We start from the raw sequence: 72,089 nt of genomic DNA, 5'->3' as shown, positions 1-72,089 counted from the left end.
ACGGGCCCATTATTGACCCAAATTTTAATCCAACCCTTTATATAGAAATATGGATCTTACTTTACTCCTTATGATGTTTAGATTATATTTTTTATAGTGTTGAGATATTTTGAGTTCGTAAAGTAAAGGAAGATGATTTGTGGATGATTCAGGGACTTGCGATTCAGCATTGAGGTAGGATTCTATCTACTCTTATTCAAAAGATAATTTACTATATATGTTGTATGTTAGACAAGGATATTAGGATGTTATTGTGGAAAGAACACCATGACTTAGCATAAATTATGAGTTCGAGGATTTGAAGGGTGAATCGATCCTTAAGGTGAAATACTTATTATGCTTTTAATCCTTTTACCCTAGGTTACTAGCATGTTAGACAAAGTTGATGATAATAACTCCTTTAGTTTAAGGTTTACTACTTAACTCGAAGGATTTTGATGGTCTCCCAGATTATTATATGATTATGTAAGATATATATATTATTGGACCCAGGGTCGTGATTATGATATTAGTTGGACTCTGGGTGAGTGAGTTATCATTTTAAAGACATGTTTGTAGTCTTTGTACATTTAGACACTTATAATTATATTTTTTGAATTTTGGTGATGGCCTTGCATAGATTTGGTACATTCATGCTTACTAAATGGTACAATTCCAACAAAAGACATGATTTTACTATTGTTTTTTCCTAAAATAGGATTTTCTCCTACTTTTCACTTTTAAACTAGATTATTTAATAATGGTAATCGTACTACCTTAATGGATGATTTATGAGCTTTCAGAACTAAAAATAATGTTTTAGAAATTTGATCAAGATAGAATTCGATCCATGGTTTTACCACTACTATTTACTTTGGTTGAGAGATATTTTGACCCTTTCTACACTTTAATGATGATTTAGTCCTTTAGTTGACCCCGAACAATTGATTTACAGACTTACACTCTTTAGCCATGCTTCAAGTCCATGTATTTATTATATACAAATCTTTTTGGTACTGGACAGAGTAGATTGATGAGGATTATGGTTATAGGGAATCCTAGGTTGGGACTAGGTCAGTGCATATGTGTACTCCTAAACCCCCTAGAGGCCCCCTCATCCGCTAGTTATCGTGCTGAAAAAGAGAGGTCATCGTAGGTCATGCCTTTAATAGTCATCGAGCTGGAGGAGATGTGTACACTAGGTTACATAATGGGACTTGGAACGGTTATAGTATTATAGATTTATTTTTCATTTATTCTTTCATTTGCATTACCTATCACCAGTATGTTATTTGATTTCTATATCTATCAACCTTATGGGAGGTTCCATAGGTATAGGTTATGAGTGTTATTTCCTGTGTGTTGATTGGACCTTTTGGTTTATAGGGCTCAGTTTAGTTATTGGTTGTTTGAACTAGCCTAGTATTGGTATTGTATAGTTATTATGGTTAGCTCATGGCAGGTTGATTATTGGACTAGTATTAAGGTTTGAAGTATGATTCTAATTCCTTTCTCTTTTGGTTATTTTACTATGGATAATTATCGTATGTTTAGATATTTGCATTTAGGACCCTGTTTATGCTAGCATTAGTTTCCTACTTGATTAGGATGCCTTGAGATGCTAGGTTGACTACCTGGAGTTGTACCTTTGAGTTAGTATTATATATACATATATATATGTATATTACTATAGTATACGGCATATTCCTCTCTCCTTTCATTGATTCATGTTGTGCATCCATTCTTTAGCCTTGTATAGTACTATATATCCTCCTTCTACCTTTTCTTTATTTATTAGCTAGTGATACACGATATACTGCTTTAGTTCTGAAGTACAGACAGAATAGGATAGTTCATCCTTATCGACTCTTTATTCGTATTATATTAGTTTCCTAGTTATTTAGGTTGTAGTTTACATTTATACTTGTATGTTATCGATATTTACAGTATCTTTAAAGCTCAGTCGGTAGTTTTCTAATGATTATTATGTGTTTGGTACTTATACTACATTTCTGAATCCTGTAGATCATAGTACGGGTTCTCATCATTATTGGATGCATCGTACAAAGAAGCTATGGATCAAAGATCTAGGGTGAGCTCCTAGTGTCTGGAGTATTACTATTCTCTCTTTTATGGGCTAGACTAATATCTATGTTGTATTTAGAGATGGGTTGTATCAGTTTATTTTTAGTTTGTATACTTGTTATAGTAGAAGCTCTTGTATTGATTCCACCAGGTTTTGGGACTGTCTTATATATATGATCTTTTATTATAATTATTCCACATATTCTTTTTATTTCTCTTGGTAGTTTATTACTGGCAGTTTCAGACTATGAGTTGCCTTAACTACTGGTGGGTTATTGTATGTGTCATAATGACCAGAGAAATTAGGTCATAAAAAATTAGTATTATAGACTAGGTTTACCGTTGTGTTGGTACAAGAGCTAAGTGTCTAGTAGATTCCTATAGATCGGTGCGGAGATATCTATAACCAATCTTTGGGAGTCTATAGGGCATTCTTAGGAAATTTTAATCTTAAATCCTTGTAGTGTGTCCGTGTTTCATGAACCTCTAGTACATTATTTGACTATATTCTATCCCATATGGATGATACGAGGTTATTGATAGATGCAAACTAGACTTTAGCACACATTTTTATAGATCCAGCACATCATTGGACTAGAGAGTCAAAGATTGACATCGGGGATCTTTAATGTCAGCTAGAGGATTTGGGGCCAGCCCAGGCTCTGGTAGAGTTTATGACTACTTCAACCTTTTGAGATTTGAAATTGAGGATTTTGAGTCTCTTTATGGATACAACCTCATAGCCAAAGTTGAGGTCCAGTTTATCAAGCAGTTCTCAGGCCAGAGTTGGGTTTAGTGGTGTTAAGCAAAGTTCTTATCGATTTAGGAGTATGAGATTAGATTTCCTAAGTAGACTGGGCATATTCCTATGTTATATCCTTCAGATGTTGAGTTGGTATGTGGATTTATTACAAGATTAGCTTTGCTACTCCATTTGGCATCATAGCATTTGATAGTAGATGAGTCTTTCTTCCTTCAGGTTGTTGATTATGTGAGGGTGACAAAGAGATCATGTATTGAGACTTATTGAGATGATGGTAAGAAGCCATATTATCAGTACACTGTTATTGGTATTCCACTCAAGAGTGAGGATCTTTCGAATAGAGGTCAGCTTCATTTACAGCCTATCGGTCCTACACAGGTAGCATCTCAATTTATAGGAGTCTCTTAGACTAGTAGTAGTGATCAATGTGGATAGAGCTCTTGTCAGACCTTGTGGAGTATTTAGTACTGACTACTGGGAATCGTGGGTTCCGTCGAGCTTCTCATAGAAATACAAAAACGTATCGCCCACTAAGTCATGGTGGTCATTTTAGATCAGTAGACCAGCACTTTGGAAAATTTTGGGAGTTTTTCACGATTATGGTGGATTGGTCATTAGTCTAGGGAGTGCCCCTGACATGAGTTGGTTGCTTATATAGAATTAACATCTGTTTCCCATAATTCTAGTGCTCATGATGTATGTTATGATTGTGGAGAGGATGGCCATCTTAGTAGGGCAATACCCTTAGTGTTAGTTTGCCAGTCGGTTGGGGTTAGCCCATGTTTCTCACTAGGTTAGGGATTCAGGGGTTTGCTATGACTGCAAAGATATTGGTCACTTGTCCAAAGAATGTCCCTGACATAGGATTATTAGTTATTCAGCCATCTAGATTAGTCTTATAGTGTTGTGGCACCTTCAATTAGAGGTACTACTATAATACCCCATATTTTTTCTAGCTTAAAATTTATCCCTAGAAAGCCAAAGATTTGATTCAAAAATGAATACCTTTTTATTTCTAGTGAAATTTTCCAGATTTGGACTTTCCATGGTGTGGAAAATTGAATAAGCTTTCCATCAATACCAATTTCTCCCAAATCCAATACTCGATTGAGGAGTTAGAGCATTTTTAAGTTGATAGTGTCCCATCTGAGCAACTACCACATCGCGGTGAAAGACAATTTCATAATTGTCAATTCCAGTGGACCTCCACAATATTGGCATGTCATGGAGAGGTCCAAATTCCCAATTGTCAAAATCCAGTAGCCCAACGCGATACTAGCCCATCACGCTAGTGGCTAAAATGGCATTCCAAAGAGGCACCGCGATTATGGCACGTCGCGGTGAATGTCCAGTTCCCACTCATCCTTTTTTAGTGAGCCACCACGATAGTGGCGCGTCGCGGTGGCCTATTAAATTGGGATTTTTTCTTTCTTTTCCAATTTCATTTAAAAGTTTAAAAGGGGTAGTTTGATCAATTCCCAAGCCCCCAATTCATGAATAACATGAGATTAAATCCATTTTAAGCCTATTATGCTCATTATTCATCAATTCTCTATCAAAGAAAAACCCTAGAGCTCAAAGCTTCTACTCCAAGAAATCAAAATACTCCAATGATTCTTTGAGAAAGCTTAAGATTAAGGATTCCCGAGGCAAGATAATTAAGAATCCATCTACAAGAACTCAAATAGGAATCAATAATTTAAGTTTCTTTATCTAATCATCAATCAAGGTATGTGGGGTTTATGAACAAGGATCTTCTTCCATCCTTGTTCCCAAAACCAAGATTTTACTATAAATTCATATGATTTTAAATGTTTATATATGAAGTTCAAATTAAGGTTCATACCCATTATCGCTATTTGTAAGATTTTGAGTTTTAGAGATATTTTGAAGATGAATTGCATGTCTATTTTCATGTTTTCGTGCCTATTGCAGTAAATTACAGATTTTTGAGATGAATTATCATTGTTTTCATTATCAATCATGATTATTATGATGTTTTGACATGAGATTAATGCATGGGTTATTACTCTAAGATTGAATATTATTATTTCAAGAAAGATGATGCTTTAAGCATCTTATAAGCAGATTATTTGCAGTTCTTAGAAAAAGCTTTGATCTTTTGATTATTGGTTTAGCTATGAAATCCACTTTTCAGAATACTATAGATTATAGAATTCAAATCAGTTGTATTTATAGATTTACTCAGATAAAAGCATTCTTGGTTTTAAAATGAATCCTTACACTAGATTTTAAAGTGGATTTCTAAAACAATGAGCATAGAAAATTAAAGGGAGTAGTATTTAGCACCGAGCGGGAAGTGTGGGATTAGGATGCCCTATCTTCCATAGAACTACATTGCCAACATAGGTACAAATTATGAGATTATTCCTATTTCTATATGGTTGAAAGATTTAGCTTGTGATCGATCGCATGGATTATGTTATACTCCCTGGAAATAGTATGACAGCTCTTCCTAGCGTGAAGTTTCTTTCTTAGGAGAACAATACATTGGACTCCATGTAGCTTACATGGTTTATGTTGGTTAGAAGAACCTCCCGTACAGATAAGCTTCAGATAAAGTATTTTTCCCTAACAGTAAAAGCTTTTAGAATAGTTTTAGAGTATTTCCCTAATAGTAAAGCCTAACAGAAGAGATTTACAGAAAAGCTTTTAAGAAAACTAAGTGTAAAGGCTCACAAAGTTTACTCAGATTATGCTTTACAGAAAGATATTAGCTACAGATTTCAACTTTTAGATTTCAGAATTTGGAGTAAGTCCTTTCTACACTTAGACACTATGATTAAAAGAGAGCATACAAGCACATCTTTCAGAACTAAATGTTATGACTTACTAGATTTATAAAGTATGATTTGCTTTAGATTATTTTAAATTTTAGTGTTTAGATATTCCAGATTATATGAGTCATTTACATTTAGCATGCATTATTTTACAAAAGATTGATGAAGAGATAATTTTTTACTTATGCATTTCACCCCATATACTCAGTATATCCCTAAAGTACTGATCTATATATATGTATATATGCTACATTGTCTCATAATATAGGTACAAGTTGTAGCGTGTACAGTCAAAATTAGATAGTTGTAGATTCCAGCCAGCAGATGATGAGTCCTCCTACTTTAGGGACTTTAGTTAGATACTATTTAAGTACCTTACTTCCTTAGTCATATGTATTGATTAGTGGTAGATGGAGTCGCATCCCAGCTATCTATTGTCAGTATAGTAAGGCTTCATAGATATTAGTTAGAGTCAGGTATGTAATTTTAGTCCCTCTTTTCTGATTTTGTCAAAATGTACAATTATACCAGCATTGTATTTTTCATAGATTTCATCATTTTTATGTTTCCACATAGTAAACTCAGTCATTTTGTACATATTTAATCAGTTGCTTATTAGTATGCCAGCTCATGGATTAGCTTGGGATCACTTGTGGTCCTAAGCACCGTGTGACATGTCGAGACCATTTTTAGGGTGTTACAACTACACTTTGTGCCTCAATTGGTGATTCAAATACTCAGTCTAATTTTGGACCTACTCAAATTTATTCTCCCTCGGGTACGTCAGTCATGTGACTTCAAATTCTTCCATGATATGTGTGTCTTTTATTTTTTCTTTTACCTTTTTATTTTAGTTTCTTAGGGTTCTTGTTCCCATCAATAATTTTGTGTCATGGTATGTTTATATTGATTATTATGTTCCTTAAAATAGATATCATGATTGTAATCTACCCCATAGATGATTTCTTTTAGTACTAGATAGAGTGGATCAGTGTTGTTATTTCACTGAGGGTGTAGCATTTAGGTTCGATTCCTATTTACCATGGTATATTGGTCTTCTTATGGCCCTAGAGTGGTACTTGCTATTGATTTATCATTTTTGGTACCACCTACTCCTTATATTGATATGTATATTATTGTTATGATTTTTCCCATTGTTGGATGTCAATTGATCCCTGCTTGATAGATGAATAAACTAGCATTATCTAGTTAGAATTGTCTTTTATATGGTTATTATTCGATGGTTGAGGTGGCTAGCTTGGTTGGATGATGTCTCTCTTATAGCAACGCGAGGTTGGTTGTTTTTCTCTTCTATTACTGAGGCTAGACTAGTGATTAAATGTGTTATGGTAGTAAAGGTAAGTTGGCCTTTCATGGTTCTATTATGATTCTAGATTTGGTGATTTGGTTCATCACCTAGTGATGGTTAATCTTAGTATTGGTGTGGAGTTGGATACTCCATTCTTGCCACAATGTTGTTATTGTTCTAGTGGTGTTAAGAGACTTGGAGATAGGTGATATTTCTATGACCGCTTCTTAAGTTGGTAAATTGGGTATTCATTGCCAAAATGGAGTATTAGATTGATCTGTGTCCATCTAAGGTTGCATTTCTCTAAACTAATAGAGTTTTAGTTGTTACAATTATTGTGTATGACATTGGTGAGTTCTAGGGTATGCTTTGGTGGTCTATTCCCTCTAATAAAATAGAGATTATTACTTGTTCTTTCAGCTTATGGTTTATCCTCCATGGTGATTTTGCTCTTCAGTTATATTTTTGTTTTGACTCTGGCATAATTGAGTAAGGATATGTCTGATTTGGATAGTAAGGTTGATTTGGGACATTTGTCCTTAGTTCAAACTTGTTGGCTTCAGTTTGGATTTAGTTCCTTACAATGATGGCTTAAGGGTTGTGATAGATTTGGAGTGTGGATGCTTACCCATCTATAAAATTGATTTGGATAGTTGGGATCGAGCGGCTTAGTCTTGGTGTTGAGATTCAGGTGGGAGTTGTAGATCTTGGGTGAAATCTTTATTTTCAAATTTGTGTCACTTGGCATTTCACATATTGGCTGACTAAGTCTACTCTATGTCTACCTATTCGGTTTTTCAGTGTTGATTAATTGGGTTTGTTAGATGCTTAGATAATAGACCATTGGTACGGTGCTGGTTCCTTTAGTGTTAACCTTTATTTTCAATTTCCATCAGACTTTTAGGATGACCTACTTAGTAGGAGTAGTATGTGTAAGTTGGATTCAGTATGGCTTCTTCCTTGGTTGATGAGATATCCTGGAGAAGATTGTTCAGCGATGAGTATTTACACTTGGGACCTCTGACTGTCAGTTTCAAGGGTCATCCAAACCAGTTGTAGCATTGGCAAAGATTGCAGACTTTGAACATTTCCATTTGTATGGCCAGGTAGCACCTTATGGGCTTATTTGTGTGCTTTTTATGGTAGATTTTGATGATTCAGCTTTAGTTCTTTGAGGATGGTATGATAAAGTTATGCAGACAGGACTCAGGTGAACTTTTTCTTGGGTTGGAGTAGATGGCAAGTTTAGAAAGGCAAAGGAAGGGTGTATTTAGATATTGTAGTTAGTTCTGTGATTGATGCCTTGGTTTGCCTTTGGCTTGCATGAGACTTTGCTTAATTGTGTTGGTATCGATGTGGTATTAACGTGCCAGGCTTAGGATTTTTGTGCATCAGCCTTCCTTGATTTAGTTATGGGTAGCCAATAGTTGAGGTTGAGTTTTGGCTACTTGAGAAGGGAAGAAAGGAAGTTGGTTAAAAAATAAATACCTATGGAAAATCTTTTGGAACTGTTATCTCTTCTTGGAGGTTATTTGGGAAGCCGTGCTTGGGGCATGCAGGTCCAGTACCTCGTCCCTTAAAGATTTCATGATCTTTTTATCCATTTGACTTTCACAGAAGCGAAAGTCCTTTTAATAGTGGATATTGTAATGACGCTCTAGGTTATTTCTCCAATTTGTGCATATTTTCGGTGTTGTAAGCCTTCCCACAACAACTATAGGTCATTTATGACTTCCCAAAACTATTGGTTTAGATATCAGACAGTTTATTTGGATTTTTGGCTCATTTTTCTTTTTTAGAGCTTTCATTATTTAGGATTTGGTTTCAGACCAAAACTCCTAGTGGATGTCCTTTGATAAGAATTCCAACAGCACCATCGGCTTTAGAATGTTCATTTTGGGCTAGGGTAACCTTGGTTCAGTTTTTGAGGCTTCTAGAATTATTTTAAGCTATTGGGTGGACTATATGAAAAACGTAACTATAGTTGTGGGCTTCATATCTAGTTGAAATGATCTCAGATAAAAATTTTTATAGGTCTATTGGGTCTGAAATACCAAATTTGGTATTGTAGAATAGTACGTTTACACGCACGAGGTTCAGAATAAATCCTGAGCACCCGATCGGAGCCCATTTGAAGTTACAAATTTTGATGTCTAATATCAACTGGTGTGATCTTTTAAGCGACACTTGGGTCACATAATTAATGATCGCTTAATGGGCCAGCCTTGATCCCTCCCAGTCACTTTAGCAACACTGGTTCACTTAAGCAAAGAGGCAGAATATCGTGTAGATCGCTTAAGAGATCTTTAGGTCACTTAAGGAATAATCGCTTAAGCGAATCCCAATGGTGTTTTATCACCTTATTCACTCAATTTCTCCACTCATTTTCTAAATTCTTTTTCACCAATTTGAGAGATTTAGAAGAGGGGAAGTGCGAGCAATCATCCATTGAGCTGAGGTGAGTTACTTTAATACTCCTTGGTCATTTTCCATTATTTTTCCTCGTTAAATTCCACTATGTTCTTTTCAATTCTTAGATTTAGGTCTTAAGATTCCTAAACTTTAAGGGTTCATTTGAGACCCAATTTACGTTGCTCAACTTATAGTACACATTTCTTGTCCTTCAGAGACCTCATGATGATTAAATTTTGGATTTCATTTGCGGGGATTGCGGGCCCATTCTTGACCCAAATTTTGACCCAACCCTTCATATAACAATATGGGTCTCATTTGAATCCTTATGACATGTAGATTACCATTTTGATAGAGTCACAGCATTTTGGGATCATAGAGTAAAGGCGAATGATTTATGGATGATTTGAGGTATTACGAATCGACATCGAGGTAGGCTTCTGTATACTCTTCTGCATGAGATAATGTATTATATATGTTGCATGTTAGATAGGGATGTTAGGATATGATTATGGGAAGAAAACCATGACTTATCCTAAATTATGAATTTGAGCATTAAAAGGGTGAATCGACCCTTAAGGTGAAATACATATTATGCTTCTAGGATCCCATTACCTTAGGTTACTAGCATGTTAGACATAGTTGAGGCTAATAAACCATTTAGCATAAGGTTTACTACTTAACTCAATGGATTATGATGGTATCCCAGATTATGATATGGTTATGTCGGATATATATATTATTGGATCAAAGGTTGTAATTATGATATTAGTTGGACTCCGAGCGTGTGAATTATCCTTGTGAAAGACGTTTTAGTAGTCTTTGGACATTTAGATACTTGTAATTGTATTATTAGGATACTTCTGATGGCCTTGCATTGATTTAGTACCTTCATGCTCACTAAATAGTACGATTCCAACTAATAACATGATTATACTATTGTTTTTTCTAAAATGGGATTTACTCTCACTTTTCACTTTTAAAATGGATTCTTTCATAACAAGAATCGTACTACCTTAATGGATGATTTATGAGCTTTTGGAACTAACAACTATGTTTTAGAAATTTGATCGAGATAGATTCTGGTCCATGCTTTTATCACTACTATTTACTTTGGTCGAGAGATATTCCAACTCTTTCTACACTTTTATGATGATTTAATCCTAGAGTTGACACCGTAAAATAAATTTTCAGACTTACACTCTTTTAGCCATGATTCGAGTTCATGTATGTATTATATATATACATCTCTTTAGTACTAGATGAAGTAAATTAAGGATGATGATGGTTATTGGAAATCTTGGATCAGGACTAGGTCGGTGTATAGAGCTACTCCTGAACCCCTTAGGTCTCCTTCATCTGTGAGTCGTCGTGCTAGAGAAGAGAGGTTATCAAAGGTCCTACTTTTGCGAGTCATCAATATGGAGGAGGTGTAAACACTAGGTTACACTATAGTACTTGGACCAGTTATGGTATTATGGATTAACTTTGCATTCATTCTTTCATGAGCATTGCCTATTGCTAGTATGTTGTTTGACGTACAATATCTATCATCCTTATGGAGGGTTTGCCTAGGGATAGATGAAGAGTGTTGTTTCTTGTGTTTTTATTAGACCTTTCGATTTATGGGGCTTGGTTTAGGTGTTGGTTCTCCAGACTAGCCGGTTACTACATTATTGTTATTATGGTTAGCTTGAGGTAGGTTGATTATTGGACTGGTACTGAGGTTCGAGGTATAATTCTAAATCCTTTCTCCTACGGTTATTTTATTATGGATAATTATCTTATGTTTAGATATTTGTGCTAATTATGTATTGTGTGTAACTTAGAATAAATTGATAAAACTTGGTACAGTCAAAATAAAAGTAACATGCAAATTTTGTTTTAGTATGATACCCCTCTGAAAAATTTTATTTTGTATGGTGTTGTGTGATTGTTGGAAATATAACCACTATTAGGATCTCGACATGTCATTAGTATTAGTAGTGTGATAACCTAGCTTGAATTTGCATGAACTGATTAGGTAGTAATTGTAATAATAGCTTGAGTGTGTGATGTTTTACTTTTTCATTGTATGTATGTGGTCTAGAACTTTACTTCTTAGTCTCGCTAAAGCAATAGAATAGAAGGTTAGGAAAGGATCACAGGTCCTTTTTTCAAAATAAATCCACTAAAATCCTAACAAATTAAATGAATGAAATATCCCTTGGACCAAGGTTTGCTCCTAACAAGACCTTTTTCTTTAAGGGACCTTATTCACCTTCCTGATTTTTAAAATGAACCCTCTGTGGCCCTAGTCCCTCTAAGGACATTGTATACCTCAACTTAAGCAAATCGCCTAAGTTGAGGGTGGCTATTGTAGGGGTTCATAGAAAGTTGGGTAGGAAAATGTGTAGTCAAAAGGAAAAAATTTGGGTGTAATGTGAAAGAAAGAAAAAAAAAGAGAGAAGTTGAAAAAAAAAAAGTTGATTAAAATAAAACTGCACTCGGGATCCAAAATATGATAAGTTGAAAAAGGGAAAGAAATAAAATAAAGAAGATAAAGTGGAGTCCATAAATAGTGTAGTGTTGGGGAGGATTACTCACTATACCCATATATACCATACCTATCCCCAAGCCTACATTATAAGCCAACAAAGACCTATAATAATCCTAATTCGATGTTTGAAAGCTAAGACGTAGAAAATAAGGGCAAGCCTATGGTACTAAACGCACACAGCTAGACTTTTTTGTGAGAGTGAGAAAATTTATTCCATCCTTTTTTTTGATAAATATTGCATATACTGAGTTTGGGACTTCTTTGTTGTAAAGGCATAAAGATTATATTTTAGTTGTTGCTTCTGTAGGTACTGGTAGTTGTCACAGTATTGGGTTTTCTGCTGCTAATGTAATTGCCATATCCTCTTCCCATTGTGTTATGGTGTTTAGTTTGAATAAGCACTACACTTGTTGGTTTTAAATATAAGTGGAGGGTGTTGGATTGTGTTTTAGTGGATGCATGCTAAAAAACATGGCTTTTTATGGCACTTGGACTGTGATAGTACTCTTAGTTTTCTCTAGGTTAAGCGTCTTACTAAGTTTGTTGTGTTTTGTATGACTGAGAACATGCAACATTGTAAGTTGATGGTGTTGATATGCCATGAATTCACCGCACTTTATATGCTTAAAACTGTGAACATATACAAGTACAAGGGTATGTTTCTGTGGATATGATGGGTTTTTGCATGATTGCGGGATAATCATGCTCGAAAAAGGAAAGTGCTAAAAATGGGACATAAAAAGGATCATGTGAATAAAGGAACAAGTATGGGATTTGACTACTGTTGTAGAAACACTATCATGGCTTGAATCAGAGAAAGGGTCTTTAGGAGGTGATCAGACAAAGAGATCCCAGGATTGTATGTTGATCATATGTTCATACCTTTTGATTGATGAGAGGAGGACCTAAAAATAAATTTGCAGGAGAAAAGTTTAAGAATTATCAGATAAGGTTCAATCACTATTGTGTAATGAACATACAATTGTACCTTGAGGTCATAGGAAGAAGGCTCAGATATAAAGGTTGCAGATGATTAGAGTGAGAATGATCAGACGAGAACTTGGCACGATTGTGCCTAGGAACCACGAGGACTTACTGAGAGGCATACCATCCAAGAACTGAAGATGAAGAATTTATGAAACAAATTACAAGCACCAAAGAACGTTCATCAGTTCTAACCGTGATAATACCTTTCTGTCGTTCGATGCCACCACCCTAGAATTCTTGTTTGTATTAGGATTGGTTTTATTTTATCTATAAATACTCATATAAATTTTTTTGTATGAGATTACACTAATTCATAAACTGCAACATTATATCATGAGATTCTAACACGCATTCTTAATATTTTGTGAACATCGTTCCTAGGGTTTTAATTCAAGTTTGAAATTTTGGAGTTTTCTTATTGTTGTAAGTTCATACTTATGCTTTCATGTATGAATTATTCTTGTGTTCTTAAAATCATGAGTAGCTAAACAGCACGGCTAGGCTTATGGGAACCATGATGAATTAATAAAACAAGTCAAGTGCGAGGCAATTCTAGACCGGTGTGCTTGCATATATTTGTATTTTCTTCGATATGATTGTTTTCTAACGATTGAAAATGTTTAGAACTAGCCTATATTCTAGACTTTCTTGAATGAGAGTAAATAGTTGTAAAAGGAAATAAAAATAGAAATTTGAATTTATCAATCTTTGTCTAATAAGTCGAGCCATAACAGGGTTAAAATTGCAACACTTGGAGACCGAGAGGACAAGAGTGAAATTCATCTAATTAAGGTCGAGAGACATTTAGATAAACCTATCTTGTTGTATTTTGCATGCAACGCACCAGAATAGCTTGCTATCATGCTCAACCTATGTAGTTATGAAGTCATGGGGATCACAATCCTAGTGCATCTCTCATATTGATCACAAATTCAAAAATCAACAAATGTTACTAATGCTTTTTTGTATCACCATATCCTCCCCCCTCTTTTACTTATTTGTCAGTTACTTAGACAAACACTTGATAGAATTTCGACCTCTTCCCTATGGGATCGACCCTAACCTAGTTGGGTTCTATATTTAATTCAGTGATTTCTTTATACTTCTTGGGAGGTGTAATTTGAGTGACATCAATGTAGTGTCTCCTTGCGCATGCAAAGAAAGTACCAGATACAGCAAACAGCGAAGTTGAAACACCACCAAATTTTCCAAAAAAACCCTTGAAATATATTCAAAACCCCATGAACACATACCAACTTGCTACTAGGATAATTTGGATGTTCCAGACTCAACAAAACTATTAGAATCACCAGCGGAGGTCGTTATCAATAAGTTCGACTAAAAACCAACTTTAGGCAACTTGAAATAAACTTCTCATCTAAAGATTGAAAATGAAACCAAAAGCCTCAAAACATGAACAAACCACATTACTAATCGAAAATCAACATTTTGTAGCAGATGAAATAAATGAAATTCCAATCCAACGCTCCAATTACCAAATGTTTTAACCAAACATAACAATATCAACTTAAAAGCTTCTCAAAATAAAAAAACTCACATGCAACTCTTCTGAACATTTCCAAAACCATGCCAGCCACTCCTGCAACTTATAAATTTTGGAAATCAACTTGAATCCTTAATAACATAGTAGCTCTAAAGTCCCTTTTTTATAACACACACATAAGCAACTTGTCATAGCATGAACATTTCAACCCAGATTAGGAGTGCAAGGTTACCACATAACACTGATTGTAACCCAAATCAAAATTAAATCTGAGAAAACTCATCACAAATGCCTTCGTAAGTCATTTTTGAACCATATTGTCCGGACTTCAAATTTCCAACTCATACTCATAACACAATCATGGATACCTCTGAATTTTCTATGTACAAGTTCCTTATCCTTTTTCTTAACTTACTCACCATTTTGTATTCTTTGACACAAGATACATGGAATAATGCCTCATAATCTGAGTTGAAATTTTTGAGTAGAATATTTCATTATGACCTTTAACTTCCAAGTAAATAAATTCCACAACCCATGGTTTTTTTAATGCACAAATCCTTCCAAGTCCTCTAAAATTAACATGTGTAATATTTCTTATCTTTCCAATTCATATTATAGAATAATACAAGTAATACAAGTAGTCCTGAGCTAACCCTAGCTGACTTCTACTAAATTTGAATCTCAAAATAGGAGAAATATGAATGTAAGATCGAAACAAATGCGGAAAACTATCTGAATTATCTTAGTATATCTAAAAATACTAATCTCATCAGTCTAATAAATAAAATACTAAAAATACGAATACTGCAACAAAAATCTAAAACTGAATCGAGTATTTCGACAAGCCTTTACTGACTGAATCTAGAGAGACACAGGAACAGGCTCCAGCTGACTCAAACTGTCTAAAATGAATAATGAATCATCTACTAATAAATTAAAAATTTGAATAGCTAAGTCCCTGAACTATGAGGACTTACCAATTGCAGAGATATAGATGAGATACTAAAAAATTACTCATATTGCTGAGACTGAGCACTTAAACCTACATTATGAGTCAATGTAGCACATAGACATATATGTGGATCAGTACTATGGGAATGTACTGAGCATATGAGGGTGAATGCAATAAGTCAAGCAATATTTAAATAGCATCACAAGTTATAAAATCATGCATGCGAAAAGTAAATGACTCATATAGGCTTGAGTAATCAAAAATTTGAAGATCATAAATCAGGAATAGTAAAGCATATAATGTAAATATTATGAGTCATAATACTTAGTTTCTAAAATCTGTCCTTTTCTAAAAGCTATATTTTAAATTCAAGAACCTTAAAGTTGTAGAGAAAATACTTTAGCTTAGGGGTTTAGAAATCTGAAAACTTATTCTTCATGGGAGGTTCTTCTAACCGACATAAACCATGTGAGCATTAATGGAGTCCAACGTTCTTGTCCCCCTAAGGAGGAATCCTCACATTAGGGAGAGGAGTCATACTTTTGTCAGGGAGTATAACCTGTCTGAGTGATCACATATCTATCACCCACGTAGAAGTCCTACATTGGCACATAGTTCTGGGGTATGAAAATATAGTAACGTACCCATCTCGGTGCTAAATACTACTCCCATTAAATTTGTATGCTCATTCTGATCGAAATCCACTTTTAAAATAGTATAGTGGTTTACAATGAAAACCTACTATATATCTATAAAGCTCAATTTGTAATTTGAATCTATAAGGTGGATTCTAAACCTATTCGGAGACCAAAAGAAAGGTCAAATCTTTAACAACAATCTCAAAGGAATCTATTCATAAAGTGCTCATAACATAATCAAATCTTGAAATAGCAATCTTTAATTAGGTCTGAATGACCCATGCATCAAACTCATGTTAAAATGTCATAATGTTTATTCTTGATAATGTAAACATTGATAAATTAATTCAAAATCTAGAAATTTCTACAATATGCATGCAAATATGAACATAATCATGTAATTCAACTTCTAAAATACTGAAAATCTCATAAGCTTGTAAATAACAATAATGGGTATAAACCCTAACTTGAATTTCATGGGAAATCATATAAAATTCAGTAAAATTAGAATTAAAATAAGTTTTGGGCACAAGGACGAAAGGATTGTCCTTGTTCATAACCCCTCATACCTCAATTGATGAACTAGATATTAAGGCTTGAATCTTGGATTCCTATTGACACTTTTAAAGTTGAATTTTTTTGAAGTTCTTGAGTTGGAAATCCTTAATCTTGAATTGCCTTGGAGAACTAATGGAGGAATTGGATTTCTTGGGGAGTAAGCTTTAATGATCTAGGGTTTTGTTTAAGAGTATTTTAGTGAAAAGTGGGTATAATATGCTTAGGATAGGTTAAATGATCTGTTATTCACGACTTGGGTCTAGAGAAAAGAACCAAAGAGCCCGTTTTAAGATTTTACTTGGACTTGGAAAATTCCCAAAATTAGCCTACGGCAGACCCACCGTTATCGCGGTGGCCTACTGGAAACTGCCAATTGGGACCTAAAAAATTACCGTAATGTAGAGCTATCATAGTATCTTCTAGATTTCCATTTTGGCCACCTCCGTGATGCGTTATTATTGTGGAGACTCACTGGAAAGTGATAATTATGAAATGGTACCTTACCACGATGCGGTGGAATTGCGAAATCTTATTGGAAATTGACAATTGAGATTTTAGATCTCTCTGCGATACGGTACAATTGCGGAGTCTTACTGGAAATTGAAAATTGTCATTTAAACTATCTTCACGACGCGTTTGTGACCGAAATAATGGTGTTTTATGACTGGAACTTAAAATCGCCATAACTTCTCATCCGGTTATCGGATTAAGGCAAATCTTATATCGTTGAAAAACTGATTAAATTTCCTACACATTGGAGGGTCTAAATGTGGCAAATTTTATATATGTGAAAAGTCATTCTCTATTGAAGCCAATGCTTAATATTCTCAATGGTAAATTGAACTAGAAATATTCTTGTGTGTTACAATATCTCCCCCTTGAAAACATTCATCCTCAAACATGGAAAGTTTGACTAAGGACACTGAGGGATCAGAGGCTATATGATAGCATGCACAACTGAAACAAATTGCATAATTGATTCTAAATTATACTAATTTTCTGAGTTAATCTGTGAGTGCATAAATATTCAATGTGGACGACTATATAGCTGAATCTGAAATCGGAAGGACACTTAATTAAGGAAAAGTATTACCTTCGACTGAATCTAAATTTGTAGAGAAGAGGTGACGGTACTTGATTCGCATATCTGCTTCTGCTTCCCAAGTGGCTCCCTCCAAAGAACTTTGATCAAGGGAACTTCTTTATTCCTTAGTCTACTTATCTGATGATCTAAAATCTCAACTAGAATCTCTTCATATGAAATATTGTTCTGAATGTCTGAGCTTTCTTATAGAACTACAATAGTGGAGCCACTGATGCATTTCTTAAGCATAGAGATGTGGAATACATGATGAACGAATGACAAGTCTGTGGGAAAATCAAGTTCATAAGATACTTTCCCAACATGAGTCACAATTCTGTAAAAGCCAACATATCGGGGACTAAGCTTCCCCTTTTTGCCAAATTTCTTCACCTTTTTCATGGGTGAAATCTTCAGATATACTAAATCACCAACCTCAAACTCAAGGTTCCTTTTTCTTACATTCGCGTATGATTTCTGACAACTCTGGGCTGTTTTCAATCTTTCTCTAATCAACTGAACCTTCTCCATAGATTCAAATACTACATCAGGCCCAAGCAAAGCGGCCTCACCCACTTCAAACCAACCTATGGGTGATCTACATCTCCTTTCATAAAGAGCCTCAAAAAGGGCCATCTGTAGGCTAGAATGGTAACTGTTATTATAAGCAAACTCAATCAATGAAAAATGCTCATCCCAACTACCTTTGAAATCAAGAGCACATTCCCTTAACATATCTTTTAGAGTTTAGATGGTCCTCTCTGCTTGACCATCTATCTGAGGGTGGAAAGCTGAACTAAGATGGACTTGGGTACCAAGACCCTTCTGAAAAGCTCTCCAAAGCTGAGAGATAAACTGAGTACCCCTATCTAAGATGATGGACAAAGGAACTCCATGCAATCTGACTTACTCTCTGATGTATAGTTTAGCATAATCTTTAGCTGTATAAGATGTGTGAAATGGAAAGAAATGCACTAACTTAGTTAATCTATCTACTATCACCCAAATTGAATTATGCTATGACGTGAATGGGGTAAACCAGTTAAAAAATCCATATTCACCTCTTCCTACTTCCAAGTAGGGATACCAAACTCTTGCAACATACCACCAGATCTTTGGTGCTCTACCTTAACCTGCTGATAAGTTGCACACTTGGCTATGAACTCTGCTATATCTCTCTTCATACCACCCCACCAATAGATTTCTCATAAATTACAGTACATCGTAGTAGCACCTGGATGGAGTGTATAACGCGCACCATGCGCTTCTTCCATAATCCGCTGTCTTAAATCATCAACACATGGCACACACAATCTATTCTGGTATCTAAACATGCCATCTCTCCCTTGGGAGAAAACCTCTACCTTTTGGTTTTTAACTAACTCCTTCAATTTGACCAAACTAGAATCTTTGTCTTGCTTCTCCTTCACTTCTGAAACTAGGGAAGATTCAGAACTACTCTGAACCCAAATATTCCCTTCAGCTGAACCAACCAACCTAACACCCAATCTAGCTAAACGATGAACTTCTAGAGCTAACTTTTTCTTATCATTCTCCACATGTGCAACACTGCCCATAAAAAATCTACTAAGGGCGTTTGTCACTACATTGGTCTTTCCCAGATGTGTAACACACTCATGTCATAATCTTTCAACAATTCTAACCCCCTTCTCTGACGGAGATTCAACTCTCTCTGGGTAAACATATACTGCAAACTTTTGTGATCCGTAAACACATCCACATGAACCCCAAGCAAAAAATGTCCCCAGATTTTCAAATCAAATACAACAACAGCAAATTCAAGATCATTTGGGTAATTGTTTTCATGAGGCTTAAGCTGTCTAGAGGCATAGGATATGACCTTACCTCTCTACATCAGAACACAACCCAAACCAACTTTAAAGGCATCATAATACACCATAAAACCGTATGTACCATCAGGTAATGCTAGCACTGGGACCGAAGTGAGTCGAGTCTTTCACCTGAAAACTCTTCTCGCAGGAATCTGACCATAGGAACTTAACTTTCGTTTGGGTCAATCTAGACATTGGGGATGCAATAGATGAGAAACCCTCAACAAAACGTCTATAATAGCTAGCTAAACCCAAGAAACTCCTAATGTCTGATGGAGAGATAGGTCTAGCCCAATTTCTTACGGCTTCTGTCTTTTGAGGATCAACTCTAATACCCTCACTGGAAATAATATGACCAAGGAAAGCTATTGACCTTAGACAAAATTCACATTTGCTAAATTTGGTGAACAATTGGTGATCTCTAAGAGTTTGCAACATAATTCTAAGATGGTCTACATGATCATTCTCACAACGAGAGAAGACGAGTATATCATTGATAAAACCTATGAAAAACATATCCAAATACTATTTAAACACTCTGTTCATCAAGTCCATGAAAGTTGTTGAGGCATTGGTTAGCCTGAAAGACACAACTAGAAACTCAAAATAACCATAACGGGTTCTAAAGGCTGTCTTTGAAATATTACCTACCCTTACTTTAAGCTGGTGATAGCCGAATCTAAGGTCTATCTTTGAGAAATAACTTGCACCTTGGAGTTGATCAAATAATTCATTAATTCTTGGGAAAGGATATTTGTTTTTGGTCGTAACTTTATTCAGCTGGCGATAGTCAATGCATATGCGCAAAGAACTTTCTTTCTTTTGCACGAATAGGACGGGAACGCCCCATGGAGAAACACTAGGACTTATGAAACCTTTATCTAAAAGATCCTTGAGTTGCTCTTTCAACTCCTTAAGCTCTGTAGGAGACACATGATATAGAGGGATAGAAATAAGCTGAGTGTCTGGGAGAAGGTCAATACCAAATTCTATTTCCCTATCGGGAGGTACCCCTAGCAAATCATCGGGAAATACATCAGCAAACTCATTAACCACACTGACTGACTAAATTGTTAGAGTCTCAGACTTGGTGTCTTTAACTCGAACCAGATGATAGATACACCCTTTGAAAATCAACTTTTTGGCTTTAAGATAAAATATGAAATGACTCTTGGGAGACATTGAGTTATATTTCCACTCAAATACTGGCTCACCAGGAAAGTGAAACTTTACCACTCGGGTGCGATAATCTATGGATGCATAGCAGGAATGGAGCCAATCTATAATAAGAATAAGATCAAAGTCAATCATATCTAATTTTATTAGGTTTGCTAACATATCTTTATGATGGACAGTGACAGGACACTTTCTATAGATCTGCTTAGCAACTACTGACTCACCTATAGGGGTTGAAACCAAAAAGGGCACAGGGATCTTTTCAGGACTTATCTCAAAATTTAGGCAACGGAGTCATATAAGAGAAAATCGACCCAGGGTCAAATAATACATAAATAAAGACACGAAGTATACCAGTAATAACATCTGGTGAATCCTCCTGCTCTTGATGGGATAGTAAAGCATAGAATTAATTTTGGCGCTGACTGTCATCGGTACTAGATGATGCGCCCTGAGAAGGGGCTGGACGACCTAGAGGGGCTGGTGCACTATTAGCCTGAGCAGAGGATGAACATCCCTATTTTCCTGTCTAGCATGTGGTTACTCTTTAACCCTGTGACCCATCTATCCACAACCATAACAACCTTTCTAACCCCATAAACATTCACCCATATGATTCTTACTATACTTAGCACATGGGAATGATTGGGCTTCCCACTCACACTATTCTAAGATTTGGACATAGATGACCTACCCCTCTGCTTATGTCTGTTCCTAGGTATGAGAGCACTGGCTGAATAAGGTGCGGGCATAGATGGCCGATTCTAAAATTGTAAATAACTTCCTCCAACAAACCTATTCTAACGATAATCAAACTGCCCTATCCTAGCCTTCTTATTTTCTCTGTCTCTACCCTTCAATTTCTTTGTCTCTATCTGTTAGGCATGAATCATCAACCTAATAATATCTATGTCCCCAATAAATATAGCAATCCTATACTCCTTAACTACCAACCTAGACACAACGGTTACGAACTTACTCATGCTTAACCTAGGGTCAGTCATCTGGTTAGGGGCATACTTAGACAATTGGTTGAACTTGAGGCGATACTCTTTTACTATCATTGAGCCCTGCCTCAGGTTTATAAACACTTTTATCTTGGTTTTCCTTATCTCAGGTGGAAAGAACTTATCTAGAAACGCATCCTGAAACACCTGCCATGACATGGGAGCTGCATTATCCCCTCTATTTTTCTTCTACTTCACTACCCAATCATATGCAACATCTTTCCGCCTATAGGAAGCAAACTCTACACTCTCCTTTTTAGAAATATGCATAATTTGGGTGATATTATTCCACTCATCTAGATAAAACTGTGGGTCCTCACTTACCTTCGATCCAAAGAATTTCGATGGGTTCATTCTTATAAAATCTCAAATTCTGGCTGCGGCTAAGTCCCCATTTTGCTGAAGTGGGACTGCAGTCTAATGGTTGCCCTGAGCATTAGTTGTCACAGCTTGGGCTAGCTCATAGAAGGCAGCTCAAAACTCTGTATGTGACACATTCTCATTTAAAAGATATACGGGCAGAGGTGGCTAGTTATCATTTCTGCGTATATTAGCTCGATGAGGAGGCATTTTCTGTCACGTGAAAGCATGAGTTAGAAGATGATAGAGACGCTGAATACATGATAGATCATGAAAGAAGAGATGATTTCCTAAAATGCTCCATAGCCTCTTGCTCATAGATGTGGCGTGCTTCACACTGATGATTAAGACTCTATATAATTTGGCTTGTCAACTCCCTAGGACTCTCTAAACTTTAGGCTTTGATGCCAAGTTTGTAATGCCCCAAAATCTTATTTCTTGGATGTCACATGGTGCTTCAAACTATAAGTAGTCCTGAGCTAACCCTGGCTACCTTCTACTAAATCTGAATCTCAAAATAAGGGAAATCTGAATGTAAGATCAAAATAAATGTGGAAAACTATCTAAATTATCTCAGTATATATAAAAATACTAATCTCATCAGTCTGATAAAGCAAATTCTAAAAATATGAGTACTACAACTAAAATCTAAAATTGAATCTAGTAGTCTGACAAGCCTCTATTGACTGAATCTAGAGAGTCACTGGGATAGGCCCCAGCTAACTCAAACTGTCTAAAATGAATACTGAATCATCTACTAATAAAATAGAAATCTAAATAGCTAAGTCCACAAACTATGAGGACTCACCAACTGCAGAGATATAGATGAGATGCTCAAAAATCACTCAGGTTACTGAGACTGAGCACCAGAACCTATATTATGAGACAATATAGCACACAGACATATATGTGGATCAGTACTTTGGGAATGTACTGAGCATATGGGGGTGAATGTAATAATTCAAAAAATACTTCAATAGCATCACAAGTTATAAAATCATGCATGCGAAATGTAAATGACTCACATAGTCTTGAGTAATCTAAAATCTGAAGATCATAAATCATGAATAGTAAAGCATATAATGTAAATCTTGCGAGTCACAAAACTTAGTTCTTAAATCTATCCTTTTCTAAAAGCTATATTTTAAATTCAAGAACCTTAAAGCTGCTAAGAAAATACTTTTAGCTTAGGGGTTTAGAAATCTAAAAACTTATTCTGCATGGGAGGTTCTTTTAACTGAAATAAACCATGTGAGCATTAATGGAGTCCACCGTTCTTGTCCCCTTAAGGAGGAATCCTCACGTTAGGGAGAGGAGTCATACTCTGGCTAGAGAGTATAACCTATCTAAGTGATTACATATCTATCACCCATGTAGAAGTGGGAACAATCTAAATCCTATGTTGGCACGTAGTTCTTGGGTATGAAATCGTAGAAATGTACCCATCTCGGTGCTAAATACTACTCCTATTAAATTTGTATGCTCATTCTGATAGAAATCCACTTTTAAAATAGTATAGCGGTTAAAAATAAAAACCCACTATATATGTAAAGCTAAATCTGTAATCTGAATCTATAAAGTGGATTCCAAACCTATTTGGAGACCAAAAAAAAGGTCAAATCTTTAACAACAATCTCAAAGGACTCTAGTCATAGGGTACTCATAGCACAATTAAATCTTGAAATAGCAATCTTTAATTAGGGATGAATGACCCATGCATCAAATTCATGTTAAAATGTCATAATGTTCATGCTTGATAATGTAAACATATATAAATTAATTCAAAATCTTGAAATTTCTGCAATATGCATGAAAATATGAACATAATCATGTAATTCAACTTCTAAATTACTGAAAATCTCATAAGCTTGTAAATAACAATAATGGGCTTAAACCCTAACTTGAATTTCATGGAAAATCATATAAAATTTAGTAAAATTGGAATTAAAATACGTTTTGGGCACAAGGACAAAAAGATTGTCCTTGTTCATAACCCCACATACCTCAATTGATGAACTAGATGTTAAGGCTTGAATCTTAGATTCCTATTGATGCTTTTAAAGTTGAATTTTTTTGAAGTTCTTGAGTTGGGAATCCTTAATCTTGAACTGCCTTGGAGAATTAATGGAGGAATTAGATTTCTTGGGGAGTAAACTTTAATGATCTAGGGTTTTGTTTAAGAGTATTTTGGTGAAAAGTGGGTATAATATGCTTAGGATGGGTTAAATGATCCGTTATTCATGACTTGGGGCTAGAGAAAAGGACCAAAGAGCCCCTTTTAAGATTTTACATGGACTGAAAAAATTCCCAAAATTTCCCTACGGCGCGACATACCGTTATCGCGGTGGCCTACTAGAAACTACCAACTGGGACCTGGAAAATCACCATGATGCTGAGCTATCGTGGTATGCTTCTGGATTGCCATTTTGGCCATCTCCAGGACGTGCCATTACTGCGAAGGCCCACTAGAAAGTGATAATTGTGAAATGGGACCTCACCGCGATACGGTGGATGCACTAGTGACTGAAATGATGGTGTGTCACGATGGGGACTAAAAATTACCATAACTTCTCATCTGATTATAGAATTAAGGCGAATCTTATATCTTTGGAAAATTGATTCAATTTCCTACACATTGAAGGGTCTAAATTTGGAAAAATCTATATGTATGAAAATTCATTCTCTCTTGAAGCCAATGCTTTCCATTCTCAACACTAAATTGAACTAGAAAAAGTTCGGTGTGTTACAATGCACTACCACAAGGTAGCCTTACCATAGTAACAAAAAATTTAACCTCAATCCATGTAAAAAATATTCTTTACCTACCCATAACAATGTGAACCATACCTATGTAACCACGTCTCTGTGTACGCAAGTCCCGATCCATGAAAATGAACCCTTGACCTTTCAAATCAAAAGTAGATACCCTTATAAGTTTAATACCTTCAAGTATACCCAAGGAATGTTTCATAAAAAGATTCTTTCCACGTAGGTATAGCACCAATGTAGTAACAAATAACAAGCCTCGAATGCCAAAAAATCCTTCCTTACCTAACTAGAATACTTATATTTCAATCTTCTTTAGTTTATCGAAAGTCCACACCATCATAAGGTCTTCTGACCCAATATGTTTAGTAAACCTAGTCATCCCACATGGCTAATCACATCACCAATGCACTCACCAAGACAAGAAATGAACAAGTTTGACCTTGTAAGACAAATAACCCATGCATGCTCACTTCTGCTAACACTTACAGATAATTCTACTCAAATATATACTCTATTTAAACCTCTCTAGTCTAAAAGCTCATCGTCTCAATACTACTTTACTTCTTTTGTTCTTAACTGCTTTTACGACCCTCTAGCAGCCCTCTGAATACACTTTTGTAATCTAAACATATTAATATCTACCCTCAATCCACCATTATTCACATTGTAAACATCAAGAAGATCACACCCAAATCTATAATATCTAGAATAACTAAATCTACCCAGTGTCATTCTCTAAATGAGTCACAACATAGAATCAGTATGTTTGATCTACCATTAAAGGATCACCTACTAAGGTAGCAATGTGAATAAACATGATAAGAATCTTACATATCATATCAAGACCCAATGTAGAATAAGTAAGCATAGAGAAGAATGTAGAACCACAGTCAAACATAATCGAGATAGATCAAAAATGTATTGAAACCATACTTGTGACCACAGGTCCGAAATCTGCTACCTTAATTCCATCTTGAAAAGCATAACACTGAGACCTATCATCTTTCTGAGCTACTGATAATACATCTATTTTCCTATATTATGGATAATCCCTTATTTAGTTCCTGAGATTCCCACGTATAAATCAACTCAAATAAATAGAAATCCACTGAACTAAACTTGAAGAAACTGAATGGCTATGACGTCCTAATTATCTATGAGAATAACCATGAGAAGCCTAGCTTCTACTATATATCTTGTTACCATTGTCAAATTTACAAGGCCTCTTGCTCTCACACCCTTCATGCTTCCATACAAACTCTTTTAGATACTTTTGAGTAAAATGATCCCATAAAAGAGGAGGTCATCCATCTAATCTAATCTTAACAATAATCCCTCACCATTGTCTAGCTAGTCTAAACAACTAAAAAATGGTGAAATCCACTCCATTAGAGTCTAATAGGCCTAACCTATGCAACCTCTCATGGCAATCAACCAAGAACTCATAAGCATCAACTCTAGGATCTCTATTGAATGAAGGAGGATCCACCCTCATAAACTTGACAAGCCTACTCTTCTCATCCATAAAAATAATGGGTAAAGTCACTGGATGCAGGATAATACCTAGTAATATCACATCCATACTAAAAGTATCTATAGAAGTAGCTAATAGTGTATCTGGATCTGAAGCCCCAAAGTGGTGTACTAAATGAAAGTCTAATCCATCCACTCAAGAAAAGCCAATACTTGTACCAAGAAATCCTCAAGTGTATCTATGGAAAGAAAAACAAGCAGTGTATATATTGGGCTCACCCTTTTATCCCAACAGACCCATTATCATGAGCAACTCCTAAACTTGAGGAAGTAACCTTAGCCTAACCTCTGGCTAGTCTCGAAGCTCTAGTTTGACCTTTGTCTCTACCTCTTCCCCTTCCATGTACCAAAGGCATGAATTTTGAATCTCTATCTATCGAATAACGTGTTTTCACTATCTGTGGAAGAGTGAATAAGAATTTTTTGAGTTACATTAAGTTGAGAATGGATGACACAAAATGCAAAAGTAGATTTCTCCTGAAGCCTGGTAGCCTTTTAAATATATATAATAGACATCTCCGCACTGATCCACAAGACTCTACTAATCTCATCTTTTACTTATGAGACCAATAACCCTGGAATACTAATACCAACTTGTCGCAAGCCATAATTAGGACTGTAATGGCACTTGTCACACCCTTCAATACAGGTAATCATCTCCCAACCAAAACATAATTAAAGTAGTAAAATAGGAGAGATATAAGTATGAAATAAAAATAATCCCAAAATGACATAAGAAAAAGGTACAATATCAACACCATATCTCAGGTCTTGTTGTCACTAGTATAAGCCTCTAGTAACAAATACAACGGAATAATTCACATTAAAGTATATCAAATATAAATAAGTAAAATATAAAAGAAGATATTTTAGTAAGCTTTGAGATCCAATAGCTTCCACCTTAATCTCTGAAAAATAAACACCAAGAATCACAATAAATACTCAAGATACCCACTCAATACATGTACATAGGTGCAGAAAATAAAAAGCAAGAGTAAGTACAAAATACATGTACTTTGCAAGCATCATCAAATAGACCCTAATACAAGTGATGGTGAGGACCATCACAGAAAACATCTAAATTAAACAAATAAACTTGTACTAAAAGATATCTCAACCTATCAAGTAAAAAACACAAATTAACAAGGTAACTGAACCAGTTCAAGTAAGTCAAAAATATACATGCTTATGATAAAAAATAGTATCCCAATTCATATCAATAAAGAACTTTACCAACATAGAATTTTAACCACTAACTATGCCATCCAGTCATCAAGGATAAGATAAGAACGGTGCATACCAGCAACCAAATAGATGAGAATAATAATGATGATGTATTAGATAAGGATGATGCATCAGATGAGTATGATAAAAGCTTGTCTTACTGTATATACACCTTCCAAGCCTAAGCTCCAAAAAAGGACCAATGAAGGGTTTGCAATCCATAAACCAATCACAATCTTAAATTATTGATCTTGTCAGTACTTCACTCAGACAATTATTTTAGAAGATGTTTCATATTCGTTCAAAGTCCATTATTCCTCAATGGTACCAGTTTCATAGATAATTCAATGAATTAGTATGCACACACATGGTAATGCCAAGCCCAAATGTAAATCCAAATGCTTAAAATCAGCTGAATAAGAATGAAATATAAATCAATACTCTCAAATATTAGTGAATCATGATACAAGTCTACATATGAGCTGTCAAAAGACTAATAAAAAAAATTAAGAAACTAATAAGGTCATCATCAGCTTTCGGATGAGCATCATAATAAAAATGATCACACTAAATTAGTAAAAGTTCCACACAAGCCTCAGGTGGACATCACAATAACAATGATCTCTAAATTCCATTATAAGGTTCACACAAGTCCCCACATAGGTATCACAATAATGATAATAAACCAAATCAATAATAAAGTTCACATAAATCCCTATACAGGCTTTAAAATCATGATAATCAACCAAATCAATAATAAGGTTTGCACAAGCCCCCCCTATGGGGGTCACAATAATGATAATGAACCCAAATAATATAAATCTTGATAATACAACCAACTCATAACATATTTTACTTCATCAATTTTCTACCATTTTCCAATTATGATATAATTAGACTCAAGTGCTCAAAATGGAAATATACTCATCAAAAAGTATGTTCAGGAGTTCACTTTTATTCATAATACATAGCAAACATACCAAAATTTCTCTTTTTACCCTTCCCATTTATTGCTACAATCTCTTTATGCTCTAAGTAGTTACTAAACCCCAATTATTCTATGATTTTCCACTAAGCACTGAATTTTCAATCCCTCAAGTGGTTACTCATTATCAGTTTATTCATGATCAATAATTCATTATCAACGTAATTTACCATGAATATATCAACAAGTAGAGGACCTTTAAGATATTTAATTTATTACTTTTGACCCAACAATAAACACAAGTACAAGTATAGATGCTCGCTATCCCATCTATATCTGCCTCCCAAATCTCTAGTATTCACAATATTCTAGCAACTAGCACATAGCACATGAATATCTCATAAAATAGTTAAGATAAATTCAACTTGCCTAAAAGAAGACTCATAAAGCCAAATCACAATACAAAGAAACATATGGAAGCTATACTCTTTTGAATCACCACCAAGTGAGTCCAATCTTTAAATATGAGACCTACATATTAATACGAGTTCAGAAATACCCTAATTAATATACTTTGATTTTGGGTTCAAGAATTAGTCTGAAAATTAACCTTGAGAATAAAAAGGTAAATCTGAAATTTTAGTATAAAATAACTTTACCATAGTTTAAGGATTTCAAATCTAAAATATCATAAAATGAAGTTGAAATCGAGTTATAAATCGTCAAAATATCAATATTTCACTTTACCAGTAAAACCCCAAAATCTCAAGTTTAAAAACCATGATTTGAAGATAACTTTGAAATTTAATCAAGGGGTAATTACTAAAAAGGTTTTAGAAACCCATCCAAGGTTTAAATCTTAAAAATCCACTTGAAATCACCTCAATCCAAGATCCGAAGCCCTAAAAATAGTGAAATAAGGTTTTAAATTGAAATAGGGATTTCAAAACTGTCTAGGGGTCATTTGTGCTTTGCACGCTACTATACTCGATCTGTATGTGGTGCTTACCCAGGCCGGAATCTCATCTATGCAAAGTCTCGATTCGTCCTCCTTTGCATAGATGTGATGCCTTCTCACTCGCTGAACAAGGTACTAGATACAGCTAACTGCAGAGCTGCGACATCATCAAATTTCTCACGGACCCTCAAAATGCATTCGAAATCTTATGAACACATTCCAACTATGCTACTAAACTAATTTTGATGTTTTGGACTAAATGAAACTATCAAAATCACCAACAAACGTTGTTATCAAAAATTTACACTAGAAAACCACTTTCGACAACTTTAACTAAACTTCTAATCTAAAGACTCTAAATCAAGAGCCTCAAAATTCAAATCAACCATATTTCTAACCCAAAATCTACATATTAGAGCTGATAAAAAAAAATCCAACTCTCAGATCATCGAATGTTAACCAAATTTGATTATATCAATTAAAAATCTTCTAAAAAATAAAATCTCACATAATACTATCACAAACACTTCATAAATCATGTATTAGACAAAAATATTTTAATGATTTTATTTTGGTATCTCCTTCATGTTTTAGTTTTATTTCTTAGTAGCATAATTATAAAAAATGTTAACAGGACAATTAAGTTATGCTTCAAAAAATTTAAAATGCGTTTCAGGGCATTTTGGAACTCCTAAAAAGTAAGGGTCCGCAACTAGGGCGTGCCACTGAGGTATGGAACACTCTAATGTAAAACCCAATGCCCAGGCGTGATAAGGGCATGCCACATCCTTGGTATGGCATTTTAAGGGTGTGCCATGCCCAAGGTCGCAGTGATGCAAATTTTAGGTTTTCTTTCAGTTTTTCAAGGGCATTTCAGTTTTTTAGCTATTAATCTATCCTATAACTAACTCTAAATGAAATTCCTCATTCTCTAACTTAAAGTTTCATCGTTCCTTGATCTTGGGTGTATTTGTATGCCTAAGCACCATAACTTACTCATATTTTAGCTAAGGTTGGAAAACAAAGAGCCTAGTTTCTTCTGTTTTTACTCTACGTCTATGTGATTAAGCTAACCAATGTGATTAGCATGATTTCAAGTATTAAGGAGGTAGATGGAGACATAATGGGACTATGGAATTCGGATGGCATATGACACAAGAGAGAGTAGCGGTCTGGATCAAATATAGCGCCTAGAAACTATGTCCAAGACTAATTTGTATTTATAATTAGTTTTTATAAATAATCTTTTTTCTCATCTTCTAGTTTTAGTATGATGAATATTTGTTTTGTGATTCCCGTTTTATTGATGAGTAGCTAAGTTTATTAGTTAGGATTATGGAAGCCTTGTAACATACAATCTATTACTTTGGGTTTTTGAATTCATCGTGTATTGATCTGCTTATATCATACTCTCTTCATTTATCTTGAATTATCGTGGTTGTTAACATAGAGGATGTGTCTTAAATCTCAATTTGTTCAATAGAAAGGATGAGGTTCATAAAAGAGAGTAGTGACAAGAAAATAGTATTTCCAACCCCTATTTCATATGTTAATGCCTTAACAGGATTAACTACTTGGATATTTCGTATTGTTTTTGTAAACACTTTTGATTTGAGAGAATTGAAGTGAATTAGTCCTTGATGGTTAAGAAACACTAGTATTATGTTATTAAAAGCAATATGTTTCTCTGTAACCATGATGCATGTATGAACTCGTGAAGCCCATAGTTGAAAAGTATTAAAAACTACAAGGTGGACATAACCCTAGCTTGCTATTTCTCTGAATTTGAATACTACTACACATATTACATCTTGTTAAACTGAAATCATTAATTTGTGAACTGAATCAAATCCCCCCTTTTTGTTTTATGAAAATGAATGATTAAAAATCAACTAATCTACATACAACTTAATTAGCACCATATTCCCTGTGGAATTCGACCCCAACCTAGTTGGGTTCTATATTTGACAGTGACTGCTTACTCTCTCATAAGAGAGGTGTAATTTTGGTGTATCATTCCTCTCCTACAAAACCCTCAAGAACAACAAATAAGGGTTTCTTCTGCAAAATTCAAACTTCCAAGATTCTAATTCAAGTCTCTCTAAACAAAAGTTCATCAAGTTAAGGTACGTGGGATTTGAGCAAGGATATTCTTCTGTCCTTGTTCCCAAAAGTTTAATTTTACATGAATTTAAGAAATTAATAACTTCCACTTTTCTTATGCTTTTAAATTATGATGCTTCCTCATGATTTAAACTTTATTTAGCACAAGATTTTATGTTTATTTAGGTTTTTATCCAAAAAGTTGATCTTACGCATTGAGTTTTGGTATTTTGACATGAAGTTTCTAAGAATAGTAAATTATTACATTTTGAGCATAATCCACTCAGTTTACAAGAAGTTCAATTTACAAAGTATTACAATATGATTAAAGTTTCAGTTTTGATCTTATGATCTCAGCTAAAGATGGTTTTAGCAAGAGAAATATTGTTGTTTTTCAATTTTATAAACCTACTTGCTACTTTAAGGAGCATTTCATAATTATGAGCATAAGAGTATATATTTTTGGAGTAGAATTTAGCATCGAGAGTGGAATATAGGTTTAGCGCATCCTCTTTTCCAGAAACTATGCATCATCATAGGTATAAGGAGCCCCACCAGAGATTTTCTCCCTTGACCAAATGGGCTTGGTTTAGTGATCACTCAAGTTAAGGTTCTATACCAATGGAAAGGATAAAACAGCTCTCCCCAACATGGCTAAGACATTGGACTTCATGCTAGATCATATGGTTTATGTCAGTTATAAGAAACTCCCACACTAAAGAATATTTTAGAAACTAAGTGTAATGGCTTATAAGATTTACTCAGATGATGTTTTATGACCTATGCTTATGCTAATTTAGTTTTCAATTTCTTTCATGATCATGGTGAGTCTATTTACACTTAACATGCATCTACTCAGTACATTCCAAAAGTATTGACCATATATATTTCTGTGTAGCTATATTATTTTATAATATAGGTTCTGGTGTTTATCCTCAATAGTATGATTAGAAGTGGTAACCATTTCCTACATCATATCTATTGATGAATCATCATGCTTTGACGTCTAAGATTATGGTTACTTCATATTTTTATTTAACCAGTAGAAGTTTTGACTTTATGTTTTCTTTTAGATTAGCTGGGGTCTGTCTTAGTGGCTCTTCAGGTTGAATGCTAATGCTCAGGGTGATCAGCCGACAACAGTCCCAATTCAGCTAAATGGTAACTTAGCTATAACCAGAGTTTGAGATTTCATGAGAATTGTTGACACCCATTTTTTACCTCCCGATGCTCTCTTAGGCAACTATTTTTTTCAAAATTATTTAACTTTTAGTATTATTTTTTTACGCATTATTTTGGTATCAAATAATTTTTGACAAGTCACATTCATGAATTAAAAATGTACAAATTATTTCATTACTTTTTAGTATCATTTTTACAATTTATTAATTCAAATATGATATTTTACATAATTTTATTAATATTTATTAAATTATTTTTTCATAAATGTGCACACTCACATTTACAAATTCATTGTCTTTTATTATTATTATTATTACTATTTTATATACTATTTTTTATGTAACATAAATTTTACATGCGTAGTTATTTTAATAACTGCATCTTATTATTTCTATTATTACATTTATTAAAATAGTAGTGCTAAGTAAATTCAACTATCTTCTTAATTTTATTTAAATTCTCGCCATTGTTTAAATTGAGTAATGACAATTTTAGCCTAATTCAGTCAATTTATTACAATCCTAGCCAAATTATATCTAATTGAAACTCAATTTCAATTTCCATTTAATTTTGACCAAATTCTTAATCTTTGAATCTCAGTCGTTGATCAAATTGATCCAACAGCTGATATTAAACCCTTGGCCTCTTTCTTTTTATACACCCAAAAGAAACACTAATGCCTCATCTCACAAAAATATTTGCACCCCTCCCCTTTCTCTCCATTTTCTCTCCCTTCTCTCTAAAACAACAAAGTTGTCGCTCCCATCGCAGTTTATCTCATCGCTGGTGAACCCTCCAGTTCGCCCAACCAAAACCCCATAACCACCGAGTTCCACTAGCAAAACAGCCGCCACAAATGCCACCACTACTTCATTCATCCACCCACCGTCGGCGAGCTTTCTCTTTCATCTCTTCAACCAGTCACTACCCCCCAAAACTACTGCCTATGTAAACCTGTCTGCCCTAGCTATATGTAAACCAGCCACTACAGTCGCCTTCGATGGCAAAACTTCCCAATGAAGCAGCCAACCAAATGGCTCCTCTAGTCACCGTCTACAAAGCCATCACCAATGAACTATTGGAAACAACTCGCTAGTTGCATACCAGGGAATCAATAGTAGTAGTCACTTCCACTACCGCTATTTTTGGCAAATGTTGCTGAAAAATAATGGATTCTTTAGAATCCATCCCCAGGTTTGATTCTGTGTACAAATGTGTGTGTGAATTTCAATTATCTTTCTCTATTCTTTTTTTCCCTTATAACTATTCTTAGATTCAAATTTTGTAATGTTTGACTTTGAATTTTGGTTTGATTCTATCTAATACATGACTATTTACCCATCTAGATCAACATATGTGAAAACACTCAAATTTGTATGTGTTTGATTTTGACCCTAATTTTGGTAGATCTTAATTGTACATGTTTAAATGTTAGTATTCATATTTAAAATGAAGTCGTTGTTTTATGATTGACGCAGTTAATGTTAACTCCATTTATCATGATGAAATTGCAATCTTTTGTTACTTCTCTTGCTCAATTTGATTTTGAACAATCTGGTTTGCTAAGTATGACAACCCGAGCATATTTAAATGGCCTCAAAATTGTGTGACAATTTAATGTTGATTTACACTTGATATGTTTTGATTGATTTTATGCTGTTTAACGGAAATCTCTATGAGTTATACCCACATCCCTTGATTAATGTGATTCCTCATCTCTTGATTAGTGTGATTGATAAGTTATTTTTGCAATCTTTGACATTTGATTTACCTTAACTTGTTGTGCAATATGTTTTTGATAAATTTGGATTCAATTTTGCCTAATTAAAATAATCTTATGGCCTTATAATTTACTAGTTTCGTCACTTATGGTAAGAATTAATATTTGGGCATGTTTTATTATTATTATTATTATTATTATTGTTCTTTTTCAGTCCAAAGAATTTTTTTACTTGTAAATTTATGGAAAATTTGTTCTTTTTACATTCCGAATAGATTCTTGATATTTTTTCCCCTTAAATCCTGGAATTGATTTTTGAATACTCCTTTTACTTTTAACTCCGCAGCTCCCTGTTAATATAGAAACCCCTCAACCCCCCCCCCCCCCCTTTTCTTTCATTAACGGACATCTTCTCAACCATTACTCTCAATAAAAACTATTAACTATATTTTCACTAAACAAGATATATTTCTCAAGTTCTCTGGTGCTTGCTGGATTCTAACAAAGCATTCGGCTTCTCTCATCACCGCAATTACTTTATTTACGTCTTTTGTAATTTCATTTACTGGTAACTGGTGAGTTCCTAATCAATGTAATTTTCTATTATGTGATAACTCTATGGTGTTGCGCAAACCACTAGAAAGCATGCCTATAGAAAGTATTCGGTATTTTAATTGCTAGGTTATGTTCTTGTTTATCTTGCTATTACATCATGTATCACAGGTATAAATAGACAATTGTGAGATTTGAAGAGTCACTCAGGAATGGGATGGAGCTGCCTACTTTATTTTATTTTATTTTATTTAGTATGTAGAAAATTATTATATAAACATTATTCTGTGTAATAATAAATTCAGGAATTGCTTGGGGGTGGGGTCTTACATATTTACGTGTTTTACGTGATATATGAATCACTTAGGCAAACGTTGAATTAGGATTAATTATAAACTTATTTTGTCACCTAGATATCTTGTTTTAGGAGTTTAATTAACTCTCTGACGTATTAAGCCTTAGCATGTTATTTAACCGATGGTAAGAAAAATAATTAATGTTCAACGTCTTTTCCCGCATGATTATATTAATTTCAACATGTCAACATCATTTTTTCAGCCTCTAAGAAGGAATATCCAATAATTGAAAAATAGTTTTCAATAAAACAATTTTCGGCAAAATTGGTTTCCAATAAAAACAGTTTCCAATAAAAATCAATTTCCAATAAAATCATTGTTCAACAGTTAAATAGTTATTTTGCAACGTAAACTGATTCCTAGCATAAAAGTGATTTTTTTAGTATATTGAAAAAGGAAAATCCTTAAATTATTCAATTATTATCTAATTGAATAATTTAAGAATATATTGAATTATTTTTTCAAGTTGATTTAAATTATTCTAACGTTTTATTACTGATTTATTTTTTGTTTGGTGTACCAAAAATAACTTTTTGACTCCCCAGTAGAAATAGCTTTCGCTAACAAAAAAGTCTTTAATGCTATCGAATATGTCTTCCTTTTCCAAATATTTTTACGAATATGTTTTTTTAATCTCAAAGTGCCTTTTTTTGGAACTGCCATTATAAAATTCCTCATTGTTAGTTATAGTTAGATGTGAAATACATCTATTGTTCAAAATGAATTCTTTATAATAGGCAATTTATAATACTAAAATAAGATATCATTGAGATAGGCAAAAGATAAGAATAGAAAATTCGATTTAAGTTTTAATTTAGTTTAAGTTAGTTCATATTTTTACTTTTTATTGACTCCTCTCAAAAGAGGTAAGATCTGGTGAATCGGAAATAATTAATTAAGAATTCAAAACTTTTTTATGGAACAGACATATGGATATGCGTGAATCATACCTTTCATTCCACTTCCAGTCCCTATGTTAATAGGAGCGGTATTTATTCTTTTTCCAGCGGCAACAAAAAATTTTTGTTGTATCTGGGTTTTTTAAAGTGTTTTATTAGTAAGCATAGTCAAGATTTTTTCTATCTACCTGTCAATTCAGCAAATAAATAGCAATTCTTTTTCTCAATATGTACGGTCTTGGATCATTAATAATAATTTTTCTTTAGACTTTGGATACTTGATCGACCCACTTACTTCTATTACGTTAATATTAATCACTATTGTTGGGATTATGGTTCTTATTTATAGTGATAATTATATGGCTCATAATCAAGGCTATTTGAGATTTTTTGCTTATATGATTTTTTTAGTACTTTCATGTTGGGATTAGTTACTAGTTTGAATTTGATACAAATTTATATTTTTTGAGAATTGGTTGGTCTGTGTTCCTATCTATTAATAGGATTTTGGTTTACACGACCTGTTGCTACAAATGCTTGTCCAAAAGCCTTTGTAACTAATCGTGTTGGGAATTTTGGTTTATTATTAGGAATTTTAGATTTTTATTGGATAACGGAGAGTTTCGAATTTAGGGATTTATTTAAAATATTTAATAACTTGATTTATAATAATGAGGTCAATTTTTTATTTGTTACTTTATGCGTTGTTCTCTTATTTGTCGGTGTAGTTGCTAAATTCACCCAATTACCCCTTCATGTATGGTTACCTGATGCCATGGAGGGGCCTACTCCTATTTTGGCTCTTATACATGCTACTACTATGGTAGCGGCGGGGATTTTTCTTGTAGCTCGACTTCTTCCTCTTTTCAGAGTTATACCTTACATATTGTATTTGATCTCGATTATAGTAATAGTAACAATATTATTAGGAGCTATGTTAGATCTTGCTCAAAAAGACATTAAGAGAAGTTTGGCCTATTCTACAATGTCTCGATTGGGTTATATGATGTTTGCTCTAGGTATGGGGTTTTATTGAAGCGCTTTATTTCATTTGATTACTCATGCTTATTCCAAAGAACTATTATTTTTAGGATCCGGATCCATTATTCATTGAATGAAAACTATTGTTGGATATTCTCTAGCTAAAAGCCAGAATATGGGTCTTATGGGAGGTTTAAGAAAACATGTACCAATTACCAAACTCACATTTTTATTAGGTACACTTTCTCTTTGTGGTATTCCACCTCTTGCTTGTTTTTGGTCCAAATATGAAATTCTTAATGATAGTTGATTGTATTCGCCAACTTTCGCAATAATAGATTGGGACATGGCGGGAGTAACCGCATTTTATATGTTTCAGATCTATTTACTTACTTTTGAAGGGCATTTAAACATTCATTTTTTAAATTATGATGGGAAACACAAAACCCCTTTCTATTCAATATCTCTAAAAACGGAATTAAGAAAAAATCTTGTTTATTAACAATGAATAATAATGAAAGTACTTATTTTTTTGAAAGACTAAATATCCAATTGATAAAAATGAAAGAAAGATGGTACGACCTTTTATGACTATTGCTCATTTTGAGCATAAACTGGCTTATTCCTATTCTTATGAATCGGACATACTATGCTATTCCCAATATTTGTATTAGGACTCTTTACTTTGTTTGTTGGATCGATAGGAATTCATTTCAACCAAGAGGGAGTGAATTTGGATATATTATCAACATGGTTAGCTCCTATAAATCTTTTGCATCAAAAGTCAAATAATTCGATGGATTGGAATGAATTTTTAAAGAATGCGGTTCTTTCAGTTAGTATAGCTTATTTCGGAATGTTTATAGCATCCTTTTTATATAAACCCATTTAATCCTCTTTAAAAATTTTGGGGTTAATTAATTTTTTTGTTAAAAAGGGTCCTAAGAGAATTCTGTGAGACAAAATTATAAATGGCATATATGATTGGTCATATAATCGTGCTTACATAGATGCTTTTTATACAAGATTCGTAGTTGGTGGGATAAGAGGCTTAGCTGAATTTACTCATTTTTTTTTATCGATGAGTAATTGATGGGATGACTAACGGGGTTGGGGTTATTAGTTTAATTGTAGGAGAAGGTATCAAATATATTGGGGGCGGACATATCTCTTCTTGTATTTAGCTTATGTTTCCATCTTTTTATTAGTTTATTACTTACTTTTTTCAACTTTTTGATTTTTGAATCAAATTCATATAAGAATCTTTTTTATCATAAATTTCACAATTACTAGTATTAATATTTTTATAGCCTCTCTCTGTAAGGTGAGAGTGGAATTTATCCTTTATTTTGTCCTTTCCATTCACCTGAATTTCTTCCGTTTCATCGATTTTGTCCGGATCCAACCGTTCTTCCGAAAAAAGGAAAGGAGGAGGATAAGGATCTTTTTTAGTAAATCCCTCTTGTTCCTATCTAGTCCCCTTCATTTCAGAAGCAATTTTTACATCTCTTTCTTCCTCACTTTCCTCCCTTTCTTCTATTTTTGAGGCTTCTTTCAGTTTCTTAGTAAGAATGGGTGAGGGTATTCTGTCTAAATAGTAGACACAGGTAATAAATAAGAGAATACTAAAGATCCAAGCAATAGAATTTCTCAATTCTAACACAAGGTACTTATTAGATCGAATGTACTTATTCGATCTAATAGAATGATTTTGCCATATCCAGTCTAATACCAATTCAAGCCATTTTATGAAAAAAATGTGATCAATGAAACAACCAACAAAACCGTTTATTACAAATAAGATCTTGTTGTTGCAATCGAAAGAGATAAATGTTGACTAATCTGGCTAACATTGAACTTGGTAAAATGAAATGGTTGAATAATTGAAAAATGAGATTATTTAGGAATACACATTGAATGCCGAGATTACGCATTGAATTTTTTTTTCTGTTAGTAGATCCATAATCAAAAAAGTGTTTGTGATTGTTCCAGAAGAAATGAAACAAAAGATGTGGTAGAGCTAGTACAGTTATTGTATGAGGTCTACCCAATGCTAGATGCAGAGGCACATAATAGATCGATATGAACATCATGAGCTGTCCCGTAATAAAATCAGTTAAAATTAATATCCAATAAAATCACTGTTCAACAGTTAAATAGTTACTTTGCAACGTAAACTGATTCCTAACATAAAAACAATTTTTTTTAGTATATTGAAACAAATTTTCAGAGTAAAAAAATGGATTTCCAGATTTGTTTCATTAATTTTCAAACGAGCTTTTCTACATGTTAATTATTTTCCGCTTTAGGATTCAATTTCCTGACACTCTAAATATTTTTTTTACAACATATCTTTTGCACAATAAATTAATGGGTATCACTCCCCAACGCATTTACTTTACTTTGACATGTTTCTTTTATTCTCAACAAATTTACAACACTGTTTTAAAATGGTTTGACAATTTTCCATCGTTGATAACAATTATGTAACACCTAGATACTATGTCTATCGGTTTAACCAAAATGAATAAAGGATTATTTGTTCAACATGTCAATCACCTTAACCATCTCTTAATCAACCAAAAGGCTTCATTGACACCATTATGTTTTACTTGACGTCCTTCATGCTCTACATGCTCTAAGTCTTAGGAAACCTAGTTTTATTTGTCTAGACCCAGAAACCAAATTATTAAAGTCCAATGCCTCTTGAACGATAGGTTGGGACGATAGGAATTTTAGAGACGTTAGTTTTATCCCTTAATTTAGAACCCTTTTAGGTTTGACAACCAGCCTAGATGGGGGTGGATAGTCATTCGGAAGGATGATACCCAATATTTATTACACGACGTATGACATTGTCACTAATCTAAGAATTCGGTTGCCGACTAATGGGTTGGATAATGATCAACAAGTTGGGGTTCTGATCCGAATGAAACCAAAAATAATTCCTTGATTTAACTTTTAAATATGTTCTTTTATTTACTTTATATGTTTATTTATTTGGGGTAGTTATTTTATTATATAAGCGGTCCCTTTTGCTATAATTTGTATCTTTTTCTATCTTCTCGCTTGTCCTTTTCCTACATTATTGCTTGTGCTTACTTAGATAATTAATAGCTAAATAATTAAGTTAAGTATTTGCTTATTCATTACCTTGTCACCTAGCTATACTAAATTAATAAAATAAGCGGCATTTGTTTATCACATAGAATCCCCATGTAAAATATGAATTCGGCTGGTAACCACCTTTGTGGACCTTAAAAGGTGCCTAACACCTTCCTTTCAAGGTAATTTGAACTCTTACCCGAATATCTGGTAAACTAGAATAAAAAACAAAAATAGATTCTTAGTTAGCCTAGAACGGTACCCTAATGCACCTTAATTCATTAGGTGGGGACTCTTCACGTTCCTTTAACAAATCCCAAAAAGAGTAGTCAAGTCAAATCTCGCTTTTCACAAAAAAAATACGGCACGACAGAATGGCGACTCTGTTGGGGATATTAGGCTTTAACCATTACGAGTTTGTGTTTTACGTGGGATTCTGTTATTTTCTTTGCTATATTTTTTTGTAATTACCTTACATTTTTTTCTTTTTACTTTTGTTGGTTGTGTGTTTTAATGTCTATTTACTTTTATATTGCTAAGTATGTTATTGTATTTTGTTAAGTGCTATGTGTTATTGCTTTATATAACTGGTATTCAACTCATATTTTTCACCACTTGGAACCACCTTTATTTTCTTTTCACAAATGATTGTGTGGTTGCACGTACGTTCTTTCCTAAAACACCCTTTGCGAAATGTCTTGTGAATCGGTCGACCAGCAGTGCATCAATAGTCACAAGATCTCCCACTCTTGAGTTGTCCACTCAAGGGAACCATGTCATAAACCCACTCTTATCCTTTAGGTCTTGGCTACATATTTCTTTTACTAAGGAATATGCGTCTCATTCAACCTAGGATGCCTTAACACCCTTGATGCGTTGAATGTTAGTCTCATTCAAAGTGTAAAGGGGTTCACGAGCCTGAAAGGACGCATAATACTATTTGCTGTGTGCTGCATTTCTATGTATATATTGATATCTTGCCTATCTTATTATTTTTATTCTTGTCTTAGTCGCTCCTTACTCTTAGTGTCCCTCACTTTAAAGGTCTTTACTCTTAAAATTCTTATCATGTTAGGACCCTACAATACACTCTTAGGTCCTATTCAAGATCCTCTAATTCATCCCCACTTTCTATTCAACTTTTACAACTCTCAAAAAAATTTAAACTACGATTGACCTGATTCCCCTAAGGGATACGTAGGTGCTTATTTAATGAGGTTGGTATCATCATAATAAAATCTTTTTTTTCCCTATTTCATCATTTTTTTCTATACGGAGTTGGATGAATCAATAATGTGATGTATGAATCAGCAAATCTGATGTTCAACAAAAGTCGACCTTGTTCATTCCTTATATTCCCATCTTCTTTACAATTATAATTAGAAGCTCAAATCCTTATACCTAGATCACTTATTAAGTCTAGTCTGCATCTTAGAATGCCTTTTGTTTATATTATGTTTTGAGCTTATTCATTATATGGTAATTTTTGTTTGACTTGCTTATTTTATTTAAGGGTTATCTAGCATTTGAACACCGAACTCAAGTGAAAATCTACAACATAACAAATATGCTCAATCTCAGAAAAATTTCTAGTCCTCCTTCTCATCGCCCAAGGCAAAACACTATGCCTCCTTATCCTCGCCTTACATACACTCCCTCTCAGCAATTCTCTTTTGCACGTAACCCTCTTGAAAGTGAAAAGTTCAATTTATACGAATGTTGGCAAAGGCTTCATAACTTAGAGAAAAGGTTGAATGAGGAACTGAGTTCTAGGGGTATTGACGACTTGAGGTATGAGAAATTATGTGTACATCCGAGGATTAATTTACCTCCAGGATACAAAGTTTCAAAGTTCAACATATTTGTGCATGGGGATCCAATCACACATCTGAAGGCCTATTGCATTAGAATAATTGCCATATGTAAGACCCCGTAAAAGTCCTAGTCTAATTTAATCCTATATAGCATGAAAAGAGGTCCCAAACTTAGAAAAATTCAGCTAAGTATTAACACTTAGTTTCTTTTTGGGCTCAATATTTCAATGACTTTATGTTTTATCTTTTTGGCCTTGGATTATCGATTTTTCAGTTAATTCATGATCAGGGATGTTGATAGGTCATATCGGGTGAGTTTTGGAACTTTTGGAATAGATTAAGGGTGAGTTTGGATGTCCAAAACAATAAGGTCCGCGATAAGCTCACGACGCGAGATCCAATCTCCATTTCTAGGTGTCGCGGCGCGAGGTCTATTCCCTATTTTTGGGAGTCGCGACACAAGGTCCATTCCCCATTTCTGGGAGTTGTGCCTCAAGGGTCATTTACATAGGAAAAGAGGCCTAGGGGCAGTTTAGTCCTTTTTCCCTCACCCAAATCAGCTAAAACATGAAATTAAACACCAAATAGGGAAAATTGCATTCATTATTCACTCAATCCTCTCAAGAACAATCCCTAGTTTCATCAAGCTCAAGAATCAAGTCTCAATAATTCACCATAATCTTTATAAAATTAATAATCAAGGTATGTTAGGTGTTCATCCTTGGGTTTCCTTCTATCCTTGGAGTTTAAGAACCCTTTTTAAAAATTATGAGTTTATTGATTCATGAATTTACATATGCAAATTTGGGTTGTATTCATGTTTCTGTTGTTGTATGGGTTTCAATTCAAGATTTTGTTATGAGTTTCATGAACCTAAGATAGCATGTATGTTGATTGATGAAATTCCTATGTTACAATCCTTGAAATTGAAAGTTTAAGTTGTAGTCATGATGCTTATGTGTTGTTCATTATTATGTATAACAATCATGCTCCCAAAGTGTTTGATAGAATGGCCATGTGAATTGAATAACGTAATAATGACATGTTAGTATGTGTTCTCATTCATATATAAGTTCATGGCCTTCAAGTGTTTGGCAAATTGCATCAGTGAATGAATTGTGAACAATTGACTATTGCTATACTTTCAAGAAGTACTATGTTATGCTATCGAGTCCTCGGGGTATTTATTACCCAAATTCTAGCTGTTTACATAGTCTTAGTAGAAATAAAATAGACCCAGTAAAAATTCAAGAATAGTAGTACTCAGTCAGTAATAGAAATCAGTGAACTCAGTCCAGTTCAGTCAGTCAACACAATCAGTGTCAGTTCATTCAAGCTTAGTACAATCTAGTGATCAGTGTTTATTCAGTTGAGAGTAGAATTCAGCACAAAGAGAATCCAGGGATGGGGCATTCCTGCCAGCAGAGGTTTTAAACCTTAGTAGCATTCCCTGTGTTACAGAACTACGTAACCTCCTTCCAGACTAGGTATGACACAACCGTATATATGATTCATGAGTCTTCATGCCAGATTAGGATTAACCCAGCATTGTTAGTATCCCATGGAAAGGTGCTAACACCCTTTCAAATAGGGTCACAGGTTGGAACCCAACTCAGTTTATAATCGGGGTATGTCAATTAGATAAACACTCCCACAGTTACAGTTTCAGTTTCAGACTCAGTATAGAACTTAGTTTAGTTCTACAGAATCAGGACTGTCAGAAATAGTCACCTAATTATCAGTAATACAGTTATCAGTAAACTCAGCTATTAGTTACTCAGTTATAAGAACTCAGTATTCAGTTTTAGTATGATCTTAGCTAAGGGTGATATCTGCGTTCAAGGTGATCTAACAAGAATATTTCCAAGACGTTCATGAAAGAAGCATAAATAGCATCACATGAATTAACGTGTAAATCTTTCTTGTTTCACATCACCATTCTCATTTTACCCATTTTATGGATAACAATATCTTTTTGTTTTTTCTACATTTCTATGTACTCATGAACTACGTTCGACCTAACTTCTATTTGGATACGTAAGCAGCCCACTCTAGGTCCGATCTTAATCTAATAAAATATTTTCTTTTCCCTCTCTGTTAAATTCTTACACTTCCAAATATCAAGCTAATAAGCCCAACTCTAGAGCATATAAAGATAGATTAAAATTGAGGTTATGATATTCAAATGTAGGAAAACCATTTCTCTTGGACTAATATTTTCTTTGAGTGGTACAGGAATATAAGACTCCAAAGACAAAAACTAGGGTAGAATTTTTTAGGTTTCAAGAAAACCTCAAAAATTTCACAAGTAAACAATATATTAATTTACAATGACGTGCAAAAGGAGCCTTTCATTCTAAAAAGGGGTAATTTTTGTGAATTCCTCAAAAACTTCACCACGATGGAGTACAATTGTAATACCCCAAACTTTTTTTGAAGTCTAATTAAGTCTCCAGAAGATTTAGGGATGAATTCCTAAGTGAATGATGTTTCAATCAGCTATAATTTCCCCAATTTCAAATTTTTATCATGTGGAAAATTAAATTAGCTTTCCAACGATACCAATTTCATCCAAATCCGGTATCAGAGTAAAAAGCTATGGATGTTTTATAGAAAACTGTAGGAACCGCCCAGAAGTGATGGTCAGGCCGACGGACCATCGAGCTAGCGATGGACCATCACCCAAGCCGTCACAACAAAGGAAGTGAACCCTTCTTCTGGCCAAGTGCGACGGTCAAGACTGACAAACCGTCGAGCAAGCGATATACCATCACCCAAACAGTCGTAGACGAGGCATGAAGTTCAGGTTCTGGCCAAGTATGACGGGATGGACTGACGGACCATCGAGCCAGCGATAGACCATTGCCACTTTTGATCAGCTATTTTTAGCCATTTTTAAAAGGGTATTTGAGTTTTTTTCCACCCATTTTAACCCCTAATTATACCAGATCAGAGCTCATAACTTCATTATTCACCTACAACACCAAATTAGTATTCCTCTCAAAGATCAATCCACAAGAACAAGATCTAAACCCTTCTTCAAAAAGCTAAGAAATTCAAGTTCTTCAAGTTCAAGAACCATCAAGAAATCATCAAGATCTGTGCTTTCCAATCCAAGAACGTTCAAGAAACGTTAGTTATCTTTCAAGATCCAAGCTTTTGAGGTATGTTTAGTGTTGATTCATGGGTTCTTTTCACTCATGAAGCTCAAGAATTCTATTTTAAAATCATGAATTATGAAACCCATGTTGTAGATTGATTATAATCATGTTTATGTTGTTGTGTGACTTCCAAGTTGGAAGCATTAATATGTTTTCATGAAATTTGTTAATGTATGGATTAAAACCAATGAAATTGAGTTGAATGAAGGAACTTGATGTATTAAGTTGATGCTCATGCTTAAGCCCTAAGTTATGCATACTAGATGTTTGATAAAATGCCTAAGAGAGTAAAATTTATGCTTATTGACTCAATAGGGCCTAAATGATGAATCTGTGCTTTATCCTTATGTTTCAAAATGACTCTCATGCTCTTGTGATGCGTTGAAATTGTTTGATGGAATGCCCATGAGACTAGAATTGTGTAACCATGGTATATTTGAATGCATTCTTATTCATGTACAAGAGTATGAGAACCAAGTGCTTCATGAAACTCCCAAGTGATTGTATTATGATTTATTGATTATGGCCATGAGTTCAAGAAGTGTCATGTCTTGTCAGTTTCAAGCTATCGATTCTTGGGGGTACTTGTACCCGATAATTTAGTTGTGTGCCTAGAGCAAGTGTTAGTTTTATAATAATCTCAAGCAAGCCATGATCAGTTGAATTCAGTCAGTTACATAACTCAGGAAAACTCAGCAAATTCAGTAATAGTCTAGTAATCTTAGTAATCTCAGTAATCTTAGTAATCTCAGCAATCTCAGTCAATTATCAGATCTCAGTAATATTCTATCAGACAATGGAATTCAGTGAACTCAACCCAGTTCAGTCCAGTATATTCAATTTAGTGTCAATTTAGATGGAAGTGGGATTCAGCACCGAGTGAGCCCAAGGATGGGAACTCACCTGCAAGTAAAGAGTGTGATTCTTAGAAGCAATCCTTGTGCTCCAAAACTACATAGTTAGCATAGGTTTAGACATCAAACCTACTAAATGAGGGTAGATGAGGTGGCTAAACCTATTAGATGAGGGTCCCACCATTCTCATTAGAGTACTTGTTAGATGAGGGTCACTCACAGCTTATTTTTACCAGTGGTACGGTATTGACACCGTTCTAATTAGGATTACAGATTGGACCCCAACTCAGCTATAATAGCTTATTAGGGGTATGTCAGTTAAAGGACTACTTCCCACATTTACAATCTCAGTAATAGAACTCAGATAGTTCTACAGAATCTAGACTGTCAAATACAGTCACCCAATACAGTACAGAACACAGTTAGTTCCATCAAAATCTAGACTGTCAGATACAGTCACTCAGTATCAGTTACACCAGTTATCAGTAACTCATAATATCAGTATTCAAACACAGTAGTCAAGTATTAGCACGAATTCAGTTACAGTTACTTATTCATACATTTATTCTCACATCCATGTTATACAGCTAGTTAGTATTATTCATGCATATGAACCCTTTGCATTCACCCTACCTACATCCAGTTAGTATTTTTCATGTATATAAACCCTTTGCATTCAGCCTACCTCACTAGCATACCAGTACATTCAATCATACTGACGCATTTGCGTTATGGTGTTTTATACCATAGGTTCAGAAGTACGAGCTCCAGAACATCAGTAGCATTCCAATTTCAGCAGTCAGGGTCAGTAGTGAGTCCTCATTATTCGAGGATGTTATGATTTTGATTACTTCACTTCTATAATACTTAGTTTATTTCAGTAGTTGGAGTTAGTTGGGGACATGTCCTATCAACTCTTTATTCAGATAGTATAGTGATAGAGGCTTTTAGACTATAGTATGTACAGAAAGTTATTTCAGTTGCTTTGGTATTGATATACCATATTTTTAGATGTTGTGTTTTATCAGATATTTGAACCTTGTGGCCTTTTAGCCTTTTATTTCATATTTATACAATATATTATGCAGTATTCAAGTACAGATATCAGTCATGGGTTAGCTTGTGGTCCTTCGGGGTCACGAGCACCGTGTAGCATTCTGGGTACCAGATTTGGGGTGTTACAACAAGTCCCAATGATTCATGGAGTAGAAAGAATGATCAAGAAGTCAAATCGAGCAAGGTATAAATCAACATTTCTTTTTGACTGAAGATTTGTTTTTGAGTGCAAGATTAAAAGGTACAGGAGACAAAAATCACTCTATAATGGCTCGAATAGTTATAGCACATCGAGAATCCAAATAGTTGATCCCACAGTGTATCGAGAATCCCAAAAGCTGATCCAACGGTAAGAAGCCAAATAACTAATCCTACTGTTCACCGAGGAGCCAAACAGTTGATCCCACAGTGCATCGAAAAGCCCTAGAGTTGGTCCCACGATTCCACAGTGCATCGAGAAGCCCAAGAGTTGATCCTATATTGAGAAGCCAAATAGCCGATCCTACAGTGCATCGAGAAGCCAAATAGCTGATTCCACAGTACATCGAGAAGCCTAACCACTGATCCCACGATCTAATAGATATGCTTTCTTTATTTTCACATTCACTTTATGTTTATTAATTACTTATAGTTTACATGACTTAACCTTTATCATCTAGTATAAGGTACCCAGGTAATAGAAAAGAAGTAACAAATAAAAATAATTTTCATTCCTGTTTTCAAAATATCACCATATTTACCCAAACTTGAAACTCACCCAACTTTAATTTTCACGCTTCTCCCCATGTCATTATTTCCAAATCATAATCTTTCTCGTCTCACCAACCCGCAAACCATTATTGATGCCTATATCCTTTATCATTAACATTCTTTAGGAATATTGTTTGTTCATAAGTCAGAACTATACACGGCCTGATTCTCTTAAAATTAGAGATATGTAGGTGACTTAAAACCAAAGACTCGGCCACACTATTTTTAAAACCACCTCCTGTTCCTTTAATTCCAACGAATTCTCCTCGGTCATACAAAATTGGTTATTACGTCAACTTCGTTGCTCGATAATTCTTTCATCATTTTCAAACAACGAAGGGGCACCTGTTGACACCCAATTTTGACCTCTCGATGCTCTCTTAGGCTGCTATTTTTGTCAAAATTATTTAACATTTAATATTAATATTTTTTATGCATTAGTTTGGAATCAAATAATTTTTGACAAGTCACATTCATGATTTAAAAACTGTATAAATTATTTTATTACTTTTTCGTATCATTTTTACAATTTATTAATTCAAATACGATATTTTACATAATTTTATTAGTATTTATTAAATTATTTTTTTGTAAATGTGCACACTCACAATTTACAAATGCATTATCTTTTATTACTATTATTATTATTACTATTTTATATAATGATTTTTACGTAACATAAATTTAACATGAATAGTTATTTTAATAACGACATCTTAGTATTTCTATTATTACATTTATTAAAATAGCAGTGCTAAGTCAATTCAAGTATCTTCTTAATTTTATATAAATTCTCGTCATTGTTTGAACACAATTAATGATAATTTTAGCCTAATTCAATCAATTTATTACAATTCTAGCCATATTATATCTAATAAAAACTTAATTTCAATTTTTGTTTAATTTTGACCAAATTCTTAATCTTTAAATCTTTATCGTTGATCAAATTGATCCAATGGCTGAGATCAAACTCTTGGCCTTTTTTTAATTATACACCCAAAAAAAAACCTTAATGACTCATCTCACAAAAATAGTCGCACCCCTCCCCTTTTTCTCTCTTCTCTTTCCATTCTCTCTAAACCAACAAAGCTTCCACCTCCCATCGAGGTCATTCTGTCACCGGTGAACCCTCCAGTCCCTCTAACTAAAACCCCATAACCACCGAGTGCCACCAGTGAAACAGTCGCCACCGCCACTATTTTAGCCATCTACCCACTGCCGACGAGCCTTCTCCTCCGTCTCTTCAACCAGTCACAGCCACCCAAAACCACCACCTCCCATTACAGCTCCATTCTCCCTTTGACAAGCCTCCACATATCCTTCCCCACTACACACAAACCATCCACTACAACCAGCTTTGTAGGCGAATTTCCCAATGAAGCAGCCAACTAAATGGCTCCTCCAATCGCTGTCGACAAAGACACCACCGACGAACCATTGGGATAGCTCGCTAGTTGCATCCCAATGAATCAACAGCAGTAGTTGCTACCACTACCGCTATGTCCGACAAATGTCACCAAAAAAATGATGGATTCTTTAGAATCCATCCCTAGGTTTGATTTCATGTTCAAATGTGTGTGTGAATTTCAATTATCTTTCTCTATTCTTTTCTTCTCTTAGAAAGATTCTTAGATACAAATTTGCAATGTTTAAATTTGATTTTTTTTTTATTTTGTCTAATACATGATTATTTACCCATCTAGATCAATACATGCAAAAACGCCTAAATTTGCATATGTTTAATTTTGACCCTAATATTGATTCTAATCCATATGCTTGCCTATCAATTTTGATCGATCTTAATTGTGCATGTCTAAGTTTTATTATTCACTTTTAAAATAAAGTCGTTGTCTTATGATTGACGCAGTTAATGCTAACTTCATTTATCATGATGAAATTACAATCTTTTGCTACTTCTCTTGCTCAATTTGATTTTGAACAATCTAGTTTGCTAAGTATAACAAGTCGAGGATATTTATATGACCTAAAAATTGTGTGAAAATTAAATATTAATTTACACTTGATATGTTTTGATTGATTTTATGTTGTTTAAGGGAAATCTCTATGACTTATACCGAAATCCCTTGATTAATGTGACTCCTCATCCCTTGATTAGTGTGATTGGAAAGTTATTTTGGCAATCTTTGACATTTGATTTACCTTAACTTGCTGTGTAATATGTTTTTGGTAAATTTGGATTCAATTTTACCTAATTAAAATAGTCTAATGGCTTGATAGTTTACTATTTTCGTCACTTATAGTAAGTATTAATATTTGGGCATGTTTTATTATTATTATTATTCTTGCTCCTTTTCAGTCCAAAGAATTTTTTTACTTGTACATTTATGGTAAATTTGTCCTTTTTACATTCCTAATTGACTCTTGATATATTTTCCTCCCTTAATTTCTGTAATTGATTTTTGAACACCCTTTTTCCTTTTAAAGCCACAGCTCCCCGTTACTATGTAACCCCCTCCCCCCTTTATTTCATTAACAAACATCTTCTCAGTAATTACTCTTAATAAAAACTATTTACTATATTTTCTCTAAACAAGATATATTTCTCAAGTTCTCTGGTGCTTTCTGGATTCTAGCAAAGCATTCGGCTTCTCTCATCACCACAACTACATTGTTTACGTCTTTTGTCATTTCGTTTCCTGCTAACTGGTGTAACTCCCCAAATCTGGTACCCAGAACAATACACTGTGCTCATGACACCGAAACACCACAAGCTAACCCATGACTAATATTTGTACCTGTACACAGTATAATATACTGTATATATATACACTATAAAAAATAAGAAATAGAAGTTGTAAGACCGTAAGGTTCAAACTAAATAACAGATAAAACACAACATAAGTGTGGAGTATCGAATACCCAAAATAATTAAAATATTGTCTGAACATATTGTAGTCTGAAAGCCTCTAAACTGTCTAAAAACTGTGGAGTTGATGGGACAATTCCCCAACTAACTCCGACTACTAAAATAACTAAGTACTAAAATAATGAAATAACAAATCATATCATTCTCAAAGGATGAGGACTCATTGTAGACTGACTGCTGATATCTAGAATCTACTGAAGCTCTGGAGCTTGTGTCTTTGAACCTATGGTATAAGACACCATAGCACAAATGTGTCAGTACTTAGAATGTATAGGTTTACAAGTGAGGTAGGCTGAATTCAAAAAGGTTCATATGCATGGACAACACTAACTGACTGAATGATAGGAATGTGAGAATACATGCATGAATACTTAATTATAACTGAGATCATGATAGGACTGAATACTAAGTTCTGACTACTAATTCTACTGATAACATGGATTTATAAACATCTGAGTTTACTGATGTTGGGATATTGAATACTGAGGGACTAATAATACATTACGGATACATGAATAACTATTTTTTGATAGTTCTGATTATGAAAAACTGTTCTGGTTGACTGTATCTGACAGTCATGAAGCTAAATACTGATAACATGAGTTTTTTATAACTAGCATACTAATACTGAGCAACTATATCTGATAGTCTAAGTTTTGATGGAACTAGCTGAGTTTCGTAATGCACTGAGTGACTGTATCTGACAGTCTTGAAATTTGTAGAACTATTTGAGTTCTATTACTGAGATTGAGACTAAGACTGAAACTGAAACTGAGATGGTGGGGGGTAATTATCTAACCAACATGCCCCAAAACTAAATTAGTGGGGTCTAACTTATAACCCTAGCTAGAAGGGTATCAATACTGTGCCATGGGTAAAGACAAGCTGTGAGGTAACCCTCTCTAATAAAAAGCTCTTCTATCAACCCTCATGTAGGAATAACCTCAAATGAGATGTATTAGTAGCCCTACGCATAGAGGTACATCTCAACCTATGCTGGCTACATAGTTTTGGAACACAAGAATTGCTTCTAAGGATCACACCCTCCACTGAATAACGAGTCCCCATCCTTGGGTTCACTTGATGTTGAATCCTACTCCTAACTGAATAGACACTGAACTAATTAACTGAATTGAACTGATAGTAATGGTATTTTTTAGCAAAGCTAAACTGAGTTCACTGAGTTCCGTTGATTGATGGAATGCTACTGAGACATGATGACTGATTGAGATCACTGAGATTTTTTAGATTACTGAGAATACTGAATGGGACTAGACTGATACTGATTTTACTGAGATTTCCTGAGTCACATGACTGACTGAATTCTACTGATCATGGCTTGACTGAGAGTATCATGAAAACATGACATGGCTCTAGGCACACAGCTAAATTGTAGGGTACAGGTACCCTCGGGACTTAATAGAATAAAACTGACAAGGCTTGACATTTTGATCACATGACCAATGTCAATAATTGATAATTCATAGTTGGGAATTTCTTGAATCACATGATCATCATAATGTTGTACATAGATAGTAATGCGTATAAACATGGCATAATTTGATGCTTCTAATCTTATGAACATCCCATTAAGCAATCACAATGCATAGGGTTAGCATGGGAATCGTCTTTGTCAAATAGGTATAGCATAACTTAAGAGGCATGACATGATCTTGACACATGAAAACTAAGAACTTCTTCATCATTCATTCATTGGGGTATATTATCAAACACCTTGCATGCACACTTAGGGCATAGGTATGATTATCAATTTAATACAACATGGTTCCATAATTTAACTCAATTTCATGAATTTCGACCCTATACTAACATGGTTTCATAAAAACATGATAAAGATACAATCTTGGCAATCATACAACAATAACAACATGAACATAATCAATTCAAAACAAGAACATCATGACATATAGTTTAAAATAGGGTTCTTGAACTTCATGGACAAAAGGATTCCATGAATCAACACTGTGCATACCTTAGTTCTTGATTTTACAAATATAGATGGAGAGATTCTTGAATTTGAGTCTTGGATTTGAATTCCTAATTGAAAACCCTAGCTGGTTCTTGGGAGAAACATGAGAGAAATAATATATTATTTTGGATGAAATATGGTTGAATCAGGTGTTATTGGGTTTATATAGGGGTGAAAAATTGACCCTTTTAACCCTTGGACGTGTATTTAAATTCTGTGAAAATTTCTCAATTCGGACCCATGGCACGACGTGACACTATCGCGTCGTGTCTTTGGAAAGTGACAAATGAAAAATTGCATGGTGGTGCGATGTGAAGGTATCGCATTATCACTTTGTTTGCGACCTCGAATTTTAGCACGATGTGCCACTATCGTGGAGCAACACTATAAATAAACAATTTCCATTTAAGCTGTCTCCACGACGCGTTGATGGTTCAAGTGATACACTGTCTCACTAAAAATGCTCTAACTCTTCGCCCGGGTGTCAGATTTGGGCGAATTTGGTATCGATGGAAAGCTTATTCAATTTCTCATATGATAAAAAGTGAAAATATAGAAAATAACACAGGTATAAAAGTGGATTCATATTTGAAACAAGTCTTTAATATTTCTTGGATAATTTTAAGCTAGGTAGAAGTATGGGGTATTACAATATCTCTCCTTTGGGAACATTCATCCTCGAATAAGACTTATTTATATGGGAGAAATGATAAGTTGAAGTACATACTTGATATGAACTACTGAAACATGACTACATGATTGAAATTACTGAGTTTCATACAGAGCATGCATAGTTGATGCTTGATTTTATGACTGAGCTGATGTATAAATGTATGACTGAAAGTACTGATAAGCTGATCACGCATATTTAATACGTGAATATATGACTGAACTGACTCATGAACATATCACTGAACATGTAAGGGTAAAGACACCAAGTTTGAAATGAAAATTGAGCATGGAACTGAATACCACATTTGTAACTGAAATCTAAACATAAAACTAGATAAACTTAAGAAAAGCTATTGCCTTGGGCTGAGTCTGATTTTAACCATTTAATATGCATGAATAGAAACATGAGAACATAACTGGGTCTGGAACGTGATACATGAGCTGAATATTGTGTTCTGAACTGAGTACCTTGAGTGCATGGCGTACGACTATGATTGGAGCTATAAGGTCAACTTATGGGTACTCACTACTCCAAACTGGATTCATTACAAGAAGAGAGAGACATGTTTATGTCCTAAAAGCTTAGGGGAATATAGCGTATCTCCCCCTTAGGACACTAGGTCCCTTAAGGAATACTGGTTGGGCTGAACTGCTGAGAAAAACTGAGGTGATGCACAAGGAACCTAAGAATTGAGTCATAACTAGTTATCTGAGGTCCAAAACTAAGTCATGATACATGAACTGAGCTGAGCTTGCATCTATCTAATCGGTTCATCTTAGACTGGTTACATTGTTTCATGAGATTTCGGCTAGACCACATAGCTAGAAACATGGAAACCAAACTGTATGAATTTGTCTGTATAAGACAGCTGAGTAAGAAAATTACAACCTGAATGAGATTCAGTAAGATGAGTTAAGACCTATGAATAACATCTAAGATGAAGTAACTAAGCCTCATGCATTGCAACTGAAACTACTGAAAGATTCACGTGGGTTCTGAGTAAATACATAACCGTAATGACTTATCCAATTAACTGAAGGACTAATAGCTGAATACTGAGTCTGCAAGGTTGGTCATTACTTAGTTTGAACAGTTGAACCAAAATGGTAGAGTATCATGCGTGGAAAGTAATGACTGACTCGATAACATAGCATGAATGAGTGAAAACTATATTGCCTCAAGAATGCTAGGCTAGGCGTCTAATGTGATTGGGAACATTCTATAAACTAAGGTATTGATAACTGTAACATTGTCAAGCTATCCTAAAACTGGACTAAATTTTTTATCTGATTACTAGACTAGAACTAGGACTGAGATCATAGCTAAGACGGTAATTGAGACTAAATATTGATTTTAAATAACTGAGGTTTAGAGTGATGCTGAAGTATTGATTCTAGGACTGAATGCTGATTACTGAAACTGAATAAAATTGTAATTGAGTTCTGATAATTGCTTATGGACAATTGACATATGCCAGGGATATATTGAATTTGACACTTAACTAAGGCCTGAGGAATAGAATACCAAAATCATGGATTTATCAAGGGTTTTAAGTTGAGGGTGTACATGACACTACTGAGTTTGGCTACTCACTAGAAGAGGAATATTAGTCATATGGGTCGAGCATACTGTAAAACTTGACATGAGTAGATGAGTCATGAGCTGCATGACCTGAGTCTGGAATTTTCGGGTTTCATGGGACATAATTCGTGACACTAAGTGAACCTGAATTCTTAAACTAGGAACATTGAACATACACTATTCTGAGAGAAGCATATGGTTATAAGCTGTATTCATAAAACTAAAATGGGTAGCATTCGTAAATATCATAATCACTATAGCACGAAACTTTGCACTAAGATAGGAATGGGTTGGAATTTGTTTTCCCTTACTGATTATCTACACATACTGGAACTATAACTAGAATCTGAAGGCTTGACTTTCTTCCCCAAAGTTTAACTGTTATGCAAGGTTTCAAAAAAAAATAAACTCATGAATTGAAAAATCATGAACATGTAAATGAGATATTCATAACATACCAATAACTGCACCAGGAGGACTTTCTTGATCCTACCGGGACCAAAGTGCATAGAGTCTGTTTGGGCGTTTCCCACTAATAACACTGGAATTGGCACCCTACTAATTTGGGCGGCCAGACTGAGCTGAAGAGCGACCGTGCTTACTTCTTGGATCAGGTTTAGGACAATCTCGGACCTTGTGACCTAACTCACCATATTCAAAACACATGCCACTGCCAGCTTTACACATACCCTTATGATGCTTACCATACTCTTCGCAAAATGGATGAGTAAGAATCCTACTCTCACTACCCTAGGCCTTAGAGCCTGATGCCCCATCCCTACGATTATTTCTAAACTTTGGTACTGGTGCACTAGCTGTAGGGTGAACTGGGGCTGAACATTTTTGACACAACTGAAAATAATTACCACCCTGACTGAGCAAAAATATAACTACATGTTCTGGCCCTCTTATTTTCTCTCTTTCTTCTTAAGTTTCTACTCTTCAATCTATTGAGCATAGACAATAAGCTTAGATATGTCCATATCCTTAATCAATATCACAGTTATGCACTCCTCAACCACTCTACCTGATATCCCAGACACAAACTGATTCATTCTGGATTTACTGTCTGCTACTACATAAGGAGCGTACCTGGATAACTGAGTGAACTTAAGAGAGTATTATATTACGCTCATGTTACTTTGTCTGAGATTGATGAACTCTAACACTTTAACCTCCTTCTGCTCTATGGAAAAGAACCTATCTAAGAAAGTCGTTGGAACACTTCCTAATCTATGGGATCCGCATTTGTACCCTTGTATACCTTCTACTATTTCAACCACGTATGGGCTACATTTTATAGCTGATAGGTAGCTAACTCAACACTCTCACTGAAAGTCACTCCCATGATATTTGTGACTTTCTGATCCTGATCGAGTAACTTCTATGGATCCTCTTCTGACTTAGAACTGGAGAATAAAGGAGGATTCATTCAGGTGAAGTCCCGAATCCTGGCTGTAGCAGAATTTGCCACTGGGTTGGTTGGAACAGCAGTTGACCATTTATTCTAAGTTGTAAGTAAACTGGCTAGAATAGTAAATGCAGTCCTAAATCCTGCATGAGAGACATGCTCATCCAGAGAATCTGGCTGGACGGGTTGAGGTGCTGACTAATTTTTAGTTCCCCTTTTGTTAGTCTTTTTGGGAGGCATATTCTATAAATGAAAGGAAGAAGCGGATTAGACTGAGATTTTAACTTTGAGCCTATGCTCACTGGCACGACATGAATACTGAAAGAAGGGAAACTATTCCTAAAACATCTCATAGCCTCCTACACATAAGTGTGGTGCACAACATATCTATGTACAAGACTCTACTAGATATGGCTTTCTAGACTTCCTAGGACACTGTTGAACCTTTGGCTCTGATACCAAGTTTGTAACGCTCCAAATCTGGTACCCAGAATTCTACACGGTGCTCATGACCTCAAAGGACCACAAGCTAACCTATGACTGATATATGTACCTGTACACAGTATAATATACTGTATATATATATACATGTGGAATAGAAGTTGTAAGGTTGTAAAGTTCAAACTGAATAACTGATAAAACATAACATAAGTGTGGAGTATCGAATAACTAAAATAACTAAAATACTTTATGAACATACTGTAGTCTGAAAGCCTCTAAACTGTCTGAAAACTATGGAGTTAATAGGACATTTCCCCAACTAACTCCGACTACTAAAATAATTAAGTACTAAAATAATGAAATAACAAATCATATCATCCTCGAAGGATGAGGACTCACTGCTGACTGACTGCTAATATCTGGAATCTACTGATGCTCTAGAGCTCGTGTCTTTGAACCTATGGTATAAAACACCGTAGCACAAATATGTCAGTACTTTAAATGTACTGGAATACAAGTGAGGTATGCTTAATGGAAAAATATTCATATGCATAGACAACACTAACTGACTGAATGATATGAATGTGAAAATATATGCATGAATATGTAACTACAACTGAGATCGTGATAGGACTGAATACTAAGTTCTGAATACTGAGTCTACTGATAACATGGACTTACAGACATCTGAGTTTACTGATATTGGGATACTGAATACTGAGGGACTGATACTATAATATGGATATATGAATAACTATTTTTCGACAGTTCTGATTATGAAGAACTGGTCTGGTTAACTATATCTGACAGTCCTGAAGCTGAATACTGATAACATAAGTTTTGTATAACTAGGATACTAATACTGAGCGACTGTATCTGACAGTTTAAGTTTTGATAAAACTAGCTGAGTTTCGTACTGTACTGAGTGACTATATCTGATAGTCTTGAAATCTGTAGAACTATCTGAGTTATATTACTGAGACTAAGACTACGACTGAAAATGAAACTGAGACGGTCGAAGGTAATCATTAATCGACATGCCCTAAAACTGAACTGATGGGGTCTAACCTGTAACCCCAGCTAGAAGGGTGTCAATACCGTACCACGGGTAAAGATAAGCTGTGAGGTAACCCTCTCTGATAGGAAGCTCTTCCGTCAACCTTCCAATAGGAATAACCCCAAACGAGATGTATTAGTAGCCCTACGCATAGGGGTACATCTTAACCAATGCTGGCTATGTAGTTCTGGAATGGAAGCATTGTTTCTAAGGATCACACCCTCTACTGAATAATAGGTGAGTTCCCATACTTGGGTTCACTCGGTGCTGAATCTTACTCCCAACTGAATAGACACTGAACTGATACTAATGATATTGATTAGCGGATCTAAATTGAGTTCACTGAGTTTCATTGACTGACCGAATGCTACTGAGACATGATGATTGACTGAGATCACTGAAATTTTTTAGATTACTGAGATTACTGAATGGGACTGAACTGATACTGAGTGTACTGAGGTTTTTTGAGTGACATGACTAACTGAATTCTACTGATCATGGTTTGACTAAGAGTATCATGAAAACATGACATGGCTCTAGGCACACAGCTAAATTATTGAGTACAAGTAACCCCAGGACTCGATAGAATGAAACTGATAAGGCTTGACACTTTTGATCATATGACCAATATCAATAATTCATAATTTCATATTTGGGAATTTCAAGAAGTACATGATCATCATAATTTTGTACATGGATAGTAATGCGTATAAACATGGCATAATTTCATACTTCTAATCTTATGAACATCCCATCAAGCAATCACAATGTATAGGGTTAGCATGGGAATCATCTTAATCAAATAGGTATATCATAACTTAAGAGGCATGACATGATCTTGACACATGGAAACTAAGTACTTCATCATCATTCATTCATTGGGGCATATTATCAAACACCTTGCATGCACACTTAGGGCATAGGTATGATTATTAATTTAATACAACATGATTTCATAATTTAACTCAATTGCATGAATTTCAACCCTATACTAACATAATTTCATAAAAACATGATAAAGATGCAATCTTGGCAATCATACAATAATAAAAACATGAACATAATCAATTTAGAATAAGAACATCATGACATATAGTTTAAAATAGGGTTCTTGAGCTTCACGGACAAAAGGAGTCCATGAATCAACACTGTGCATACCTTAGTTCTTCATTCTACAAAAATTAATGGAGAGATTCTTGAATTTGAGTCTTGAATTTGAATTCCCAATTGAAAACCCTAGCTTTTTATTGAGAGAAACATGAGAGAAATAATATATTTTGAGTGAAAAATGGTTGAATCATGTGTTATTGGGTTTATATAGGGGTGGGTGAAAATTGACCTTTTTAACCCTTGGACGCGTATTTAAATTCTGTGAAAATTTCTCGATTTGGATCCATGGCGTGACGCGTTGCTGTTGCGTTGTGTCTCTGGAAAGTGACAAATGGGAAATTGCACGGTGGAGCGACACGGAGCTATCGTATTGCCACTTTGTTTGCGATCTGAAAGTTTGGCGCAATGTGCCACTATCGCGGAGCAACACTGGAAATAGACAATTACCATTTAAGCTGTCTCCGCGACACGCTGATGGCTCAAGTAATACACTGTCTCACTAAAAAGGCTCTAACTCTTCGTCCGGGTGTCGGATTTGGGTGAATTTGGTATCGATGAAAGGCTTATTCAATTTTTCACATAATAAAAAGTGAAAATCTTAAAAATACCACAGGTATAAAAGTGTATTTATCTTTGAAATAAGTCTTTAATATTTCTGGGATGATTTTAAGCTAGGTAGAAGTACGGGATATTACAACTGATGAGTTCCCAACCGATGTAATTTTTTATTCCTTATGTGATAACTCTATGGTGTTGTTCAAACCACTATAATGCCTATTGGAAGTATTTGGTATTTTATTTGCTAGGTTATGTTCTTTTTTGTCTTGCTATTACATCATGTCTCACATATATAAATAGAAAATTGTGGGATTTGAAGAGTCGCTCTAGAATGGGATAGGGCTGCACACTTTATTTTATTTTATTTTATTTAGTACGTAGGAAATTATTGTACAAACATTATTCTGTGTAATAATAAATTCAGGGACTGTTTGGGGGTGGGCTCTTACATGTTTACATGATTTACGTGCTATATGAATCACTTAGACATACGTTGAATTAGGATTAATAACAAACTTATTTTGTTACCTAGATATATTGTTTTAGGAGTTTAATTAACTCTCCAATGTATAAAGCCTTAGCATGTTATTTAACTGATGGCAAAAAAATAACTAATGTTTGACGTCTGTTCCCGCATGATTTTATTAATTTCAACATGTCAATATCATTTTTTTAGCCTCTAAGAAGCAATTTTCAATAATTGAAAAACAGTTTCCAATAAAACAGTTTTTGGCAAAATTAGTTTCCAATAAAAATAGTTTCCAGTAAAAATCATTTTCCAATAAAATCATTGTTCAACAGTTAAATAGTTACTTTGCAATGTAAACTGATTCCTAGCATAAAAATGATTTTTTTAGTATTTTGAAACAAAATTCCAGCAAAAAAAATGGTTTTCCAACTTTGCTTCATTAATTTTCAAATGTGCTTCTTTACATGTTAATTATTTTCAGCTTTAGAATACAATTTACTGTCACTCTAAATAGTTTTTTACAATATGCCTTTTGCACAATAAATTAATGGGTATCACTTTCCAACGCATTTACTTTATTTTGGCATGCCCCATTTATTCTCAATAAATTCACAACACTGTTTTAAAATGGTTTGACAATTTTCCTTCGTCAATAACAATTATGCGACACCTAGATATCATGTCTATAGGTTTAATCAAAATGAATAAAGAATTATTTGTTCAACATATCAATCACCTTAAACATCTCTTAATTAACCAGGTGGCTTCATTGAGACCATTACGTGCTAATTGACATTCTTCGTGTTCTACGCGTTTTGAGTCCTAGGAAACCTAATTTTATTTGTTTAGACCCAAAAACCAAATTAGCAAAGTTCAATGTCTCTTAGACGATAGGTGGGGGTGGGTAGTCATTTAGAAGTGATAAAACTCAGCATATATTACACGATGTATGACATTGTCACTTGTCTAAGAATCTAGCTACCGGTTAATGAGTCGGATAATGATTAACAAGTTGGGGTTCTGATCCGAATGAAACCAAAAATAATTCCTTGATTTGACTTTTTAATTTATTCTTTTATTTACTTTATATGTTTATTTATTTAGGGTAGTTAGTTTAACATATAAGCAGTCCCTTTTGCTATAATTTGTATCTTCTTCTATCTTTCCGTTTGTCCTTTTCTTACATTATTATTTGTGTTCACTTAGATAATTAATAGCAAAATAATTAAGTTAAATGTTTGTTTATTCATTACCTTGTCACCTAGCTATACTAAATTAATAAAATAAGCGACATTTGTTTATCACATAGAATTTCATGTAAAATATGAATTAGGCCGGGAACCACTTTTGTGGACCTCTAAAGGTGCCTAACACCTTCCTTTCAAGGTAATTTGAACCCTTACCCAAATTTTTGGTGAATTAGACTAAACAACAAAAATAGGTTCTTAGTTATCCTAGAATGCTGCCCTAACGCACCTTAATTCGTTAGGTGGCGACGCTTTATATTACTTTAATAAATCCCAAAAAGAGTAGTAACATCGAATCTCGCTTTCCGCGAGAAAAATGGAGTGTCACAAGAATAAAACCTCCTGAGTTCTTTAGGTCGAGGGTAAATGAGGATCCACAGTTTTTCATTGACGAGGTGAAGAAAATCACCCAGATTATGCATGTCATATAAAAGAGAAGTATGGAATTAGTATCTTACCAACTGAAGAATATTGTTGATGATTGGGTTACTATGTGGAAGAAAGGCAGGGGTGAGAATGTAGCCCCAATTACTTGGAATGTGCTTCAGATGGCTTTTCTGGACTGGTTCTTTCCTCGTAAAATGAAAGAGGCTGAGGTAGAGGAGTTCATGAACCTTAGGCAGGGATCTATGTCGGTGAAAGAATGTTTCCTCATGTTCACTCATCTTTCTAAGTATGCACCAGAGTTGTTGCCGAATTTCATGGCTTGTATGAGTAAATTTGCTACTTGAGTGTCTAACTTGGTAGTTAAAGAGTGTAGGACTGCCATATTGATTAGGGAAATTCATATTGCTCGATTAATGACCCATGCTCAACAAATTGAAGCTAAGAAAATGAAGAAAGAGAAAGGGAGACTAAAAAGGCTAGGACCAGACATTTTGATTATAATTAGCATAAGTCAAGAGGAGGATCTCAGTTTTAGATTCGTTCATTAGCACCTGCATCGTCTTCAGCTTATGCCCCCGCACCCAGGGCTAAGTAGGACTAGTGGGATCGAGCATCAGCCATTAGATTTTAGGGTTGCATTTCTAGGGGCCGTGTTCAAGAAGTGTGGCAGAAATCATCTAGGTGAGTGTTTGACAAATAGAGATGGTTGTTATTGGTGTGGTAAGAAAGATCATAGAGTCAAGAAATGCCATTTTTTTAAGCAGAGAAGTAGATATGTTCACCCTCAATCTCATTCCACCACTTCATCAGCTTAGTCAGGCCGTCTAGCCCCACAAAAGGGAGCGTCATCCAGTACCGATGACAGTCAGCATCATAACCAGTTTTATGTTATATCGTTCCTTAAGAAGTAGGTTTCCTCCCTAGATGTAGTCACTGGTATGCTTTATGTCTTTCACCTTGATGCTTACGTGTTGTTAGATCCGAGGTCGACCCTCTCTTTTGTAACCCCACTTATTGATGTGAACTTTGGGGTAAGTCCCAAAAGTCTTTCTGAACCCTTTTTAGTTTTCATTCCTATTAGTGAGTCTGTTGTTATTAGACGAGTGTACAAAAAGTGTCCTATTACAGTTTTTCATAGGGTTACTTTAGCAGAATTAAATGAGCTAGAGATATAGATTTTGGTGTCACCTTTGGTATTGATTGGCTCCATTCATGCTACACCTCAGTTGATTGTCACACCCGACTGGTGAAGGTTCAGTTTTCAATGAGTCAGCCCTCTAGTGGGAGGGTAGTTTAGTACCTCCTAAGGGTCGTTTCATCTTAAAGTTAGAAAGTTAATCTCAAAAGGGTGTATCTCATTTAGTTCGAGTTAAAAATACTAAATCTGATACCCCAACCATTCAGTCAGTTCGTGGTCAATGAGTTTTATTTTTAATATTAAATTTGGATAACATTATAATTTTGACAATAAGTTTATTATGTTCATTTCAATATTCTTAATAATTTTTTAACTGCAAAGATAATAAAAAGAATTGCAGATAATGTAGTGTAATGTTTACAAATTCTCATGTAAGCAAACATTTTAAAATACATATGCTATTAAAATAAAAATTAAGGTCCATTTAAATTTAGTTTTATTAAATAATAAGTTTCTTTTGTTTTAATTTTTATTAATGGCAGTTAATGTCTTTCGAAAAGTTATTTTAATTTTTAATAATGATAGTTAATGTTTTTTTAAAAGGTTATTTTAATTTTAATTTTTAATTTTTAATACTATTTATTTTTACACGTCGTAGTTTTTGCCTCTGTTAGTAGATACAGATAGATTTCAATTTTCTTAATAAGTTTTTAACTGCAAAGATAATAAAAAAATGCATATAATGTAGTGTAATGTTTACACATTCTCATGTAAATAAAAATTTTAAATCACATATGATATTAAAAAAAAATTAAGGCCCATTTAATTTTAGTTTTATTTAACTAATTAGTTTCTTTTATTTAATTTTTATTAATGGCAGTTAATGATTTTTGAAAAGTTATTTTCATTTTTAATAATGACAGTTAATGCTTTTTAAAAGGTTATTTTAATTTTAATTATTAATTTTTAATACTATTTATTTTAACACGTCGCAGTTTTTGCCTTTATTATTAGCTATAGATAGATAATTTTTTGGGAGCTGGAACATAGGAGTTTTTGTCTCTGTTATTAGACATAAATATATTCTATTTGTATGTTTTATCTATCAACTAGTATAAGTACCCTCACAATGCACGAAATAAAAAATATTCATCAATTATTATCGTATTCACTTTAAAATAATAAAATTAGTCAATTTGTAATGTATTACATTAATATATTTATTGATTATGAAAACCTAAATATGATTGTTAATATTAAAATTACAATTAAACTTAACAGCCAATCATAATTGCAATTATTTTTAAAATATTAGTATATTTATTATAGGTACTCGACTTTTTTAAGCCTATAAATTTACCCTTGCATGTGTATAATAGTTAATAACAATTGTAATTACTAATATCTTTAAGTATTTTATTTATGCTTGTTATTATATCTTCAAGTAATTCAATTAAAATCTTTCAAATCATTCTTAAAATCACTCATCCCATCAAATCTCACACCTATCCCAACTTTTATCACACCACCACACCCCTTCCCCGGCCCCCCAAAACCAAACTTTTTTTTAACTTTTTAATATATTTTTTAGAATTATTTTCTTACCTCACCCACCTCCTAACCTCGACCCTCCTTCCTCAACACAAAAAGAATAAATTTTATTTTATTCTTTAAAAAAAAAAATTATTACTACACCCACCCTGAGTACCTACCCAACCAAAAAAAATTATTTTGTTAAAAGAAAAAACTTTTTAATTTTCTTTTTGACTATCCCCCTATCCTTACCCCAAAATATCTTAAAGTTTTTATTTTTTTCAATTTTTTTTAAAAAAAATTCTCCTACCCGTTAACCTCAACGCCCACCTACATCCACCATCCCACCTAGCCAAGCCTCTTATGCCACTTCGGCCACCACAATCCCCTGCCCTCCCTCTCCATCATAATATCCATCACTATATTATTGACCATATGTTATTATTTTATGTTACATAAATATAAGAACTTTTAGAAAAATATTTTTTAGTGTACTAATAAAATAAATATCAAGTATCAATTTCTTTTAGCATGTATGTTATTACTAATGCTGAGTAATCACGTTAAATAAAGTTACCTATTTTTTAAGCTCAGAATCAATTAATAACCACTAATTATTGTCTTCATTATTACCCTGAAAAAAAATTACTTGATTACGTTCAAGCATGTTATAGCCCTCCAAATAAAAATTTCACTTTTTATTGTCTATTGAAAATGATTTGAGATAAACTACAAGGGTTGGTGTGGTGGTTCAACACTTCACCCCTTAAGCAAGAGGTTGGGGGTTCGATTCCCACCTCTGGGGAATGGAGCAAACTCTGTGGCTAGTTTCCTACCGCTTAGTGCGCTGACCGAAGGAACGAAGGATTAGCCTCAAGGCTGCCGACTGTGGGAATACCTTGGTAAACAAAAAAAAATGATTTGAGATAGATTGAATTGGTTCACCATCGAAATTAAACAAAGAAGCATACTCCACTAAAGATGATAATAAATTCATAATTAAAGATTAAGGGCAAATATTCAATAATATATTTTCAAAAGAAATCATATAAATTTAACAAACATGAAAATAATAGAGTGATGATGGTGGAGATATATAATTATGGTAAAAAATAAAGTAGTGACAATAATATTACTCCTTAAATTGAGTCATTGAAAAGAAGAGATACGAACATCAATTTAAATTGATGAACTTTGAATAGTAATAGAAAACGATGAAGATTAAAAGGTTATATTATTCCTACATATTAAAAGAAAAATGTCAAATCAAAAACTATTCTAAAAAAATGAAGAATGAAGAATAAAAAAATGCACTAAATAAATTCGTGTATAAAACAAGTGATATAGGAGTATATATAAGAGAGGCTAAGTATAGTACTCCATTTTAATTCCAATTCAAATATGATATTAATTTGTTAAAAGAATAGTTTGTTATTCTTTTTTATCCTTATTTTTTGGCCCAATATAATGTATATTATCTAATAAACAAAATATTTAAAATCAAGAAGATAAAAATAATACTATATATTTATTGTTATTATTACCACCTATTATTACTACATTTGTACTACTACTATTACTAGTGTTTATTTTATTTTTTTATTTTTAATAGTAATAATAATAATATAATAATATGTATTATTAATATTACACTTTTAAAAGTTAAAAGTTCTACTACTACATGTGTATTGCTACTACTACTATTGTTATTTATTGTTATCGTTGTTGTTATTGTTACAATAAGTATTATAACTGTTACATTTTTTTAAAATTAAAAGTTCTACTACTACATGTGTATTGCTGCTACTACTATTGCTATTTATCATTGTTGTTGTTGTTGCTGCTATTGTTGTTGTTGTTGTTGTTATATTTTATATAATATTTAAATATATTTTAAAACATTGAAAGAGATCACTTTATGAATAGTAAGAGTTTTTCTAAAACTCTTCTTCAATGTTAAGTTCCTAATTTCAAGCTAATAATAATTTTATTTTTTTTTAAAAGCCTAATGTTTTTAAATGTAAATATATTTAATCTATTCATTCCATTCCAATTTAAATTCTATTTAAATTCAAATTTGAATATCTTATCAATTTGTAATTTTATTTTTCTTTTAAAAAAAGCCTAATATTTTCAAATGAAAATATCTATAATCTTATTATTCCATTCCAATTCAAATTCTATTTAAATTCAAATCTGAATATCTTATCAAATTGCTAAATGAAGAAAAAGATTAGTCTTCCTTATCCTTTTTTTTTTGTTTGTCAAATATGCATATTTATCCTATATAATCTATAAATTTAAATTGGTCTATCCAAATATTTGTAATAGTAAATAATAACAAATAAATATAGACTAATTTGTTAGTCTTTGTTATCCTTAATAGTTTATCTTTTCCCTATGTTTCTTTTTTTATCCGCTTTACTTTCTTTCTTTATCTCTTTTGTTTGTTTGTAAAAGAAAACAATTTTTTTTTATAAAATTTAATAAAGTTGATATATATTGAATATAGATAATTTTTAATTTATATTTAAAATTTTAAAATAATTGCAAATAGAGGTGAGATTTGAGTAAACGCCCACATATATCTATTATTTAAGATATATAAATAATTTTAAATAGATATTATAATTATTATTATTAATAATAATAATAACAATAACAACAACAACGGTTCCGATTTCTAGATTTAAGCTAATGAAAATCTTATTTTTTTTATACGAAAATAGGTTTATGTTCTTCAATTTACACCAAACAAACATACATAAATTGGATATTTTTCTTATCTTCCATTTCAATGTAATTATTTTTTAAAAAGTAAATAACAACCCACGTCCTGTTATTTTGTTAGTTTTAGGGCATCATTTTTTGCCGGGTTTTAAAAATAGCAGCAACTAATATTAAACATTTGTATTGATGCTATGATTTCTATTATTATTTATTTACAGAGATGATGATGATGATGATGATGATGATGATGATGATGATGATGATGATGAAATAGTTAGAGTTTAGTTAAGACTCTTCAAATGTGGATCCAAGCTTTAATCGAATGAAATTCCTTTTTTTCTCTTCTAAAACTTTAATATTTTCAAATTCAAATATTTAATATCCTTTAATTCAAAAATTTTACTATTAAACTTTGTCCTAAAACTGGCATATGCCTTCTCAATAGCTTATCACTTGGCTTCTTCTAGTGCTTCTACTTTTACTTTTATATATATAGATGCCAAGATTAATAATGGCGAAGATTTTTATTTTTTTTTTGAAATTTTACAATATTTTTACTAAAAGAGAATTAATTTTAAGGGTAAAAGTTCTTTTTTCTTTTTATAAATTGACAAGTGATTTTGAATAGATATTCCTAGTAATGTAGACAAGTAATATGAGACGAAAGAGCATAACATTCTTTAAAAGAATCTCATGTTCTAATACATCTTCGACATTCAATTACTTTTAATTGTACTCTTCATTCAGTTTTACTTGTTGATTATACTGATCTTAGGTGTATTTATACTCCAAGTGTCATAATCTATGCACATTTAGCTTATTTTTTAGGACTTATTGGTGAGCTTAATAAGTATTAATGGTGTAATTGTGTATTTATATGTGGAATAAAATTGTTAGAGTGTTTAAGGTTCAATTGAAACAAGTTAAGATTCAAAAATATCAAATAGAGTTTAGATGAGGAAATTAGTTGCGCTAGCTTAAGCTATACTTAGTTCTAGTGTATTTTGTTGAACTCTATTGTGTTGTGTGAACTAATGCTTGTTCTTTGATGTTTTAGGAGACAATTGGAGGTGTTTTGAAAGCTAAATTAAGCCTACAAACACGTCCTAAGAAGTGGAAAAATAAGGAGCCAACACACGATGAAATTTAGCCAAAAGGAGTAAAAACGACCACCTTGGGCTACCCTTGCACCGCAAACATCAAGGAAGGCCAGGGGAGTGCGGCAATATACCTAAAGCGACCCCTCACTGGTTTGTCCTCACCTTGGCTGTCCTTCAGGATCCAAACACAAGTTTTAGGCCTCGCAGCGTGGGACATCCTCCAAGATGTCCAAAACTCAATTTTAAGCCTCCTAAGTGAGGGTCAATGATGTAAAATGATATATTTCGTATTGGGGGACCCAAAGACAACCCAAAACACTACAAATGCAGTACTTAGTCATAATTTTAACACACCTTTAGAGAAAACAAGAATTGGAGAGGAGACAAATCAAGCAAGGGGCTCAAACTAGGGTTCTTTGTTCTCTAACTTTACTTTCTTATAGTTTTACTTCATGAACTCATCTATGATGATTATTTGTAAGACTATGAGTGGCTAACACCCTCATTCTAGGGTTGAGGCTACTAACATGATTGTGTAATTGTGGTTTATATGTTTATCAAGTATGTGATTATCCTTATGTTCTTGTTTAACTATTCTAACACATCACGAACTTTAGGATAAATTTATGTCCCAAAACAAATTGACCATAAGAATTAAGGGATGAAATAAAGAATATAAGGAGTTTGGATTATGTCTTTAGTCAGTAGATATTTATTATTAAAAGATGATTTCTGTTTAGGATAGAGAAATACCTAAACGCCCTACTTGATTAATGAAACGAGAAAATAGTTTAATGTATCAGAATTAAAGACTAACAAACACTCAACAATGTAGCTATAATATTAGTTTAGTTAGATGACTTAGAGAATGACCATTACCAAGTCTTATTATCAACCCCGTAGATCAACAATCATGATAAACACTAATAGTTATGCATAAATGTGATGTAGATGCCTCAACCTTGGAAACTTTCCTTATATTCTTTACAATCCAAAGTTTGTGCTATTGTTAACTTTTGTTACTATTTATAATTACAAAATTCAAACTCTTGATTGGTTATATTCGCACGTACTTAATCACATTAGTAAAGCTAGACTTGGATTGTTGTTAAACCAAGTCTTTGTGGGATCGATACTTGACTTTTAAAGGACTTTACTACTTTAGTAGTCATGTACACTTGCGTGTGAGCTTAGACGCAATAAGTTTTTGGCGCCATTGTTAGGGACTTTGAAATTTGGCAACTATTTTGGCAACTGTCTTATTTTTAGTTTTGCTATTTGATTTTATAAATGTTAACAACTTGATCTTAGCTTCTGAATTTGCAGATACAGGTTTGAATCTTTAGTAAGCTGGCAAAGAAAAAAGAGTTGGTTGACCCATATCCTAAACCTGTGTGATACTTACATCAATTAAAAAGAAAAGAAGTACTTCTTTATCAGATACCTCAAATTCACTAGGAAGAAGATATTCTTGCACTAATGGCTGAAGAACACCCAACCTACAGGATAGTACGCAAAGTGACAATCCCACTCGCAACCAATATGACCTTTACCATCCGCAGACCGGAACCTGAAGGTCGATTTGAGCTTAAATAGAATATGGTGAAATTATTGCACAACAGTGGAAAATTCACGGGCCTGTCACATGAGGATCCACAGGTGCATTTGTAGAATTTCTTGGAGATCAATGACACCTGTATCCCCACTAGAGTCTTCATGACTACGTGAGGCTCACTCTTTTCCCCTTCTCACTTTTAGGGGAAGCAAAAAATAGTTGAAGGTAGAACCTTCAAACTCCATCACTAAATGGAATGATTTGGAGAAGAAGTTCCTCATATATTTCTTCTAGTCTGGCAAGACTGCAAAGTTACGTAGTGTGATTCTGAGTTCTAAGCAAAATCCATAGGAGAAGCTATATCATGATTAGAAGAGGTTCAAATCTCTTTTCAGAGATTGTCCACATCACCAACAGACCAACGATGTATTAGCTTATACTTTTGTTAAAACTCTTGACCATAACACAAAAAATTATTAGATTTAGCTGTAGGTGGTCAAACTTTGGAGAAAACTTATGATGAGCTTTATACTCTCTTGAGCAGAATAGCACAAGGTAATACTGACTGGCATGATGATATTTCCAGAAGTGCAGTGAAAAAGCATGCAGTATGATTGAGATAGATAATGTCACAGCTTTGGCCGCTCAATTATCAGCCTTGCAAAATTAAATAATGATGTAGTTTAGTAATTTAGGTGTTAACCAACCTCAGGCCCAAGTAAATGCAGTCCAGTAAACCCCAGCTTGGTGTGAGATTTATAGTGTTAGTAGTCACTCTGCAGACTCTTGTGGAGTGAATTCAGAGTTAGTGAACTTTATGGGCAATGCATAGAAGGGTAATTAAAATTATGGTAATGCCTACAACCATTAGAAAAGTCAGCCCAATTACTCATGGGGCAACAAGCAGGCCCAAACTCAGTAATTTCAGCAGTAGAATACCCAAGACAACAATACTAAGAAGACATTGAAAAAGATCTTGGCAAATCAAGAACAGATGGCTGCAGGGATAAAAAAATCAGCAACTTTCTCAAATAGTCTAGAGACACATTTGGGGCAGTTCGCTCAGGCCTAGAATACCAGACCTCAAGGGGGTTTCCTAATTGATATAAAGAATCTGAAGCAAGTAATGGCAATCACCTTGAGAATTGGTAGATATGTCATTGGCAGGCCTCCAAAGAAAAAGCCATAGATACAGGCAGAGCTAGTCCCACATCAGGAATAGGAGAAACAAGTTGCTGCCAAAGATGCTGAAAGTTCGAGAAAGTCTAAGTACCTAAAAATAAAAGAAGCTGAGAGTGCACAAGAGAGACGACCACCACTATTCCCTCAGAAGTTCAAAAAGTCTAAGGAGGATGCATGTTTTAAGAAGTTTTTTTACCATGTTTAGAGAACTTCACATTAACTTCTCATTGTTAGATATTTTGCAAGGTATGCCTAAGTACACTAAGTAGTTGAAGGATATGGTGACCAATAAGACTAAGCTGGGTAATATCAAGATGGTAAAACTTACTGGGGAGTGCAGTTCAGTTGATGAGCAAAATGTTGAAAAAGTTTAAGGACCCTAGGGAGCTTCACCCTCCCCAAATAAATTGGTGAAAGTGATATGGTCTACACTTTGAGTGACTTGGGGGCAAGCATAAATTTGATGCCCCTATCTATGTTCAATATATTGGTTTAGGGAAACTACGGCCAAGCTCTATGATGTTCCAAATAGCATATAGAACCAGAGTAGTGTCTAGAGGAATCATTGAAGATATCCTTATTAAAATTGATAAGTTTATTATTCCTGCTAATTTTATTGTGCTTGATTATAATACAAATGATAGGGTGTTGATCATATTAGCTCATCCATTCTTGGTGACGAAAGGAGAACTTGATGTAAGAGAGGGCACCCTGACAATGAGACTGAATGATGAAAAAGCGGTCTTCAAAGTATACAAAACGCTCAACCCACATTCACAATATAAGGATTGTATATGATTACGGCTATGGAAGTAGATGAGTATGGGGTAGTGGAGTGCAAACCACTAATGACCTCTCCAGACTATCTCATAGAGTTTCTCGAGCCATAAATTAATCCCAAAGTTGAGAAACTAAAAGAAGAACCTAAAAAGGCAAAGGAAAGTGTTGAGAAAGTTACAGACCTTGAGAGTAAGCACTCAAGAGGTCTAAAAGAGTGAGAAGATGACCTACGAGTAGAAGAAAAAGGTTGAAAGAATACGGTTGAGAAGTAGTGATGTGGATCATGTCACGATAATAAATCAAACGCTACT

The sequence above is a fragment of the Capsicum annuum genome, chromosome 7 (assembly GCF_002878395.1).
Source record: "Capsicum annuum cultivar UCD-10X-F1 chromosome 7, UCD10Xv1.1, whole genome shotgun sequence".
In the NCBI taxonomy this organism is placed as follows: domain Eukaryota; kingdom Viridiplantae; phylum Streptophyta; class Magnoliopsida; order Solanales; family Solanaceae; genus Capsicum; species Capsicum annuum.
Note: the sequence above shows the minus strand (reverse complement) of the source record.